Source organism: Pygocentrus nattereri, chromosome 15, assembly GCF_015220715.1.
Source record: "Pygocentrus nattereri isolate fPygNat1 chromosome 15, fPygNat1.pri, whole genome shotgun sequence".
Lineage (NCBI taxonomy): Eukaryota > Metazoa > Chordata > Actinopteri > Characiformes > Serrasalmidae > Pygocentrus > Pygocentrus nattereri.
Genome location: NC_051225.1, coordinates 17,949,565 through 18,021,653, shown reverse-complemented (window position 1 = coordinate 18,021,653; position 72,089 = coordinate 17,949,565). Strand labels below are relative to the sequence as shown.

General features: G+C 39.3%; 2 protein-coding genes across 2 annotated transcripts in view; one reads left to right on the top strand and one right to left on the bottom strand.

Moving 5' to 3' along the window:
• The window catches only part of LOC108444484 (zinc finger protein 710-like), a 20,863-nt gene extending 13,967 nt beyond the window's left edge, over window positions 1–6,896 (bottom strand). The window contains 2 exon segments of the mRNA XM_017725684.2: window positions 2,832–4,364; window positions 6,689–6,896. Of these exon segments, the coding sequence (XP_017581173.2) occupies window positions 2,832–4,364; window positions 6,689–6,733 (1,578 nt within the window). The 5' untranslated portion in view covers window positions 6,734–6,896.
• Window positions 6,897–27,312: 20,416 nt separating this feature from the next.
• tmem208 (transmembrane protein 208) lies at window positions 27,313–66,158 on the top strand. The gene is made up of 6 exons (XM_017725690.1): window positions 27,313–27,499; window positions 63,383–63,478; window positions 63,564–63,617; window positions 65,086–65,222; window positions 65,376–65,460; window positions 65,545–66,158. The coding sequence occupies exons 1-6, from the start codon at window positions 27,494–27,496 to the stop codon at window positions 65,680–65,682; spliced, it is 516 nt and encodes a 171-aa protein (XP_017581179.1). The 5' UTR covers window positions 27,313–27,493; the 3' UTR covers window positions 65,683–66,158.
• Window positions 66,159–72,089: the final 5,931 nt, after the last annotated feature.

Sequence of the window (72,089 nt, the reverse complement as noted above, 5' to 3'; positions counted from 1 at the left end):
AAATACCTATGGGGATGCATTAGATTAGTGTTTGTTATACTGAACTAATCATCAGGCATCACTACCAGACCTCAATAATGGCTGAATGCAATCAAATTTATTACAGCAATGTTACAACATGTAGTTTTAAGTCCTTCTAGAAATTAAGTACCATAATTAGGGTCCAAGCACACATGTGCGTAGGACCCTATTGTATTTGCTCAGATTCTTATTATTCTTTCTCTCCTGAAAAACATGTTGTGGAGAAGAGACTGTAAGGCATCCAGACCCCAAACTTGGTGGGTAGGTGTAGTTTGTATGCATCTCGCCAGGCAGCAAAAAGGCCAAAGGGGGCGCTATAGAGCACCAAAACACGTTTTGTTTCATAACTCCTGAACTGAGATGTGCACAGACAAAATTCGTTTTGTGCCTCATTCCTTGGGTCAAGCTAAACAACTTTGCCAATGGTACCATTTAGCTCCGCCCACTTAGATTTTTTGCTAATATGCATAATATGCAAAACCTACTTTTGTGAACTAGTCCTACAATTTTCACTCAATCCTCAATTTTCTGGTATCAGAAAACTCAGAAGAGTCTGATTATCAGTAATTATCAAAAATATCTTGATATTTGCAAACAATATGGGTGCCATATGCTAATTAGCACTTCTGACAAAACTCAAAAGTCATTTAAGACTCTAACTCGAGAATGCTTTATCGAAAACATTGCAACTTCAGAAGCTTATTCTAGACAGGATTGTGTGGATGCCTTTTAATTTTGGTGGGCATATGTCATTAGGGGCGGGGCAATTGCCAATTAACTGTTCCTCAGCATCCGTGCATCCGATCAAGCTGAAACTTGGCAGGCATCATCTACTTCACGTACTATAAGTAAATCTTGAAGGCCAATTTGATACATTGACATTTATGGCCGCCATCAGCCAATCAGCATTCAGCAGGCCTTTGACAGGTTTATCATTGACTAATCGTCATGAAACTTGAATGGTGTCTCTATATGGCCACTTTCTAACAACCAGTCAAATTTCAACAGATTTGGCCATGGGGGGGGCGTCATTAAAATCACTAAATTATTGTATGTTATTAAGACATAATTACAAATTCGTCCAAATGTCTATATGAGTCAAATGTAGAACAGTGTGGAAAACAAATTTGCATTTACAATTACATTTCAAAAATGCATAGTTTTTTAGTAATAATGAACTCTTTGAAAACCAAGCTTTGCAAACTAGTCTCTGGCTTTTGATGCAAACCTTTTGAAATTGGTCTAGAAATATTCCCTAGAATCTCTAGGTAAATAATTATCAATAAAATTTGGAATTTTTCCACCCAACCTGGTGTTGCTCTATCAATTTATCACTGCGACCATGGCACTGCTAGCTTGATTTGCTGTAAGTCAACAGTCTTTTGTCTGATCTTCTCTAAACTTCATGGCTTTATATAAATTCCAAAAGAGATGGGGTCTGCAAAGTTTGGTCCAGATACACCTTTAGGGGGACTCAAAAACACAAATATCTGCAAAAATCTGAATAACTTTGTAATTGCATGTTATGTCAGAAATTGCACTCATTTAGGATATTTTGGATTAAATTTGTTTTGCTTTTCACCAAGGTTGCCTATTTGGTGTAAATGTGACAAACCTATTCTTGCAAACTAGTCTCTGGATTTTTGCCAAATTTTCATCAAATTGGTATCAAATGATTCAGCAGAGACTGATCCTCAATCATTATCAAAAAAAACTTTGCTATGTATTAACAATATGGCTGCCATAAACCAACAAACCCTTCTGGATTAGAACATATTTGACTTAAGGAACTGGAAATGCCTTTTCTGATTATCACAAAACTTTATACATATTTGTAAGAGTATGTATAGGTCATCATACACCCTTCAACATAAAAATAAAAATTCTTCCAGTTGGCCATACGGGGGTGCATTTCCAAATGATATGAGTTTTCAACAAATTTGTTGCTTTAACTTAAGATCCAAGTGGCCTAGACCTGAAATTCTTTTTTGCACTTAATGTTTGGGACATTCTTAAAATGTCAGATCACAAAAACATTCCATTTCTTCTTCATATGTTTAGCTAATTTGCATAATGTGCAAAACCTTTTGCAAACTAGTCTCTGAATTCTTCACTGATCCTTGTAACACTAGTGTCACATTATTATTACATATATTATTATTACAGAAGAGAGGATTCTGCGATAATTATCAAACATTTGAATATCCTTAAACAATATGGCCACCACAAGCTAACAAATCCTTCTGGACTGCAGATGAGCAAAAACAGCTAAAACTCACCAATGATTAGCTTCATTCTCTCATTCTCATGGACAATCTTGACAAATTTTGGACTTTTCATAAATTCTGACTTGCCATGCTTGTTTCCTTTCTATGAACAACTTTTACACAGTTTCCAGTTAGGGCTACTTGGGCGTATGAGTGCTTGGACCCGCTCATCACCGCTTGCCTATTTGCACATATTTGTCATTATATTTATACACTACAATTTATACAGTACAATTACTTTCTTTGCATATCCCAGCTTAAAATAGCTGGGGTCAGAGCGTTGAATCACCCATGGTACAGATCACCTGGAGCAAAGAGGTTTAAATGCCTTGCTCAAGTGCTCAAAAGTGGCAACTTAGAAGATCTAAGCATTGTGTAAAATGTCTAATTATCTTGATGCAGTTCATTTTCCACTACAGACTGAAGGTGGGACCTGCTTATGAGCTCCCATGCTTAAAATGGAATATAGCTGGACGTTATTTGGTAATACACACAGATTCATAAAGACACACAAACACACATAATAACATAGCCTTTCTGTACCTTGGAGGCACGTGCCTGAGGCTTGAGCACTTTGTGCGTGAGCGAATGTTGGCGGAGTTGGTGTAGCTGCAGGAACTGCAGGCCGCACTGGCTGCAAGAAAAGGTGCGCTGGGTCTGGTGTTTCAGCATGTGATTTTGTAGCTGACTGCGGTAGGCAAAGGCCTTACTGCACTGGCCACACTGGAAAGTAGCTGGTCCTTGGTGGCTGACCTGGTGACGCTTGAGGTGGGCATAGGTTGGGAACTCCATGGCACAATGCGAACAGACATGGCAGCGGCCACGTTCATGCTTGACCTCATGGGCTCGCAGCTCACTGGGGTAGGCAAAGCCGCGGCGGCAGAAGCGGCAACTGTAGGGCTTCACGTCTGAGTGTTGTAGCATGTGCCGTTTTAGGTGGCTCGTCTGGGTAAAACCCTTCTTGCAGACAGTGCACTTGTGTGGTCGAGTGCCCTGGTGTGTCAGGAGGTGTGTCTGCAGGTGGCTAGGCTGCTTGAAGAGCTTGCCACAATGTGGACAGGCATGTGGCTTGATGCCATTGTGACCTAGTATGTGTGTAACTAGGTTGTACTTGGAGGTGTAAGACTTTTCACACATACGGCATTTCCAGCGCTTCAAGCCCTCACCCACATCCACGCAATATGACTCATTAATCTGGATGTTGATGTCCAAACGGTCGATACGGCGCCCCCTCGGTGCTTCCCCGTCCACATGCTCACCCCAAAACATGCCCTGGCTGCTCTCATCAAAGTCCCCTACCCCGTCCATATCACCACCCTCATAGCCAACCTCACTAGCCTGGAAGTAGCTGCTGATCTCTTCCCCTCCACCTCCGGCTTTCCCCATCCTTCCATCATCCCCTTCCTCTGGGACCTCGTCAACTCCTCCCTTCTCCTGTGTGTGGTTTCTGTCGCGGGGGGGAACCTCATGAGCTGCATGTGGGTGAGAGTGAGGGTGAGAATGAGTGTGGTGGTCAGATGGTGGGTGTGTGCTCTTGATCTCCCGGACGCAGGTGGCACAGCAATTGTTAGCATGAGGTTTGGGGGCAACCCGGTAGCCAGAGGGATCCATCATCTGCATGCTCTCTCTAGGTATCATGCTGTTCATCATGTGGTTGCAGGATGGGAGCCCTGGGGTTACAGACTCACCTTTGACATGTGAACCTGCATCTAGGTGCCCTGTGGGGGTCTTGCCATTCTCAGATGGCCCCTGCCACCTTCGTTCAGCACAACTTGGATGCATGTGGTTGTCCTCACCGAGATTCACGCCTAAGTAGTCACCGTTAGCACCAATGAGCTGCTCCGCATACTCATAGTCCATCCGCTCACTAGGTGGAGCAGGTGACTCTTTGGGATCTCCAGTGTAGAAACCATTAGGTGCAATGGTGGCACCAAAGACCTCATTCTGGGATATGAGACCCAGTACAGCAGCCTGTGCCAGAGACAATACCACTACAGGGTCTGTCTGTGTCCCCACATCCATTTGCTGGTGCATAGCCTCAGAGTAACATCTGACCAGCCGCTGGGTCTTCTCCTCCTGCAACATACACACACAAACATGTTCAAAACAAAATTCACATGAGAGCAAACATGCTGGATTTCAGTGTTTGCTGAATATTTAACTCACATTAACGGTGTGAAACCAGGTCCTACACTACCTTAAATTATTGCTCTTGATTACGTACCACTACTCCAAGGGCATATATTATTAAAAAGTGGTCTGTAACACATTTTGGAGCAAAACACTTCATATGTATACATATATATATTTATAGTAAGCATAGCCTTAGCTTAAACCTGTAAAAAGAATTGTGCTAATTCATTTTTATTACATAGTTTAATCATAAATGCAAATTACTACTTTCATGTCCATTTGGCACTAATCTCATGAAATGACTGAGATTAACAGTACTTTAACTTTATTATTTACCACCAAATAATACACTAGCATTTAACCGCATTAGGTTACATCAGGTTAGTCACCCTCTTTTCAACTATAACAGCTTCCACTTTTCTGGGAGGGCTTTCTACAAGATTTGGGAATGTGTCTCTGGGAATATCTTCCAGAAGAACATTTGTGAAGTCCAACACTGATGTTGGATGAGCGGGGCTGGTTCGCACTCTTTGTTCTAGTTCACCCCACAGGTTTTCGATGGTACTGAGGTTAGGGCTCTGTGCGGGCCAGTCAAGTTCTTCCACACCAACTTCACCCAACCATGATTTTATTGGCCTTGCTTTGTGCACTGGGGCTCAGTCATGCTGAAACAATAAAGGGCCTTCCCCAAACTGTTCCCACAAAGTTGGAAGTATAGAATTGTCCAAAATGTCTTGGTGTGCTGAAGCATTGAGAAGTCCCTTCACTGGGACTCAAGTGCCTAGACCAACAACCCCAAAGCATTATCTTTCATCCACCACACTTTACAGTTGGCACAATGCAGTCAGGCAAGTAACATTCTCCCGACTCATCCATCAGACTTCCAGAGAGAAACGTGATTTGTCACTTCACAGAATAAGTTTCCACTGCTCCACAATCCAGTGGCAGTGTTCTTAACACCACTCCATCTGATGCTTGGTATTGTGCTTGGTAATATAAAGTTGCATGCAGCTGCTCTGGCCACGGAAACCAATGTCACAAAGCTCCAGCTGCAGTTTTTGTGTTAATGTAATTGCCAGAGGGAGTTTGGAACTTTTTGAGTCAGCAGGGCACTGGCAATTTTTATGCACTATGCGCCTCAGCACTAGGTGACCCCGCTCTGCAACTTTACCTGGTCTGGTCCACTTTATGGTCAAGTTGCTGTGGTTCATGAAAGCTTCCAATTTTTAATAATACAGTTTACAGTTGATCATGGAATAACTACGAGAGACAATTTTGATCTGACTTGTTGCAATGGTGGCATCCTATTACAGTACCATAATCTAATTCAGCTCTTTAGAATGACCAGTTCTTTCACAAATGTCTGTAAAGCTAGACTGCATGGCTAGGTGCTTGATTTTATACAGCTGTGGCAATGGGATTGAATAAAACAGCTGAATTCAATGATTAAGAGTGTCCCAATACTTTTGTCCATATAGTGTATATGAATAACAGAATTGAAGATTAAGACCTAGTTCAACTGAACTCCACTGCACTTTGTTACAGAAAACGAGAATATAAAGAGATATATATCCTTTTTGCCAATATGTTAACCTTTTCATTGCCAAAATACCTGCTAACTCCTCCTGAGTCCTGTACGAAGTATTTGCATTCCTTGCTTTTTATATTCCGACTGTCTTCACATTTAAGAACTTAAGAATGATCTCAAACATTATTAACACCTTTTGCAAATTTTGTGAAAAGTTCAAGGTAGGTAATTAGGTAAAATTAAATAGGGAAAATGACAGTGAAAGAGAGCAAAAATTATGAAGATGGAAAAAGTGCAAGAAAGGAAGAGCAACAGAGTGCAGAAATGATAGAGAGAATGGGGGGGCAGAGTGAGCGAGTGAGAGAAACAGATAGGGAGAGGGAGGGGCAGCACTGAGTGAGGGAGAGTGGGTGAGAGAGAGAGAAAAGGAGAGACAGAGAGAGAGAAAGACAAATAGAAACACACAAAAAGGGAGGGAAAAAGACAAAATGAAATACAAAATGAAGCATTATAAGAGAAAGTAGATTAGATGGTGAAGAACACAAAAACACAGACTGTTGAACCAAACATATTAAAATACTTCTTTTTTTAAACAACATAGTGCCTGTAATTCTGTCATTGAAATAGGTCAATTCAGTGTCTTCCAAGAGAACAATTCTTCACATTACACAAAAAAGAGCACACATACACAGCCAGATTATGCTCTTTGAGGGGTTCCTACGTGCAAAAAGGAACTCACCACATTCTTCTTGGTTTGGGGTTTGAGATGTTTCAAAGATCTCATCCTGAAGCAGAGGTTCACAGTCACCTTCTGGCCGTCCTGCTCTTCACACTCTACTGCTGTCTGTAGCTACACTGGCTCTAACAACACACAAACACACATACTCCCTCTCTCTCTTTTCTGTGTGTTGTTGTTCTCCCTCTCTGTTCTTTCTGTGAGCTTTTTTTCCTCTCTCCCCTCCCCTTCTGTCAGACTCTCTCTCCTATGTGCTTGCTCTAATTTTGCTCTCTCTCTCTCTCTCTCTCTCTCTCTCTCTGTCTCTCTCTCTCTCTCCCCCCTTCTCTTCCCCTCCCCCATCTCTCTCTACCTCTTTCTGGCGCAAGAACGCAGACGCACACGCACACACACACACACACACACACACACACACACACACACACACACACACACACACACACACTCTCAGTGCCCCTCTAGCATAGAGGCATTCTTTCATTCTTTTTCATTCTCTCTCTCTCTGCCTCACACACACAGACACATTTGTAATACTAACATAAAAACACTGTTATATGACCAGTATGTCCAAAATATTATAAACACCCTAGTACTAGAGTGAGAGGAGCAGAGACAAAGAATGAAAGGGAAAGGAGAGAAAGACAAAATTCAGGGCGAGGGGGGTGTAGGGGGAAAAAGGGAGAGTGAATGAGTGAGTGAGGAAATAACATAAAGACATATCATTATGAGCAAAATATTAAAAGAAAAAGGATTAAGAAAGATGAAAAGGATAGGTAGATGTGGTGATGAAAAGATTGCAGGGAAGGACATTGTTCAATGTGTGTGCGCACATGCAGAATTTCCACACTTTCACTGTGCCACCTGTATTAAGTGTGCACTAAGCATGGACAGTTATCAGCTGATGTCTCACCTTTCACTTTTACACATACAAAGAAATACTATGTACAGCTACAGCTTAAATCCAGCAGGGACAATCAAAATACAAAGTAACTACCACTAACTAGACATGTACAAAGTGTTTCATTTTGACAACCTTATTATATTTATTAGTTACACTATTGCTGATTCTCTCTTAATGGATTGCATCTGTATTCACATGCAACTTGTAGAACTGAATGAAGGCTTTAGTCAAGCAAACAATGTGGCAATATTTAAACAAGATCAGCATTATCATTATTATTAATATTTAGTAGTAGGTGTAGAATATTTCTGGTTACACCTCTGGAGAAAATGGCTGAGAGAGAGGGGGATTCAGGAAGAAGAGAAAATGGACGGATGAGGGAGGAGAAGAAAAGGCTTCACCAGTGAGGAGAGAGAGAGGGAGGGAGGTAGAGCAAGAGAGCAAATAGAGAGAGACGGAAAGAAGGAGAGCAAATGGAGAGAGAGCAAGAAAGAGAGAGAGGGGAGGGGATACAGAGAACAAGAGGGGAGGGGAGAGAGAGACAGGAAAGAGAGGGAGAGGGAGAAAAAGAGAGGAGAGCAAAGGGTTAGAGGAGAAGAAAGAAGTGGGGGAGGGGAGGGACATAGAAACCAAAGGGGTGGGAGAGAAAGAGAGAGAGAGCAAGAGCAAGCAATGATTAAGAGAAATAGTGAAAGATGGAGGGAAGGAGAGAGAGAGAGAGAGAGAGAGAGAGAGAGAGAGAGAGAGAGAGAGAGAGAGAGAGAGAATAGCAAGAAAGAATCAGGGGGAAAATGCATTATCAAAGAGTAAAGATTAAAAATGGAAGAGAGGGAGGGATAAAGTGTAACAGAAACAAAACACAGAAAATACAGAAACAACAAAAAGACTAGTTTTGAGGTGTCTAAGTATTTAAACAACATATTTCAAACAGCACAGTTGATATGGTACTATCACCTCGCTAGAAATAATTTTGATATTTGCATCCATAACAGTTAACAAACATATATTCACCACCAGATGTTTGTTATCACTGACTATATTTCAGTAATACTGTTATGTTTTAGTACTGACATTTAAATCATATCATGACAATTTTATAACCCTAACTGTAGGCATACTTATCCAAAAAATTTGACCTCAAGTTGCAGACTGTAAGTATGCAAAAAAATTCATTAAATTATACATGACAAGATATTAAGTATTCTATCTTTTTCTCTTCTTATGATGTTTATTTTGCTCCCTGATTACCTAATCAAGAACAGCCTTGCACTTGAGGGCAACACTCCCTTTGATACAAAAGCTATCACAATGCTAACAATTGATGAATGCTAGTAAAAATGAGCATTATCCTACATTTTAGGACTGGGTTGGTAAAAGACAGAAAGCAGTAGAGTTAAAAGTAGGATATTTTACTGTGAAATGTTGCAGAGTGAAAATAAAAGTCTCAAATAGAAGCACTTAAGTAGTTGAAAAACTAAAGTCAAAATATGTGTTATACAGTATGAGTGTCCAAGCTTATCCGTGAATGGTAAGTATTCTACTTGTTAAATCAGTCTGTCTCAGTCTTCAGACATATGGGTTTCTGATTTATTGGAAGGAAAACTTGCCATCACACTGGCCCTTTGCAGATAAGATTGAAAGACTGATATACAGTGCTTTTCAAGTCATCAGATTTGCCTGGATTACAAATGAGTTTTTTTCTAGCCAGTATATTTATTGCAAACCAATATGCTCTTAAAGTAAATGCTCAAAGTTAATATTCATTCTTTGTCAGTAAATCTGCACAAGAAAGTAAAAACTTAAAAATGCGGTTTGCAAAAGTGTTTAATCAAGGGTGTCACTAGGCCTGTTATATAGTACCACCTATCCAGTGAAAGTAGCCTGGTAACTCTGGCCAAAGGTCTTCAAGAAGTGAAATCTCGGCAGGTAAAGCTTGAGCTTGAGCACAGTGGCCATCCTCTGCTGTTTACCATTGGGGAAAAATGTAATGGCAACTCAGCCAATTGTTATCAGACCTCGTAAGCTGTAAGCCAAAACAGACCCGAGAAAGGGTCTCTGGTGCTACTCATTTTGTGAAGTTACGTCAGATGACAATCGCTGAAGTTAGCAATTTTAGGAATTTGGCTGAAAGCATAGTAAATTAAAGATTAGGCCTCATTCAAAATATATAATATACAGTCTGAATCAGTAAGTAGCTACAGAGCCACAATATGGATTTGTCAAATTGTAGTCAATACAGCTTGCAAGTTTTTAGGTAGTTGCTTGTAGGCTAGCTAACTTTATGCTCCTGTGAGGTAAAGAAATAAAGTATTTCTAAACTATCACACCAGTATTAGTTATATATTGTATTTATAATATAGCTAATACAGGCATTATGTTGATCATAATGCAGTTTATATATCTAATGTATATCTAAATATATATCTAAATTCTTCAATCTGTAGAGGATCAGCAGCTTATCTCAGAGAGGATGTAGCACTGCTTGACTTTAACACCTTTGTTTGATCTGTGATCTATGTAGATGGACAAATGTTGTATTGAAACTGTAAAACATCTATGCTTAATACAATATGAGGAAGCTGTGAGGTATTGGAAAGCGCTATCTTTCCAGGCTAGCTGTTTTTAGCAGCTGGCTAACTTGAAGCAGCGCTCCGTCACTCGCACAACATGGCAAATTGATGATACTGTAGATCAAACCAGACATAAAAGCATCGCTTTCAGTTTAAACATACCTAAAAGGAGGACTCCATTTGTCTGGTGTTAGATATATTGCGGTTCACCCCTTAAACTACTATGACAGAATAGAGAAAAACAGTCGTCTGCTAGCTGGTGTTTGAATACTGTGATATGCTCTGACATGGATATGGTAGGAGTGACGGCAGTAAGGCGATAGATATGATCCCTCACTGAGGTACCAAGCCAGCTAACGTTGGCTGTTTGTTCTAATTTGATGTTATTGAGAAACACTGTGATATGCTCCAACATGGATGTAGTAGGAGCGCTGGCACTAAGGCAGTAATCCATCACTGACGTACCGAGCCAGCTAATGTTTGCTGTTCATACTAAGTTGACGTTGAGAAACTAAACAGTTTAGCAATGTTGTTGGCCACTTGTTTAGCATTTGCAATGGGATAGCCAAGCACCCATCATCAGACAGCTACAAATATTTTTTTTTTCTTAAATTATGACTATTACAAAAACTGTGCCCATGCTTTTCCAACTGATAAAAACAGCTAACTAGAAACGTTCTCCCACTGTCCCATGACAGATTTGTGAAATGTTCCAATGTCTGGTGAGTGTTTGTCATGTTCTGACCATAAAGGATAGTTCAAAACAGCAATTAACCACCCAGCAGTATACACTATATCCAAAAGTATACACTATATTTCACTCACCCATAGAAATCAGTCAATTCAGCTGTACCAATCTCCTCCATGACTGCAGGTGTATAAAACAAAGCCCCTAGGCATGCAGACTGCTTCTTCAAACATTTGTGAGAGAATGGGTTGCTCTCAGGAACTTCCACATGGTACCATAATAGGATGGCACCTGTGTAAAAAGTCCAGTTGTGAAATTTCCACAGTCAACTATGAGTGGTATTATAACAAAGTGGAAACGATTGGGAATGACAGCAACTCAGTCACAAAAGGGTAGGCCATGTAAAATGACAGAGCAGGGTCAGCAGATGCAAGCGCATAGTGCACAAAAGCCACAAACATTCTGGTGGAGTCAAGCTCTACAGACCTACAAGTGTAGTTTGGTGGAGGGGGGATTATGGTATGGGGTTGTTTTTCAAGAGCTGGGCCCGGACCCTTAGTTCTAGTGAAAGGAACTCAATGGTTCAGCAGACCAAAAGATTTTGGACAATTTCATGCTCCCAACTTTGTGGGAACGGGGACGGCCCTTTCCTTTTCCAACATGACTGCGCACCAATGCACAAAGCAAGGTCCATAAAGACATGGATGAGCGAATTTGGTGTGGAAGAACTTGACTGGCCTGCACAGAGTCCTGACCTCAACCTGACAAAACACCTTTGGAATAAATTAGAGCAGAGACTGCAAGGCCTTCTCATCCAACATCACTGTCTGACCTCACAAATGTGCTTCTGGAAGAATGGTCAAAAAATCCCATAAACACACTCCTAACCCTTGTGGAAAGCCTTCCCAGAGGAGTTGAAGCTATTTTATATTTATATATATATATATATATATATATACACACACACACACACACACAGTGCTGGAGCCTATCAGACAGACAGACATACACATTCACACACATAGAGGCAATTTTGCATGTCCAATCGGCCTGACTGCATGTCTTTGGACTGTGGGAGGAAACGGGAGTACCCAGTGGAAACTCACACAGACATGGGGAGAACATGCAAACTCCACACAGAAAGGACCCTAGTCGCCTGGCCAGGGAATCAAACCCAGGCCCTTCTTGCTGTGAGGTAACAGCGCTAGCCACCATGCGTCCCCTGTGCTATATAGAGGGCAAACATTTTATACATCACCCAGCCCTAACTGCAAGTTAGCAACATTTTGCCCCTAACTGAAGATAACACCGGCCATTAGAACTGATACATTATCAGTGATTTTAGTTAAGCAGTGCTTTTACTGACAGATGCACCAAAATCTGACAAAAACCCTTCTATGGTGTTTATGTCTGTGGGACCCATTTTAAATGTGTACTATCATAGAAGTAAGCTAGTAGCACATTAGCATCCACCTATCACAGCAATGGCCAAGCAAAACCTGGCCACCAAAAAACAAAAACAAGCTAGAATACAATAGCAACCTCATTTCAACAGCATAACAACTGCCTGGAATAAGCATATTCTACTTTTTTAACCAAATTAAGTTCAAGCATAAAAAATTGTGAGTAGTACACTAATGTCTTGGTAGCTAGGTAGCCAAATTTCCCTGCAACAAATACTTCTGCCAGAGAAAATGTGGAAATGTGAAAAGAGCCTGTTGGGCCTTTGTCTCAGTGGCTACAGCTTATTTTAACCAACCAGAGCTAGCCTGTTAGCTTGCAAACATTGCTAGCTGCAATTATCTAACAGTGCTTATGATCTGTAATTGTGATTCATGCAAATGCATTGCTTTTTTGAAAAACTAAATCATAAAACTCTGTCTATGAAAGGTTATATTCTAACGTTTAGTCAACTACAGCTTACTTTAGCCAACCAAATCTAGAGTTGGTAAGAGTGAATTAGCTAGCAGGCATTCATAATTAGCTACTACTTTTATTTTTTTTCTTATGATAAAGCTTCATGAAGAACAGGATAGGTTTTGCCCACAACAACAACTGGCAAGAATGTGTTGGGTGTTTCATCTGGTCAGAGGAAAGAAGACAAGGAAAGTTGGTGGTGGAATGAGGAAGTCCAGGAGAGTATTCTGAAGAAGAAGGCAGCTAAGAAAAAGTGGGATAACCAGAGAGATGAAGGAAGTAGGCAGGAGTACTGTGAGGCTAGTCGCATAGCGAAAATAATGGTGGCAAAGGCAAAGGCTCAGGCCTATGATGAGCTGTATGAGAGGCTGGACAGTAAAGAAGGAGTAAAGGACTTGTATCGTTTGGCTAAACAGAGCGATAGAGCTGGAAAGGATGTACAGCAGGTTAGGCTGATAAAGGATAGAGAGGGAAACGTACTAGTTAGTGAACAGAGAGTGTTGAGTAGATGGAAGGAGTACTTTGAAGAACTAATGAATGAGGAAAACGAAAGAGAGAGGAGGACAACGGGGGAGAGATAGTGGATCAGGAAGTGCAGAGAATTAGTAAGGTGGAAGTGAGGGCAGCTTTAAAAAGGATGAAGAATGGAAAGGCAGTTGGTCCAGATGACATACCTGTGGAGGTATGGAGATCTTTAGGAGAGAAGGCAGTGGACCTTTTAACCAGGTTGTTTAACAAATTAACAAGTTAACAAATAAAAAATCCTGGAGAGTGAGAGGATGCCTGATGAGTGGAGAAGCAGTGTATTGGTACCCATTTTTAAGAACAAGGGTGATGTGCAGAGCTGCAGTAACTACAGAGGTATAAAGTTGATTAGCCACACCATGAAGGTATGGGAAAGAGGCGAGAGGTCCAGATCAGTGAGCAGCAGTTTGGTTTCATGCCCAGAAAGAGTACCACAGATGCAATTTTTGCGTTGAGAGTGTTGGTAGAGAAGTACAGAGAAGGTCAGAAGGAGCTACATTGTGTCTTTGTGGATCTAGAGATATGATAGGGTGCCAAGAGAGGAACTGTGGTACTGTATGAGGAAGTCAGGTGTAGCTGAAAAGTATGTTAGGGTGGTGCAGGACATGTATGAGGATAGTGAGACAGTGGTGAGGTGTGCAGTTGGAGTGACAAATGGTTTTAAGGTGAAGGTAGGGTTACATCAGGGATCAGCTTTGAGCCCTTTCTTGTTTGCAATGGTGATGGACAGGTTGACAGATGAGGTCAGGCAGGAGGCTCCATGGACCATGTTGTTTGCAGATGATATTGTAATCTGTGGTGAGAGTAGAGAGCAGGTGGAAGAGAATCTGGAGAGGTGGAGGTTTGCACTGGAGAGGAGAGGAATGAAGGTCAGTAGAGATAAGACGGAATACATGTGTGTGAATGAGAAGGAGGCAGGTGGAAAGGTGAAGATGCAAGGAGTAGAGGTCGTAAAGGTGGATGACTTCAAATATCTTGGGTCAACCATCCAGAGCAATGGACAATGCAAAAAAGAGGTGAGAAAGAGGGTGCAGGCAGGATGGAGTGGGTGGAGACGGATGTCAGGGCTGATGTGTGACAGAAGGATAGCAGCAAGAGTGAAAGGCAAGACAGTAGTGCGTTCTGCTATGATGTATGATTTGGAGACTGTGGCTCTGTCTAAAAGACAGCAGGCTGAGCAGGAGGTGGTGGAGATGAAGATGCTGAGATTTTCGTTGGGAGTGACAAGGATGGACAAGATTAGAAATGAGCAGATCGGAGGGACAGTGAAGGTGGAGCAGTTTGGAGATAAAGCCAGAGAGGCCAGGTTGAGATGGTTTGGACATGTGTTGAGGAAGAATAGTGGATATATAGGGCAAAGAATGTTGGAGATGGAGCTGCCAGGTAGGAGAAGAGGTAGACCTCAGAGAAGGTTTATGGATGTAGTGAAGGTGGACATGGAGATGGTTGGTGTAAAAGTAGAGGAGGCAATGGATAGGGCAAGATGGAGGCAGATGATCCGCTGTGGCGACCCCTAAAGGGAGCAGCCGAAAGAAGAAGACACAATGTCTCAAGTTCTCCAGAAAAGGGGTTTGTAAATCATAAGTCCACATTTATAAACATTTTTCTGTTTCCCATTTTACTATAAATGATTAAGGCTTTCATACACATGCAATAGAGTGACAACATTAATCTGTTAACATGAGGCAATTATTTGTTTTTAATTATCATGTGTAACCAAAGTGTATTTTGTTCATATTTTTATTTTTTTAAAATCCCAAAACAAAATGACACATATCAGATAATGTCCTAACTTAGCCTCCCACTACACAAATTAGTACTGCTGCTCAGTCATCCAAAGGCAACACGATGAACAGAAAAAATTCCACTGATTTTTTAAAAAAATCTGCATAATTCAGTTGTTAAGGTATGCACAAAGTAATTCAGTGGTGTTTGACAAGAAAGTGTTCTTTGTAGAAAAACTTGCTGACTGAGATGTCTTGGTGGTGATAGCTACCACAGAGATCACAATATCTACAACACAAATATAGCCATTTTATTTACATTCCAAAACCACCAGCAAACCCACATGCATCTTGTGAATTTTTATATATAATGCTAATAATGATAAAATACTGGTAAATTGGAAAAAATGTCTCTGAGGACTACTTTGACTTACAACACCCTTCATGTACCCATCTATTGTGAATGTATCATGTTTTAGGCCAAAACCAATGTAAAATAATGTCTCCGGCATCAGACAATGAATTTAGAGCCATTAGGTGCATTACATTGCATTACATAAATTCGTTTTTAGACGTATTAATTGCTTCAGATATCTGTTTCCTAAATATACTAAAGTAAATATAGGGTACTGTTTTAGTGAACTAGTCAATCTTTGACTGTTAACTACAGGAGGATCACAGTGTGTTTGTACACTTAACTGCTTTATTTACAGAATAGGTACATATGTAAGAAAAGCTTTTAAACACTTCTAGTTAATCTTAAATTAAATTAAAACTACCTCTGCAAAAGAAAAAAATTAATTGTTTCCTTTTCTTTTTTTTGTCTAATGTTAACAAGTTAGCTATTAGCAACCACTGCTACCTCCTGTGCAATTCACCTGTGTACATTTTACAAGATTCTTTACTAATATTTAATTAGTTAAGTGATTGAGAACATTTCATATAATTCATATGGGCAACCTTAAAAACAAAGGTACCCCACATTAAACCAGGCATGCCCAATCGTAGCCTCAAAGGACCAGTGTGGCCGCAGGTTTGAATGGTTGAAATCACGATTTGAATTGACACGATTTTCGAGCCGCAAGAGCTACGATTTGAATTAGCCAATAGCCTGTAAGTTTTACAAGAGAAAAATCCACCCAATAAATACGAATACGCAAACTTTCTTCCAATGACCAATCAGAAGCTACCTTTCACCCTGCCCTTTTGCTGCTACCAAAGAAAAACAGCACATCATGTTTCTGGGGTATTTTGGTTTCAGAAAAAATGACATGCATCAAAAACAGTTACTGTGCAAGACACGCTGGAGCATCGGTGCTAACCTCATGAGGCAACACCACAAACCTCTATCAACATATGAAGAATCATCGCAGACATCTCTATGATAAGTGCTCATCTAGAAGGCATGGTGCTGATTTACAGTGTCTAAAGACAGCTTCCAAATCCTTCTCTGAGCACTTGACAAAAGATACCAGATTCCCTTTCGCACATACTTCAGTCAAGTCGCTATTCCAGAACTGTATGCTTCGTGTAGGAACAAAGTTGAAACAGAGCTGAGAAATGTTGTCAAGCCTACTGAACCTTACAGCCTCACTATTCACTTCATGAGTGAAGATTCTGAATTAAAAGAGTCGATGCCTGACGTCATACTTTCCTCTTGATTATATGGGAGAGAACATCGCTACTGGAATGAAAGATGCTTTAGTCAGATGGGGTCTGAATGAATGTTGAAAAAAACATATTCTGATTTTACTAACTTGATCATTTTTTGTAGTAACAAACTGTATTGAATCTGGATTGTCATATGCTTACAGAAATAAAGTCACTGTACTTTGAACAAGAATGTATAGTAGTTACTGTTAGTAGCTGTGACACTTTGATAGTTACATGTGCTTTAGAGAGCAAGACAATGGAGGCATACTATTATGTTCAGATAATTATTAAATGGAGGAAAAAAGTGTTAAAACAGCGATTGTTTAGTGTACACTTTATGTGGAAAAAACATTTGATGTTATTCTTAAGCTTATGTGATTTATCTTGTTATTCATTGTAGACTTTTAATATTTAAAATAAAACTAACATTTCATCTGTGTGTTATCGCAATTTATATCGCAATCACAATATTGTGCAGAAAAATCAGATCATTCGTTCAGCCCTATGACAGAGCATCAGCTACATGGGATGCCCTTGGATCTGCCCTGACAATACAAATATCAAATAATAAGATCAAATAATATCAGGTCAGTGATAGCCCTGTAATAGTCCCTTGAGAGTTTTGAAATAAAAAAAGCTCAACAAATGCTTATTTTGCCTACTCTATTCCGTCAGTTTTGCTATTCTTATCACAACTTGGAACATCAGTGCAGGTGGATGTTCACAAATTGCACACTAGATTAAATGCTTTTCAAATTGCACATTGGTTAATGTAGATGAGTATATAAGAAAATAGTTTTTGTATAAAGTTGAAAACATGAGTATGGTTTAAAATATTTTCCTTAAGGAGGGAACTTTCTAACCATACAGCAGCTGGAGTAAGGTTACTCTATCATTGCTACTGGGAAATATTACATTATTATTAAAAATGAATATGTCTGAATGTTTATTCGCCCTAGGACCCGCTGGAGGGATTATGTCTCCAAGTTGGCCTGGGAGCGGCTTGGGGTCCCCGGGAATGAGCTGGAGGAAGTTGCGGGGGACAGGGTCATCTGGGATTCTCTGCTCTCCCAACTGCTACCGTGACCCTGTTTGGACTAGCGGGCAACGATGATGATGATGATGATGTTTATTTGAATGAAAGTAGAATCCATGATGTGGTTGTAGAAGTGTGTGTGTGTGTGTGTGTGTGTGTGTGTGTGAAGGGAAAGTGGGTGAATAGAATTAAAATCATATAAAACTCATAATAGTAATGTTTGTTATACCTGTGTAAGTACATAACGGCAGAAACACTTTCCTCTTAAAGGGATCCATCCTTTGTCACATGCGATAAGTTCCAACAACAGTGTAAATGCTAGACACTGATCCTCTACATAGAACTTCATACACTATATACACTTCTGCATATGTTTATAAAAAAATACTGTTTACTTGCTGAATTCAACATATAGGAATATAATAAATATATATAAAATGAGACCTCTTCAAAGTTATGGCATATTTTACTTTTAATGTTTTATGGTTTGTTTTAAACTTTGGGGAAAAAAAGAAATACATACAAGTGTGTAAAGTATGTGTTTTTTCAAGTAGAAAAATTCATTAAATTATATTTGGGAAATAAGTTCCTCCAAAATACAACTATCAAACAGCCTATAATTAAACCAGATGCTTATATGATAGCATAGATAATGTACCTGTGCTTGTGCTATCTAAACAACCAATAAACAGGCCTTATCTGTTTATCGGATACTTTAACATAAGGTTTATGGTGAGAAAAAATTATAGTAAGTATGTGCAAAATAATAGGATAAAAGACATGCTGTTAATCCCAAAACATTTGGAAATTTGCAGGTAATACATAAAAAAATTAGCTAGTCCAAATGTATGAAATGTATGTAGAAAATGAATAAATAACTTTGTTAACCAGTAACAGTGCAAATTCTGCATCACAGCAGTTAAGGATGGTTATAATTTGGTTTGTTTTTTGCTCCCACAAAGGCCTGTTGTTTTGACTAAATAAGCCACACTGTCCATTTTTTTTTGTATTGGAAGGTTGCTTTTCTGTGACACCAGCACATAGCATGTACAAGTTTCCAGTGTGCAAAAAAAGCTGTAAATAAGGAAGGGAGGTTGTTCTTTGGACTGACAGACTGATGACCCTCTGCCTAAAGGCTGTTTCTGTCATCAGCATAACCATGAGTAAAAAACACAAAAGTCAGACAACATATCAAGACTAACATTACACATTAAAAGAAGACATATTAAAAGGAAACTTCTGGTATGATAAATATAATTATTCCTGTGCATCTCAAAGCAGCAGTGCTGTGTTTTTGGACATTTAAAAACCGTACCCTAGATTGAGTTATACAGCTGTGCTACCTGCTACGAAATCCACTTATATTGTACTAATGTCTACAGTAATGCTTAACAGCCACCCTTTATAGCAAAGTACAAAAATGTTTTTCCAATTCAAAATGATAACCTTTTTAGCTACAACTATGCTGACCATCAAAGCATACTAATGAATATATATTAGACAAAAGACACAGAGACTGTGAGCATCCACAGATTAGATGCATATCAAGTGTTTTGGAGAACCACTTAAAGACACTAGATCAGAAGGTCTGCAACAACAGGTAAGATATATATATATATATATATATATATATATATATATATATATATATATATATATATTAGATATTGGTAGCAGCACATTTTTTATTAAATGAGCATGGTATCTGGCCAATACCTGAAACCAGTATGGGTATCTATAAATCTATCTAAAACTAAAACATAATGGAATACATTGCCTTGAAAAACTCCTGGGTCACTCTCTTAAGTCACAGTTAAAATTCGTAATAAATGTAACGTAATAATGTTAATAAATGATACGAAAACCTGAAATATGAACTATTTAAGTGCATCCAAACAACTCAATCATTATTGATGTTTTTGAAGTAAAAGGCCACAAGACTCCACTGCCCCATGATGCAATTCCTTTTTTGTCTGTCTGTGACCCAGCACTTTATTTTTAATTTATTATTTCAGGTTTTACAGGGTGACTTGCAGCAGCATATGCACATCACATTTTAGTGTTTTTTTGTTTAGTTTTTTTAGTAAATTTAGTGTTTCCTGACCACTGCTACTTCCTTCAATTTTAACAAAAACATTACATTTACAGCATTTGGCTGACACTCTTATCCAGAGCGACTTACAATCTGATCAATTTACATAGGTGGGCGAAGGTGGTGTTAGGAGTCTTGCCCAAGGACTCTTATTGGTATAGTGTAGGGTGCTTGTCCAGGCAAGGATTAAACCCCAGTCTACAGAGTCGAAGGCAGATGTGTTACCCACTATACTATACCAACCACTATAGCAACATACAAGCTCCCCTCATCAAAGTGTGCATTGCAAACTTGCATGCTGATGGTCTTGGTACAGGGACATAACTGATCTTGCATTACCACTGGCTGGCCAGTTCTGAATTAGTGCAAAATACGTACAATCCCATATTGCTTTTATGTACACATTCGACCCACTGCTCTTAGCCTGAAAATTCAAAAATACTAAACAATTTGAAAAACTAAACTTGAAAGACCAAATAGTAAATATAGCTAGCTAAGTTAGCTAACTTTAGTTAGTAACATAGCTAAGACTAAAAGGCTAAAGACATTACAATACCTACAAACTCTGAACTAAAACTAACAGTTATAACTATGTAAAACAATGAGTCTATATATAGAAAAAATATGCAAAACTGCCGAAATTCTCCCTCACTGTAATCTGATATTCTCATATTCAGGTGCATGACACCAATGGGGGTTGTTGTCAGGGGCAGTAACATTGGTCGATTGATTTGTGTACAAAAAATCAATATATAAATAAACCAATGGTGTGCACACATAAGTAACTTTTCTGCCTTGGCAAAAACAATGTTACATGTTGTTTCATGCCTACATTTCTCAAATCATTTGTATCATGTATATATCCCATACATCTCTGACTATCAGATAGTGAAGTTGCAGGCATTTTTTTGTCAGTATCCGCTGTATTCAGTAGATTTTTTGCCTTAATGGGAGCATCCGGCCACAAGACCACACCACTTTATGCTGCAGTTAACTAACAAAGGTGCAGCAAAGGCAGGCCTAGTGGTCAACACTAGCCCAGCTAGCAGGCTGCTTTACCAAGGTGCCCAAGAATATCGGCTCCTTACATTTTTCTCCCTAATGTTTGCTCCCTAAGTAACAACCTGGACTAATATTAACTCAAAGTGGAAGATGAGTAATTACTGAAATAAGCCTGACTCAGCTATTCAGGTAACTTCAATGGAAAGAGCTATCGTGAGCGTGTTTTGTATTGTATATACAGTGTGTTATCAGAACTTTTTTTTGGAATACTGGTGAAACTAATAACTTAAGAAAAATTCCAACTGCTGTATCACACACTGCTGTTGCCTCCCTTCAAAAAACTGCTGCTACAGATTTTGCTGCGAGCATTTTTACTCAACACACACAGCTTGTTGTTAATATCATTCACCATACATTGTAGTAATTATATCGGTGTTGTTTTTTTTCTTTAACCACAAAAATTTAATTACAATCTAGACATTTAACCAAGTTTAATTTTAAATATGGCAAATACTGCTGATTATTTGATAACTAAACCATTATATTTGTATCGAGCTCACTGATTGTTCTGGCAAACTGCTAGCTAATTATGTTCATATTATTAGTGCAATCATAAACCAAAACAAAGGACATACAGCAGTGAATATGTAGCGCTAGGCTTCATCTGCATGGGAATTGAAAAGGAGTAGCTACCATTCTGTGGTGTTTGCTCAAGGGTCATTTCAAACATAACTTTGAAATCCAACAATTTTCACCATCACTTGAAGACTGAACACATCAAAAAGATATCTAATTTGTCAAGCCAAAACTCTGTTTGCAACTTTCCTTTCATCAGCCTGACAAACAGCACTCAGTAACTGCCAAATATCAGTCATCACATAAGTTAAGAGTCTATGAAAATTATTTGATCATTTAAATCTTGTAGACCCCAAAAGCTTTTGTAGTCGTTTGTGGTGGCCGTGAGTTACAGTTTGGGAACCCAAAGGACTGTTTTATTCTGTTTATGTTGATATTCTATAATAATTCAGTTTCTGGTTATCTCAGTCAATGGCATGGCACAGATGGTCTAGAACAACAATTTCCAGTCCAAATGATATCAAGACAGAGATTAAAACAAAACTACTGGTTTATGTTCTTGAGACCAAGACGGGACTCGAGCACTACAACACTAATAGTTATATCTACATAAAATCTATGTCATTAACTGGAACGAAATGTCAAGCATAGTTTTTATTTACATATATGACCAAAAAATAAATGCATGCACATGTTTTCTAAGCTGCTTATCCTTCTGGATCGCAAGGGGAGGTGGAGCCTATCCCAGCAGTCATTGGGCAGAAGGCAGGATACACCTTGGACAGGTTGCCAGTCCATCACAGACATATACATTCACACACATACTCACACCTAGGAACAATTAGCATGTCTTTGGGCTGTAGGAGGAAACCCACACAGACACGGGGAGAACATGCAAACTCCACACAGAAAGGACGCTGTTTGCCCAGACAGGAATCGAACCTAGGCCCTTATTGCTTCGAGGTGACAGCGCTACCCACTGAGCCATAAAACTCTAAATGGCCTGGTCCCTCAGGACCTGAGTGAACTAAGCTATTATTATTATAACTAATCTATTATTATTAGTGCCATTATTAATAATGTTACATCAGAGCCTTCTTGTACTATGATATGACTATGATAAAAATGGTATTTTTACAGTTTAGAAAGGGTGTATTAGGGTGTAGTTACTCATGAAAAGAAAATGTGAAAATTCTTAATCACTGCAACCCCCCCTTTGGAATGAAGTTCCAGTCAGTGTTTGGGACTCAGACACAGCCTAAGTCTTTAAGACTAAATTTTGCCTTGGCAGCCGATTACACACCTAAAAGGGTAATTCATCACATATAATACCACATATTACAAAACTAGAATCTAATCCCCATCAGTATATATCAAACATAATGCAAATTTTGTACTTAGTTGATGAGTCACAATTGGCCTGACACTTTATGGGCAAGTTAATGGCAGTGGAGTGCATACAAGGCAAATGCTAAATGTAAAGCAAACAACAATAGAAAATTCTTGGGCTATCCGTCAGTATACTTTCAGTTCAGAAATTTTCTTAGAGAACATTCGGGAAACACAAGTGAACAATAACTACAGGCTATGTCACAGCAAGTCACAACCAAACGCTCAATAACATTACATTAGCCACCCAGCTACACTCGTGAACTTCGCAACATTCTCTTACATAGCTGACCACAACTGGCCTTCAAGCAAGACATCTGAGAGAGAATAAGTTTGAATCCAAGCAGAAATGTGATCCAAACACGCATATCTTGTCCCGGTCGATGTGTGTTAGGCTAGCACTTGTACCACTAAGAGGAGAAGAGGACTGTGGCCTGCTGTATTCGTTTATGCGGCTTCCCCAACCCCCCGCCCCTCCCCTCCCCTCCCCTCCCCTCCCCCACGACGCCATCTGTTTGTGGCATGAGAGAATGTGGAAGTAAAAAGAAAAGGCGACATTTTGGCTTTGAAAAATAATATGGATAAACAATGTTTGTTGCTACACAATTACACTTACCGTCATAAAGGTGTCGCATGAATAGCGGAAATGTATGTTTTAGCATCCAGTTCAGAGTGCAAATTATTTTACAAGCCAGTCATAAAGAATTCGTTGACTTTCGCAAGGATAGACATGGGACCGATCGACCGATCAGTGCCAGGCAATGACTTTAATATCCGTCAAAAAACAATGAAGTCATTAAACTTACCACACTCCAAAAATCGGTTGTATACGTAGAAAACACTTTGGAATATTTTAATACCGCTGTATAGTTTGAATTGTGGCTAGGTCTCGTGTCGGTGCTCGGCAGGAAGGAAGAAGGGAATGAGAGCAAGAGTGACGTGAACGAACAACAGCCGGGCACCTCCTCGCTGTCAGAAGGACAGGAAAGCCACAAGAGTACTCAATAACTTTAAAATATGGTTAATAAAAGTCCACGTAGCTAATACCGCACCCCCTCCCCCACCCGTCACAAGAGCCAACAGCTCATAGATTCTAGGCGATGTAACTATATTTAGATTTTTGAAACTTTACCTCTGACTGTCATCAAAAGTGTAACAGAATTATACGTAGACAGCCCCAGTTCAGTCGACAGTATGAGAATTGAAACACATTTCGCTAAAATAAACTGAAAAAAAAAATTGAAATTCCACATTAACATATAATCACAGAATAGACCGAATATATGTCTTTGTGGGGCAGGGCGTTTTTCTATCACGACAATGAACATCAGATGACGCAATTGTCAAACTATTCTTTGTTAGTTATTTTGGTAACACCAGAGGTCGCTACAGACAAATGGAAAAGGGCATTTGGCGTCTGGAGTGTAATTCAGTAACGTAGCCTACGTCCGTACCTTGCCCTAAAGAAACTAGATCTTAACAATGTTTTTACTCATTAAAAGCAATTACATGTGAATCATAACGGTAGCATGGCCAGCAGTTCTTCTAACGCTGTCACTATCAACAGGTGGCGCAGTTTACGTCTCAACACTGTTTGTCACAACCTTGCCAGTACCTCATTAATGATGCGTTCATAGCCCAGCTACTGAAAACACCAAAAAACTAACATTTGCTAACGAAGAGATCTGTCTCTAAGAAGCAGAACCTGGCTTTGTAAAGTAGAATGTATTTATAGAGTGATCTATGTCATTTTGATTCATCAAATCAATCAACTTAAAGATTCTGTTAAGAAATATGTTATTGTAAATTGTGATGAATTTGGTGGTCTAAACGTTAGTCATAAATCTAGAGCTATCTCAAATTTTGGGCTCTCCAAAGTGGATGGTCTTCAATATCTTTTGTTATGTAATTGCAGCATATCCAAACTACCAATTCAGTTACTACATCTACTTATTTTATTAGCTAAGATATTACTGTTTTCCTCTATATATATATATATATATATATATATATATATATATATATATATATATATAAATGCTCATTTTTTTTAGCAAAAAGCCATTTTCCCATTTTTAGTATTGACATGAAAACTATTTTGACACTCTATCTCAAACTATCAGAACCTTTCCAGTTTGCACCCACTGCCAAATCTTTGTACCTTGCTCAGAACTGTGTTATTTTGATCTCCTTTGCATGCAAAGGGTTAACATTAAGGCAGCTCACAGTTGCAATTACATTGTAATGTTCATGGTACCAAGCAACAAAACACACACACACACACACACACACACACACACACACACACACACACACACACACACACACTTATCCTTCTGGGTCGCGGTAACAACAAAATAAAAAACAAACAGGCGGGAACAAAGGGGCAATGACATCCTCTGAGGCAGGCGGGCCTGCAGTGACGTCCTCGGAGGCAGGCGGGCCTGCAGCGACAGGCGACGGGTCCGGGGGCACGGGCATGCTGAAGGTGTGGCCACTGACACAGGCGTGCCGTGGGGTGCGGCTACAGGAATATGCGTGCCGCGGGGTGCGGCCACAGGAACAGGTGTGCCACGGGGTGCGGGAATGGGATCAGGAATTCGGGCGGTGGACTGCTGCACCAACCTGGAGAAACAAACAGAAACAGAACCCTCTCGGGCCGCCCAAGCCTCACCTGAGCTATGGGAAGCTCGCAGTAGTACTTGAAAGCGATGTAATGGGTTTCCTGAATGTTCCTTCCGTCAATCCTCGTCTTGCGCTACAGGTTGCTCTTCCCTGCAGCATTGCTCAAGTCGGGTAGACCCAAGGCGCTTGATGGTCTGGAAACAAGGGGGCAGGACCGGGAAGGAAGCAAAACAAAAGCACATGGATGACTGGGAGGGGGAATTGTGACAAACTTGGATGCACATTTTATTTTATTTGTGGACACGATTTCTTATTTTGTTCTCATGATTAACTAGTTGTTCTCTCATTTTCTTTTAATTATTATAATTTAATTTCTTTAAAATGGGTAAATTTTTTTCAATTTGTTGCCATTTTCTTTTAATTAGTAACTACACCCTAATACACCCTTTCTAAACTGTAAAAATACAGTTTTTATTATAGTCAGTTCTGCCTCTGCAGTGCCCTTCTGGCTCAACTTTGCGATAAGAGCGGATGACGTCACTGCACACAAATCAATCGACCAATGTTACTGCCCCTGACAACAACCCCCATTGGTGTCATGCACCTGAATATGAGAATAGCAGATTACAGTGAGGGAGAATTTTGGCGCAGTTTTGCATATTTTTTCTATATATAGACTCATTGTTCTCGGTAGTTATAACTTTTAGTTTTAGTTCTGAGTTTGTAGATATTGTACTGTTAGTCTTTAGCCTTTTAGTCTTAGCTATGTTATGCTAGCTAACTAAAGTTAGCTAACTTAGCTAGCTATATTTACTATTTGGTCTTTCAAGTTTAGTTTTTCAAATTGTTTAGCATTTTTTAATTTAGCTTTTCAGGTTAAGAGCAATGGGTCGAATATGTGCATAAAAGCAATATGGGATTGCACATATTTTGCACTTATTCAGAACTGGCCAGCCAGTGGTAATGCAAGATCAGTTATGTCCCTGTACCAAGACCATCAGCATGCAAGTTTGCAATGCACACTTTGATGAGGGGAGCTTTGCCAGCTTTATTGAGGTGAAACTATGTTATCTGTCTGAGATTGCCTGAATGCTGAATGTTGTCCCTGAAGAGCACCATTTCTGGCTAAAGTTAAGTTTGCGTTATGCTTTACTGTAGAGCATTTTGCTTAATTTAAGCATTTTGTCAAATGTCTGTGTTTGTAAATAAAGGAAGCAATCTAACGAATCTTTACGCACACCTTCCAAGCTGCTTATCCCTCTGGGCCGGGGGAGCTGGAACATATCAAGGCGGTCATAGATTGGAATCTAATTAATCTAAAGAACCTAATCAAACTTAGTTTGAAATAAAAATGTTATGATAACCACATTTAGTGATAACGATTAGGTAACCTGCCTGACTGATTAAATGAGGATTCTTTCAAGTCTCCACATAACATCAGTGCCACGAACAGTTTGCAGAACGTAAGGATTTAGGGTAACTGCAACAAGCCCTGGATGACCACTGAGACAATCTTTCAAATGGTTAGATGTAATATGTAATATGCTTGTCTAAAACAAAACTAGACATATGTAAATGTTTAAAATATTTAAATTCTTTCTGTTCTTTTTAAAGCTGATATAATGCTATCCGGGCTGCTTAAATATTCCGCTTCTATTGTGGAATACCTCCAAGGACACGAAATAAGGATGAACAATTCAAAAACGTAAGACTCACCCTTTGAAAAGAACCAAGCGATTAACACTGGATAGCAGAATTAAAAAATAAATATGATATTTTCCATCTTTAACATATTACAATGGGTACTTACAACTAACAACAATGAGTAATGTTGTTCGATTCTGTAGTTATTATTATTATTATTATTAAGCTACTACGAGTAGCATGAGGTCTTTTACTTTAAAAATGTTCACTTCCTGGGACCATCGCGCAAAGTGTTGTTGCTGTCTTCACTTACCTGCTAATGTGCTACTTTTGCTGAAGACGCAGTAGGAAGAACATTTTAGGCTTTACCTCAAGTCGTATGTAGATTTAAAATATTTGTAAGTATAAATGCACGAAAGAAAGGATTTGCGTCACACTAAGAGAAAATAAAGAGGACGTTTATGAAATGGCGGTACGTAATCTATTACTACATTTTGTCATCAGAATGTTACTTAGCTATAACTGCTATAGCAAGTCAAGCTAAACCTTATAAGCTTTTGAGTTAATATATTCAGAAATGGGAATGCGGTGTGTCGCTTCTGTTCTTAGCCAAATCAGAACTGTGTCATTATACCATACAGCACAGTTATTTCAGTTCTTACAGGTGTGTCGAATTCCGACTCCCTTTAAGAACACGCGTATACTTGTATCACGCAAGCCCATGGACGCCACATGTTAAACTTGCGATTTCTCTAGTTTAAATGTATAGATAGCGGTTCATCTTAAATTAATTCAGAGTAAGCAACAGAAAATGACATTTAAGCCAAACAACGAATCTTACAGTGAGTTTAACTTAATACGACGAATTTAAGACGTTGGTTGTTGGGCCATCGCAGGGTCACCAGCCTTCGAGTCATCAAGTTTTAGGAGAATATGGCGAGTACAGGATACAGCCGTCAGATTTAGTTCCCAATCTGACACATTTACGTAAGCACACTGACGATGTAATATGACAGTATTATTCTTTCTCGTTATTATTATGCATTAAAACTTTAAATATCTCTATCAACGTTATTTTGGAAATTGCATATACAAACAGTATATCCTCATTTGTCTCTAATTAGCTAGGTGATATCTAGCAAGGACAAGTCTAGAGTGCTTACTGATTTAGGTCATAAACACATGTGCACTGTACTGTGCAAAGAAGATGTTGGGGTTGGAGTTGAATTGGACCCCAGAGAAAAAGTTTGTAATGTAATTTCAACTGGTTTCAAAACAGCATTACTAAATTCTGCTATTTCTAATACCATACTTTTAATTGTGCCAGACTTTGGAATTAAATCTGAAAGCTGTATTCTGTGTTCATGACGTTCTCATACTACTTTATAGTACAGTATAATGACATTCAGTCACCCAAGTGTTGCTCTAATGATTAACATCTTACTTTAGTTTAATGTAATAAGTTTATCACTTTGACATTCTTTGTTTGGCTTTAGGGCCCGTTTTATTATGTTTTATGTCAAGGGAAATTCAAGATTAACACAGAAACTGCAGCCCTGTGCCTGCATGGGATGTTTGAATTTTGCACAATTCCAGCAATGTGTAATTTAAATAATATTGTAAAATCTTAAAACATCCAGCAACATTATCGTAATTATAACAAATAACATGACCAACCTATTCGATCCTGTACCCTGTACCTGGTGCTGTAGTGTGGGATTGTTGATTGTTTTTTGAGCATTTTGTTCAAGTATCTTCGTATGTTTGCACAGCAAGCAATTTTACTTCAAATCTGCTTACTTTCATTTCTTTTTCTTCTTTTTTTTTTTACATCAGACTGTATTAACAAGTAAAAAACAACACTAGAGAATTATATTTGAGCATGCGAAGAATAAATTGCTACATGTTAAGCTTGACTTCATAGCAATTAAAAATTTTCCCATTCAAATCCAGTTAGGAAAAGCCATGAGTTTATGTTCATGATAACTGAATTCTTACATACTAAAATTGTAGAAGTTCAATTTTAGCATGTTCAATTGCAGGCACATACCAAGAGCTCCTATCATTAAAGCAGCCTCAGATTTCTTCTTAGAAGATTTACAGTACAGAGAAAATCAATAAATGGGAAAATGGGACGGGTAAATTTTAAGCCTGTTATTTAAGTTATTAACATTCGTTTGAAACGGTTATCAACATTAACAGACTGAACTGGACTTAATAACAGGAGTGCATATAATTTTAATAAATTATTCTGGTGAGTATCAGCTGCGCTAGGTATATAAATCGGGCCATCCAGCTAATGTGCTGATCCGACGCCACTTGTGCCAAAAATCCGGACAGATGTAACTTGATCAAGTAGCACATTTGCATCAGATGAGATCAGCTGACTTTGTACTCTGTGTGTTAACAAGAAAAACGCATATAAGAAAGCTGCAAAAGCAGGGTAGTGACAGAATTGATGCACATTATTGATATTTGAAGCATGTGTACTTGCACATGCATTAACTCATGGGTACTGTGGAATATATTTTTTACTCACCTAAAGTGGGAACGACGTTGCACTCAGTGGGAGCAGTGCTGCTGCGCTTTGGACCGAAGGATGGCTGGCAGGTCTGGAGTAAACTTAGTGGTTGAGATGCAAAGGACATTATGGAGATGGCTGTCGGTCATTTTGGTTCTCAATCTGCTTTTGTTCAGTGTTAACAGCGAAAATGTTTGCTCATATATGTATGTTGAGCCAAATAGAGTGATCTTTTTTTTCGCGTGGCGTCTCATCAGAGGAAACTTTTCCTTTTCCAAGCCCCGGTAGAACTTGGGGAGGGAAAGCTGCTGATGTTGATTCTTCAGAGGATCATCACACTGGTTTTTGATGAATTCTAATTGCAGATTCTCTTCCACTTCTTCGGGATCCACCAAGAAAGGGGTCGCGAATAGCTTGATTTCTTTTTCAATGACAGAAAAATCCTGGAAGCACTGTCTGAATTCCGTTTCGAGACATGTAATCACAGACACATATTTCCCTTTTTTAGCAGAAAGGTTGGCCTGTGGATAAGCAGTTCTGATCTCGGACAGTGTGGGGAAGTGCACAACGTTGAAGTTGTGCAGTTGTGTCTTAAAGAGATTGAGCTTCACACAAAATGCTTTCATGTGCGCATAATGTTGTGGTAGAAGCTGCTCTTTCCCTTGTAGGCTCTTGTTCAGGGTGATTAAATGATCAGTCAGATCAACTAAAAATGCTAGGTCTGCCAACCATAGAGGGTCATTCAGCTCATGAAGAGGTCGGTCCTTCTCCTTCAAAAACTGGTCAATTTCTGTCCTCAGGGAGTAAAAACGCTTCAGCACGGCGCCGCGGCTTAGCCAGTGCACATCCGAGTGATAGAGTAGATCCCCATATTCAGCATCGACATCAGAAAGGAAAGCCTGAAATTCTCAGTGGTACAGTCCCCTTGTTCAAATTATGATGACAGTTTTCACGACTTTGTTCATTACATCTCCAAGATTGACTGTCTTGGCACAAAGGGCTTCTTGGTGAACAACGCAGTGCATTTTAAAAGCCTCACCTCCAGTCTCTTTCACCTTAGAGCACATCATAGAGGCCATTCCTTTGTGTGCACCTGCCATAGTTCGAGCCCCGTCTGTTGTAACTCCACACAGCTTGTCCCATTTAAGTCCCATTTTGTCAATTGAGTCTGACACAGCTTCAAAAATATCCATACCCATTGTTGTGCCTTTTAGACTCTTAAGATCGAGCAGCTCCTCTGTAACTCCAAAGTTCTCATCCACTCCCCGCAAAAAAATGAGCAACTGTGCGGTGTCTGTGGCATCAGTGCTTTCATCGCATGCGGTGGAGTAAAAATCAAAAGCACAAGCTTTATCAGACAGTTGCAGTTTAACGTTGGCTGACAAGTCTTCAATGCCGTCGCACAACTGTATTTCTGGACATGCTGACGTTGTTGAAGTCCTGCACTTTTTCAGGGCACATTGTTTCGGCGACTTTAACGAGGCATTGTTTTATGAGGTCTCCATCTGAAAAAGGTTTGCCATGTCTTGCGATGAGTTGGGTGACCTCATAGCTGGCTATTGTAGCATTTTCCTGGACTTTTTGAGCACGAAAGAAATACTGTTGCTGACCCTGCAGGATAGCTACCATTTGCTTTACTTTCTGCTCTCCCTCAGCATCAGTGTAGGATGCATAGGCCTGATGTTTGGTTTCATAATGACATCATACATTATACTCTTTCATAAGTGCCACAGTTTCAGTGCAGATCAGACAGACACACTTCCCCTTGAATTCTTTAAAGAAATATTCACACTCCCACCGTTTATGAAATTTTCTGCACTCACTTTCTACCTTTCGCTTCTTTGGTTCTGCCATGTTTAGTAACTTGGGGGAAATTTTTTTGGTGGAGCAACTGCCTTGATCAACAGTTAAAACTAAGAAGTGCAATACACTCAAGCAAAAGTTGAAGTGCGGGCCATATTCTGTTCTATGCTATTTATAAAATGTCTTGTGGGCCAATTAAAAATGGACCCCTAATGTTTTTTTAGTAGTTGATACCTGTTTGAAAATGCTCTTTTTCAAACTAGTCTCTGGATTTTGATCCAAACTTTTCTGGGGCCTCTCTAGGTAAATAATTATCAAAACAATTTTGACTTTTCGACTCATGGTCATGTGGATCAGTGAACTAATTACTGCGGTCATGGCATTTCTAACTTGATTTACTGTAACTCAAAGACCATTGGCCAGATCACCTCCAAACTTTAAGCATCATTCCACACTGAGACGTTAAGGGTGTGTTCAACTTTTTGTCCAGATAGGCCTTTTGGAGGCACTTCAGCACTCAAAAAAACTTCAAAATCAAATAATTTCTATTACAATGTTATTACAAGGTTGATCAACAAACAATTATGCCATATGACTCAGTTCACTCACCTGAACAACTTTCTAATTGCATGTCATGTCAAAAATTGTACTGCTTGTCTGGTATTTTGCCTTATTTGTTCAAAGATTTCACTATACAAAGGCCTATTATACAAAGGTCAAAAGGTCATTCTGACCAAAACCTGGTGAACGTCTATGGTTTTAGTCCTTGATCAATACTGATATCATATTGAGGCCTTTTGACTAATTCTGACCCAGTTTCACTGAGCTGCTCTACACCTAAAGGGCTCCTTGTGACTGCATTAGGCCTCACTATGGCCTACATCAAGTCAATGGCTTAAATACTGAACCAGTCCACTGTGCAAAAGCTACAGTGTGAGAAATGCTGCCAATGATCATGTAGTTCTGAGATCTATGTTCTACAAACCAGTGTAGCTCAGTACATATGAACGGAAACTTATAATGTGGGTAAAGACCTCTGCTTGTTGTTTATGCAAACTGAAGGCCTTTTGATGAATTGACATCATTTCGGTTCTGTTCACTCGGCCTCTGAACAAGATTCAAACAGCTTGAGGCCTTTTTATGCCTGATGGGCTAAACTGCTGAAGGGCTGGTACTGCTTGTACGTTCTTGAACCCGCTCATTGCCGCTTGCGGCTATATTTATTATTCCTTTTCTCCTGAAAAAGTGATTGTGGAGAGGAGACCGTAAGCCATCCAGACACCAAACTTGGTGGCTAGGTGTAGTTTGTTTGCATTTCGCCCCACAGCAAAAATGACCCCGATTGGCCAAAGGGGGGGCGCTATAGAGCACCAGAACACGTTTTGCTTCATAACTCCTAAACAGATATGTGCACAGACAAAATTCCTTTTGTGCCTCATTCCTTGGGTCAAGCCAAACAACTTTGTCGCTGGTACCATTGAGCTCCACCCACATTAAATTTTAGCTAATTTGCATAATATTCCAAACCTACTTTTGTGAACTAGTCCTACAATTTTCACTCAATCCTCAATTTTCTGGTATCAGAAAACTCAGGAGAGTCTGATTATTAGGATTTATCAAAAAAAATTGATATTTGCAAACATTATGGCTGCCATATGCTAATTAGCCCTTCTGGCAAAACTCAAAATTAACTTAAGACTCTATAACTCAAGAATTCTTTAGCCAAAAACATTGAAACTAGATTAGATTAGATTAAACTTTATTGTCATTGTGCAGAGTACAAGTACAGGGCCAATGAAATGTAGTTAGCATCTAACCAGAAGTGCAATATATGACATTATTTACATAAAGTGCGGTGGTAACAGTGACCAGTGCATAAATATAACTGTTATATACATGTGTGTACAGGTGAAATGTGAAATATGTAATATATAATATAAAATATGAAACAATATAAAATATACAGTGTTATATATGCAGTGTTATATGTATCTATATATCTGTGTAGTAAGTTTATATACAGGAATGTACATATTGAATATATAGTGTATAATATACATATATACATAAAGTGAGATATGCAGTAATATGATTGTAGGTTATTATATACACATACGTATACAAATATAGACATGTAGATATAATAGATACTGTACAGAGCAGCAATACAAATGAGAGTTGTATGAATGAAGTATATTATCAGTGCAGAAGGTGTAGGAAGTGTTTGTGCAGCTTTTTAAAGTGACTGTGTAGCGTTCGTCAGGATAACCGCCTCAGGAAAAGCTTTTCCTAAGCCTGCTGGTGCGGGAGCGGAGGCTCCTATAACGCCTGCCAGATGGTAAGAGGCTGAAAAGTCTATGATTTGGGTGGGTAACATCTTTGATGATGTTTCTTGCCCTGCCCATGCAGCGTTTGTGGTATATGTCCTCGATGGTGGGTAAATCGGTGCCTGTGATGCGCTGCGCCGTTTTTACTACCCGCTGGAGTGCTTTGCGGTCAGCAGTGCAGCAACTGCCGTACCATACAGAGATGCAGTTGGTGAGTATGCTCTCAATGGTACACCGATAAAAGTTCACCAGGATCCTGGGAGACAGGTGAGCTTTCTTGAGGCTCCTCAGAAAATAAAGGCGCTGCTGCGCCTTTTTGATGAGGACGGAGGAGTTCAAGGACCAGGTGAGATCATTGGAGATGTGGAGACCAAGGAGCTTGAAGCTGGACACCTGGTCCACTGCAACTCCATTGATGGAGATGTGGGTGTGAGCTTAGTTCCTGGTCCGTCTGAAGTCCATGATGATCTCCTTTGTTTTGTGCGTGTTGAGTGCCAGGTTGTTGTCATGGCACCATGAGGAGAGATGCTGTACTTCGTCCCTGTAGGCCGTCTCATCGTTATCTGTGATCAGGCCTATCATGGTGTCATCTGCGAACTATGGTGTTTGAGCCATAAACAGGTACACATTCATGGGTGAAGAGGGAGTACAGTATCGGACTCAAAACACAGCCTTGTGGAACGCCAGTGTTCAGGGTGATGTGTGATGAATGGAGATTACCTAATTTAACAGACTGGGGTCTGTTAGTCAGGAAGTCCAAAATCCAGTTGCAAAGTGGTGTGCTGATGCCCAGATGGTTGAGCTTGGATATCAGCATGGACGGGATCACTGTGTTAAATGCTGAACTGAAATCAATGAAGAGCATTCTCATGTATGAGTTCTGACAGTCCAGGTGGGTCAGTGCAGTGTGTAGTGCTGTGGAGATGGCGTCCTCAGTGGATCTATTGCTCAGATATGCGAACTGGTGTGGGTCCAGCGTAGCAGGTAGGCAGAACTTCAGGTGGGAAAGAACTCGTCTTTCAAAGCACTTGGAGATGATTGGGGTGAGTGCAACAGGTCGGAAGTCATTCAGGGCTGAAGCAGTTGAGTGCTTTGGCACTGGCACAATGGTGGCAGACTTGAAGATGGATGGGACAGCTGCCTGGGCCAGCGAGACATTGAAGATGTGTGTGAAGACACCCGAGAGTTCCTCAGCACAGGCTCTTAGCACACGGCCAGGTACACCATCAGGGCCGGCTGCTTTCCGTGCATTCACCCTGCTCAGCATGCGACTGACATCCGAATTGGAAAGTTCAAGTGGATTATCGTCTGGTGGAGGATCGTTTTTTAAACATGTCACCTTATTACCCCGGTCAAAGTGAGCGTAGAAGTGGTTCAGCTCATCAGGGAGTGAAGCACTGTTGGTGGATGGCGCAGTGCTCGGTGGCTTGTAGTCTGTCAGGGTGTGTATGCCCTGCCACATACGCCGAGGGTCAGAGGAGGTAAAGTGCTCCTTGATCTGCTGTTTGTAGCAGTACTTGGCTATGGATATTCCTCTCCTCAGATTGGCTCTGGCCAAGCTGTAAGCCTCCCGGTCTCCTGACCTGAAGGCAGCATCTCTGGCTTTGAGCAGAGAGCGAACCTCTCTGTTCATCCAGGGCTTCTGATTTGGGAATATTATTATTGTCTTTTGTGTTGTCACTCCGTCCACACAGTTGTTGATGTGTTCCAGGACAGAGTTAGTGTAGGTGTCCAGGTGGATGTGTGAGGCCGTGGTGGCCCGGGCAGCATACTCTCTCCAGTCAGTGTGCTGGAACTGGTGCTGAAGGAAGGAGTCAGCCCCATCCATCCAGATCTTTACAGTTCTGGTTGTAGGCTTGATCCTCCGAATGACTGGAGTGTATTTGGGGAGTAGAAACAGAGAAAGATGATCTTAAAGTCCGAGGTGGGGGAGGGGTGTGGCTTTGTATGCATCAGCCACGTTTGTGTAAACTTTTTCCAAAGTTTTTTGTCCCCTTGTGGTGCAGGAGACATTCTGATAAAATTTTGGTAATCCAGATTTTAGATCAGTGTGATTGAAGTCCCCTGCTACAGTAAAGGCTCCGTCCGGGTATGTAGTTTGAAGTTTGTTGATGGTAGCACAGAGAGCCTCCATAGCCGAGTTAGCATTAGCATCAGGAGGCACATAGACTACAGTAGCGACGATGCAGCTAAACTCACGAGCCGTATAGAAGGGCCTGCATTTAATGGTCAGGAACTCCAGGTCCGTGAGCAGTGGGTTTCCACTACAACAGAGTCCGTGCACCACGCTTTGTTTACGTAGATACAGGTTCTTCCGCCGCGTCTTCCCCGTTGTCGCGGTTGACCGGTCAGCTCTGAACAGCGCACGTCCCTCCAGTTCCACCACGCTGTCCGCCACATCGCCCCTTAGCCACGTTTCCGTGAAAAACATCAAATTACAGTCCCTGAGCCATCTCTGTGTGAGGGTCCAGATCTTTAATTCGTCCAGCTTTCCCGGCAGCGAGCAAACATTGGCGAGAAAAACGCTAGGTAACGCCGGCCGGTGTGGGTTTAGCCTTAGCTTAGCACGCAAACCTCCGCGCTTACCCCGTCTCTTTTTACACTGGCGTCGCCGGCGTTGGGCACTTCCGGTCGGCAAGAGTGACTCGCTAGGGCCCGGTGTCCGGATCAACTCTGGAGGAAGCTGGTTAAAGTCAAACTGATGTGTAAATCCGATGTTTGTGCAGTGAATGTTGATATCCAAAAGTGTCTGTCTGCTGTAACTGTAGTTCGCACGAGCGATCTGAGCGAAAATACTGAGAAGTATTTAAGTAAATTAAGTAAAGTAAATAAGTGTTATATTACTGAAACTGGTAAGACGCCGAGCCTTGCGGTGTGGTCGCGACGCCATCTTGGTCTTCACCGAGATTATAGCCTTATTCATGACAAGATTCTGTGGATGCATGTTAATTTTGGAGGGCATATGTCATTAGGGGGCAGGGCAATTGCCAATTAACTGTTTCTCAGCATCTGTGCATCCGATCAAGCTGAAACTTGGCAAGCATCATCTGCTGCACATTTGAGGCCAATTTGATGCATTGAAATTTATGGCCACCATCAGGCAATCAGCATTCAGCAGGCCTTTGACAGGCTTAACATTGACCAATCGTCATGAAACTTGACTGGTGTCTACATGTATCCACTTCCTAACAAACAGTCTAGTTTCAAAGGATTTGACCACAGGGGGCGCTATACATAAAAATAAAATTATTACATGTCATTACTATATTATTACAATTATGATGAAATTTCCATATGAATCCATTGTAGTATGGCATGTCAAACAATTTTGCAAATATGTTCATTAAAAAATTTCAGTTTCTCTGGATCTTCACCCAGTCTCTGGATCTTCACCCAAACGTATCGAAATTGGCCTAGCATAACTCTCAGGCATCTCTAGGTAAATAATTATCAAAAAAATTTTGACTTCTTGACTCAGGGTAAGGTAGATCAGTCAACTAATTACTGCAGTCATGGCAATTCTAACTTGATTTACTGTAACTCAAAAAACATTGGCCAGATCACCTCCAAACTTTAACCATCATTGCACACTGAAACTATAAGGGTGTATGCAACTTTTTGTCGAGATAGGCCTTTAGGGGGCACTTCAGCACTCAAAAACACTTCAAAATCTATTAAATTGCTATTACAATGTTATTACAAGGTTGATCAACAAACTATTGTTGCCATATGACTCAGTTCACTCACCAGAACAACTTTCTGATTGCATGTCATGTCAAAAATTGTACTGCTTGTCTGGTATTTTGCCTTATTTCTTCAAAGATTTCACTAGACAAAGGCTTATTATACAAAGGTCAAAAGGTCATTCTGACCAAAACCTGCTGAACGTCTATGGTTTTAGTCCTTAGTCAATGCTGATATCATATTGAGGCCTTTTGACTGATTCTGACCCAGTTTCACTGAGCTGCTCTACACCTAATGGGCCCATCATGACTGCATAAGGCCTTACTATGGCCTACATCAAGTCAATGGGTTAAATACTGAACCAGTCCGCTGTGCAAGTGGTACTGTGTGAGAAATGCTGCCATTAGTCATGTAGTTCTGACATCTATGTTGAAAACCTCTTGGATGTTCTACAAACCAGTGAAGCTCAGTACATATGAATGGAAGCTTATAATGTGGGTAAAGCTTGCTGTTTATGGCAAATTAAGGCCTTTTCATGATCTGAGCTCCTTTCAGTTCTATTAACTCTGCCTGCGAACAAACAGCTTGAGGCCTTTTTAGGCCTGATGGGATAAACCTGCTGAAGGGCTGGTACTGCTTGTGTGTGCTTGAACCCGCTCATCGCCGCTTGCGGCTATATTTTGTTGTTTTTTTTTTCTTTATATTGATGGGAATTGATTTTGTAGAAGAAGTTGTTATCTAAGAATTACAGTATTGTGGTTCAATAGTTTTGGGTACCATCTTTGTTTTATATTTTCATTAGATTGCTTAAATAATTATGGCTGACAATTCAGATGTGAATTTGGCAAAGGGATCAGCAAGCCAATTCATTAGGTGGAATGTCATAGGTCTCAGTGGATCAGTCAAATGGACTAGAAAATTTGCTCATCTTAAAAGATTAAAAACATTTTTACAAGAAACATATTTACTCACAATTGACCATAACTTAAAAACCTATGGGTTGGACATATCAATAATTCAAATTTCAGAGCCAGAAGTACTGCAATACTGATTCATGAAAATATTTGGTTTTCTGCAAGTAAAGTAGTCCCCGAACCCCAGCGAAGGTTTATCGTTGTATCAGCTCCTGTTGCCCTTATGCGTGTTTATGGACCTAATTGGGATGACGTGAATTTTGCCAGTAAGAGTATTTCCTTATAACCCAATTTCAATATACATTGTATCATTTCTGGTGGGAATCTGAACTGTGTGATAGACCCAGTCTTAGATCATTCTAATAGTAGGGTGTCGTACTGCTCCAGGATGGCTCAGTCTGTAGCAGTTTTCATATTACTTACATATTAATATCATTATTACTACACATGTTCACTACTCTTATTCAAGAATATATTATTTTTTCATAGATAAAATCCTTCTCCCTTCAGTTAAGAATATTGAATATTTGACACCTCATGTTGGACATCTGTCTCTCTCTCTCTCTCTCTCTCTCTCTCTCTCTCTCTCTCTCTCTCTCTGTCTCTGTCCAACAAAGCGCCAGCCTTGGATGTTTGATACAGACCTTGCTTGCAGATGAAGGTTTCTGCACTTTAATATCCAATACAATTGATAACCTCTTGTCAACCAGAAAATCAGATTTGGTTTCACTGTCTACCTTGTGGGAGATGCTCAAGGTGGTAATTAGGGGAGAAATTATGTTGTATCTCGCTTAATAAAGCAATGAGTTTGAGCATAACTCCCTAAAATATTACTTAGATTTATACTCTTCTGTTTTCTTAGGAGCTCAACCATGATCACTTGTTTAAATAGCTTAATTATCCTTAGTATCAGTCCTGCAGTAAAGGAAACTCTGGACAAAACCTTGGAGCTAAAGGACATTTTGGAATCAATAATAGCAGTGCAAAGTGTTAAAGCACCCAAACCAGATGGTTATTCAAATGAATTCTATAAAAACAATTCAGGTAAATTGGCCCCACTTCTTCTTTTAGAAATATTTAAATATTCTCAAAATCAAGGGATCTAGCCACAAACCCTTCCTGAAGCATCCATCACTCTCTTATTGAAACCTGATAAGCATGTATTAGACTGCTGCTCCTAAAGATCAATATCACTATTAAATGCAGATGTCAGAATCTTAGCTAAAGCCTTTCCTCTAGGATAGATACCATTTATAGTAGTGTAATCTCACCAGACTAGACTGTTTTTTAAATAATCGCCATTCCTTTACTAATATGAGTAGACTGCTGGGAATCATTCACTCTTCTGCATCTTTGGAAACACCTGAAATAATTGTTTCTTGGATGCAGAGAAGGGATTTGATAAAGTGAAATGGGAATATTTATTTATTGTGCTGAAAATGTAAAACTTTCGCAAAATGTTGATCTCATGGATCCATTAAGTATACTCATCACCCAAGGCATAAGAAGGGATGTGAGACAAGGGTGCCCTCTTGGTCCCCATCTCTTCTCTTTAGACCCATTGTCTGCCATGCTTAAAACCTTAATCCATTTATCATTAATGGAAGAGAAATGGAGTATAAAGTCAGCCTATATCCTGCTAATATGTTACTGTACATTTCAGATCCTGTTTCCTGTATTCAATCAATCAATCAATCAACCTTTATTTAGTCTCTGAGAACATTGAGGGTGCCCCTCATTTACATTGTTGCTGAGTTAGTACAGAGTAAGGGACTGATGATGTGTAAGAACATATCAGATGATTAAAGGTGAATTTAATAAATGAACACTCAAATCAGGTAAGTATAAAAGGTGCAACATTAATAATAATAATTTAAAAATACATTAAAAAATAATAAAACAGAAATTAAAACATACATAAGATCTAAAGGTTAATAAAATCAAGTTAAAATGAGGAAAATAAGATAAAAATAATTAAAATACTAAAACAAATTTATTAAGATGACAAATATTAATAAAACAATAATTAAAATAAGAACATGAATAATAATGGATAAAATAACAAATAGATAATAAAATAATGAAAACAAGATAAAAATAATAAAAAAAAATATCAGGTGAAACAGTTGCAGGCAAAGTGGAGGTGGTTAGAGAGTTGAAGTTTAAAATGAACAAGTGACACCAGCGAGCTGAGCTGTAGTGTGTCCTGTGAGGGTTCAGTTCCCTGGTGCTGGAACTAAAAGCAGATTTCCCCAGTTCAGTAAAAACCCTTGGTACCTGGCATGTGATCCAGCCACTGGATCGAGTCTGATAAAAAACATTATTTACAGATATCATGGAAGTAATATTTTCTGGCAAATGGCCGGAGAGCGTTTTATAAATGAAAATAAACCAGTGTGTTTCCTGTCGTGTAGCTCATCCAGTCTGCAGTGATGGGTGTTAAAAGGATCTCTAGTGATGAACCTCAGTGCCAAATGATGGACTGAGTCGTGTGGTTTGAGGGAGCTGGCAGATGTGTGTTTGTAAATTACATCACCGTAGTCCATGACGGACAGTAAGGCTGTCTCAACAGTTCTTTTTCTAGCACACACGAGGAAACCAGATTTATTTCTGTATAGGTAACTGAGCTTCTGCCTACATTTGCTAACCACTTAATTAATATGGGGTTTAAAAGTGAGTTTATCATCCAGCCATATGCTGAGGTACTTATACTCTTGACTCTCTCGATGTTGGATCCTGTCAGGGTAGTGATATTTACAGAATTAAAATCAGTATTAGTTGATCTGGAAAATGGCATGAAGTTTTCTTAGCATTTAAAACCACTTTGTGTTTGTGCAAAGTAACCTGCAGGGCATTAAATGAGCAATGCATTTTTCTTATTGCATCATAAACAGAGTAAGCTGAACAGTATAAAACTGTGTCACCCGCATACAGGTGTACTTTGCAGTCTAAGGCAGATGCAGCACGTTCATTAACATATATATTGAATAGAACTGGGGCCCAAATAGAGACTTATGGTACTCCTTTGGATATACTTAAGAAATCTGATTTGTATTTCCTCAGTGCTATGCATTGTCTGTCTGAAAGGTAATTGTGGGTCCATTTTAGTGCATTTGTATCAAAGCCAATCTTTTGTAAGCTCCTTAGAAGAGTGTGATCAACCGTATAGAACGCTTTTGATAGATCAATAAAAAATGGCAGCACAATGCTTCTTCCTATCTATGGCCATATAGAGATCATTTAAAACCAGTGTGGTAGCAGAGATGGTGCTGTGTCTTTCTCTAAAGCCAGACTGATAGCTAAACAGGACAGAATTTTTCGTGTAGAAATTATTTAAGTTGACTATTTATTAGGAGTTCTAAAATTTTAGCTAAACAGGACAATTTTGAGATTGGCCTGTAGTTATTTATACCTGCTGCCTCACCTCCTTTATGCAGGGGAGTTACATGAGCTATTTTCCAGATCCTGGGAATTCTGCATGATAAAAGAGAGAGATTAAAAATATATGTTATGTATTCTAAAATAACTGGGGCTGCTAGACGCAGGAAGTAAGGGTCCAGCTCATCTTCACATAGTTTTTCTTGGATTAATAGTAGTAAGAAATTTAGCTGCTGAAAATTAACTTTTCATTTTAACAAATGCAAGCTATTGTGTACATTTACACAATACCCCATAAACAAGTCATTTCAACAAATATATAAAACACCTGCTGAGGTGCAATAAAACGTCTCGTTAAAACACATTTAAGGACAAACTGTAAACACTTTAAACAAAAATAAATAAATGTATGGCTTTGTATAGGCTTGTCACAATAATCACATTATTGACTAATGGTACAAAAAAATTAAAAATAAATAAATCTGCATGACCTCAATTTTTTGCAGGCTTCAGTGTTGCCTATTGGGTTTAATGTCACCTTTTTAGTTTTTTTGCTTTACTTGTGTATAATGAGATTTATTTATTAATTTATATTCCACTCACAATTTCTTAATATTAGTAATTATTAAAAGTACTTGCTCTTTAAAAAGAGTTTAATTGCATTGTCATGCTATTATATTTTCACTCGCATAAATTAGCCTTAAAATGACTACCAACTATTGCAGTAATCTTTGGGGCAGTGTACTGTCCAATAAAATATAGTAATCACGACAGGCCTAGCCCTGTATTAATAGGGATGCTCTACAAGAAATGGATGAGTACAAGAAAGGGTAAAAAGTATTTCCATGAAATAAAATAAAGAAAAAGTATTAAACAAAAATATTTTAAGCCTGTTTGTGTAAGCTTTTAGTAAACATACACTGGTGCAGTAACAGTTCTGTGTCCAATGGCCTGTACCATTGCAACAATAAAAAAAATAAATAAACACTTTAAACAGCGCTAACTGGCTCATTTTCTGAACATATTTGTGAATCTCCAACACAACAATTTCTGGGACTATGCATTTAAAGAAGTTGCACTATAATCCAGCAAAAAAAAAACCCAAACTTACCACAACAGCAGGTTTAACAAACAGGAGCACAGAAAGGTGATGAATCAACAGATATTTACAACATGCAGGACCTACAAAGGTCCCATCAAGAGGGATTGAATCATTTGCCAATTACACCCTCCCTAACAGATCATTTTTTAGATTTAGCAGCCTGGGTGCTAGTGGTTTAAAGTCATCCAAGCCCATGAGGACTTTCTGAATGAAGTTGAAGGTGTGGGTCAGTTCTTTTGGATAGCTGATGTTTAATGCATACATTAAACCAACTAACATGAGAAAACCATCAGCCAAATACGAAAGGACATTCAGGACAATGTCACATTCCGGTACAATAGCAAACCTTGCCGGGCTGAAATGAACACAGGAACTCTGATCTTCATTCACCATGCTGAGAAGACCAACTTCTAAGTGTGCAATGTCCAGTTCACTCTCTCTCAGCCTGGAAAATAAATTAAATAAACAAACAAATAGTAAACACACATACAGCAATAATTCAATTTTTTTCTTTCTTTCCTCCAACTGCTTTCTTTCCAAAGCAGAACTAAGCATACCAGATTCAGTGGTGTTGGTGGGATGTCTTCAAATGTGAAACATGAGGGTTATAGATTAAAAAAAAAAAAAGTTGGTTAAGTAGTGGTACAGAGTCCTGAGACTAAAACTGAGCAATTGTACTATTGTGAGGGTAAAAAAATACTCCTTGTACTTTAAGCCTTTGGGCACAAAGGACACGCTTTTATTTCAGGAACAAAATATGGTTGCTTCCTAGAGCCATTACTTGCTGGGGTATTCAGATATGTCATTCCATTGCATTTATAAAATAAAAGGGTATCCTGCAATATTTGTTAATATCATCCTGTACATATTTAATAACTTATGTTCCAAGTCTTGAAAAAAGCAGTCATTTTCACAAAGGAACACAGGGAGGGCTCGAAGTGCAACAGTACATCTGTAGTTAACATCACATTGCTCCTCTAAATAGATGTGAAACTCTTTAGATCAGATGAGGGAATGAGAAGAAGCAGATGAAGAAGAGTAAAACAACAGAAGCAGCAGGAGATGCAGGATAGGAAGAAACTGGGGAAGCAGAGGAAAAAACAGAGAAGCAGAGGAAAAACACAGCAAAGCGGTAAATTTTGTGCAATATCTTCATTAAAATTAATACCAAATGTGGTCTCTTACCAGAAGATCATAAGCACTAAATATACTCCTCAGAGCTTCAGCAGTCTTGCCAGTACGTGCAGCCTTCTGCCGGTAGACAGCCAATAGTCTTGGTGTATGCTTGTATAGAACTGTATAGAACTTACTTCGCAAGTTGATATGTGATCCTGTGAAATTATGCACAAACCTAAACATTCAGCAATAGGAATACAAATTTGATTAATGTTCAGTTGTGCAATTTGTTGTTTTTACAACGCATTACAATCTCCATTTAAAATTAGTTTATTAATTGAAATTCCTATGTCATGTCACAGACCTTGGATTACAGAAGATTGTGAAGATGAGTTTAAGTTTTCAATGAAGTAAATTTTCTAGAAATCTGATTCTACATATACCAATATGAGGATAGATGAATACACCAAATGAAACACAAGAAGGTTAAGAAAGAATTTACCTGTGACTCTAATCGAAGCGCAGACCAATTTTCCAGAAAGTCCTTGACCGATTGGGATGGGTTGTCAACAATGATTGTTTCCGGTGTAATGCATATGTAGTTTGCATTAGTCTCTCTATCATCTGTAGATTTCTGTCCACCTTTGATACTACTTCTACCACTTGCACTCTTAGTCGCTCCAGACTTGAGGCATCATCTCCTCTTGGGAAATTTGATAGATAGTTCACCTCAGCTCGATGAGCTCTTTTGATGTTGCAGTGGGGTGACTCACTCTCTGGGTTATTTTGGCTCCTCTTACCAGAGTCAACAGCCACCTCATTACATCCAGACCTGCTCAGTTTGGTGCGATAGTTACCCATCTTGAATTTTAGGCTCATCTTCCAGCCATACCACCCACAATGACTTTGGCTCTGTAAGGCAAGTATATTTGGTAACAAGAGCTTCAGCAGCTCATGCAGTTTCTTTATCACTAGGGTAAGCCTTGAAAGAGTGCATGGTTTTGGCCATGTTCTCCAAGATGTCATGCTTTTGAGCTTGTTAGTTTCAACATCTTTCTAGCATTCTGATATTCTGTATTTCCAGCTTCAAGGCAGTACTCGACATAAGAAAAAGGGGGTACTGGAAACGCATCAGGCCCACTCTGCATACATGCCAGGGCATGGGGGAGCAATTCTGTGTCTGAGTTCCAGTTGAGCTAGTGTCACTCTCTGATCTGAGAATTCTTAGTACAGCTTTCTGTGGAAGTTCTGTAATGTCCGACAGAACACAGAGCTGTCCATTTATTTGGGTTTTACGGATTCTGTATGGTCTAAACTTGTTTCAGAAAAGAGTACAGGTCAAATTCAACTGTTGTATTTCTCTATGCTCTATTGTTGGACAGAGTGTATTTGCTTACAAAATTAGCACTTAATTAATACTCATTAGACTTACCTATGCAGTTATCTTTTAGGGGCTGGACACACATTCGTCTTTAGTGCACCCTCCTGTTCATGCACAGAAAAATACAAATGTCTTTGACAATGCAACAAATGTATCAATGTGTTTACAGTAGTCAGTCCCAAAGCTCTCTCTCTCTTTCTTTCTCTCTCTCTCTCTCTCTCTCTCGCTCTCTCACTGTCTCCTGGGGCTGCTAACGAGGCGCGCGCTGGAGGTCAAAAACGCGTGTCTTATTGTCATGTGCACAGCAGAACAGGCAGAACTTGATGATGCTGGTGTTGTTCTGGGAGGACACGCAGTCATACGTGAAGAGTGTATACAGAAGGGGGCTCAGCATACAGCCATGTGGGACCCCTGTGCTGACTGTTCTTGTGCTGGGTGTGTGGCTGCCGACTCTGACTGACTGGGGTCTATCTGATAGAAAGCTCAGCACCCAGTTGCAGAGAGCAGGTGTCAGTCCGAGGGTGAGGAGCTTTTCTGAGAGTTTGTGTGGGATGACCGTGTTAAATGCTGAGCTGTAGTCAATGAAGAGCATCCTGACATAGGTGTCCTTGCCCTCCAGGTGTGTGAGGGCTGTGTGAAGGACTGTGTTCACTGCGTCGTCTGTGGACCTGTTCCGTCGGTATGCAAACTGAAGAGGGTCTATGGTGTTTGGAATGGTCTCTTGGATGTGAGTCATGACTATTCTCTCGAAGCACTTCATCACGACTGGGGTGAGTGCAACAGGGCGATAGTCATTTAGGCTGGTCACAATGCTTTTCTTTGGGAGGGGTACGATGGTGGATGACTTGAAGCAGGATGGCACAAAAGCTTGCGCAAAAGCTTATGGCCCCTTGTGTCAGAAAAAGGCAGTCATAGTGTTTAAAAAACTTTTTTTAATAGATATTGACCTTGAGACTTAACCAGTAGTTGAAAGACAAAGTTTGAGACAATGCAATAAAAATCAAGAGAGGAGTATAACATTTTTTTTCAAAAGTTGATGATCTACTGGAAAACGGTAAGGCATTTTAAATGACTTGTATTTGCAAAATTGTCTGGCTCAATGGAATACAAAACATTGAGAAATTTTCTGTGCTACAAGAAAAATATAATAAAGCTTATAAATGTTGGTAAATGTGAAGTTGACTATTTGCAGTTATTGCTGAAATTTCTTCTGCTGGCTGGAGAATACATAGCCATTCCTGATTCTGTGAGAATATGTTCAAAACAGATTGCCGTATTTCCTGTGCAATTATAGAGAATACATATGAATGCAGAGTTTTTGGTCTTAATCAGATGTGCAGTTTGAAATCATTATCTTTTCTATATTTCAATTACAGAAAAAATATGGCATTTTGATACATTTGCGCTAGATTAAGCATTGTACTAGTTAAAAAGCTATTTTTTAAAACTTTGAACAATTGCAGAAAAAAGTAATCTTTGGAAAAAAATGCCAGTATCGGTGTAAGTCATAACATGATGTAATTCAATAGCCACCTCATGGCTAATTGGGGTCATACTTGATGGGCTGATAGAGATTGCCTGTTTGGACTAGTCCTTCAATGTTCTGTTGGAAGATTATTGGCCTATGGTGACCCTATTTGTCCAACTATTGAGTTGGAAATGAGATGGTTTTTTTTTTTAATTGTATAGGACCTGCTGTTGAATAATTGGTGTCAATCTTATATAACTCTTATATATTTATATATATATATATATATATATATATATATATATATATATATATATATATATATATATATATATATATATAGTAATTCTTGACCTTAAAACTCCCATGAACAATTTGAGACCAGTATTTTGTACATATCTTGGAAAAACCTCAGACTAATAGCAATATATTAGTGTCACATATTTTATCAGTTATGATGCAAAATATGGGCATGGGGATAAATAGACCCAGAGGGTCTTTATAAGGAATTACCCACAAATTACGTAGAAGCAAGAGTTTTGTATGTAGGCTTCACTGGGTACATTTGCCTTACCTGAGTAATTTGGGGGGAAACTACACCTATCCTCCCATTTTTGTTTTTATTTATGGTGTCTTCTTCCCAGTTTTTGGGCTAAAATAAAAAGAGATATAGCTCCAAGCTGCCATCATAGGGGTTCAAGAAAGTCTCAAGCTTTATAGGCCACAAAGGCGACATAGCCAACACAATTCACATTTACAAATACAAGGGTTTTACTGTTAAATAATCTTTTTTGAGAAGCACCATATCTCTTGTAACTTTTCAGAACTAAGCTGAGATTCAAACCCCAAACCCTCAGATTTAAAGGCAGGCAGTGTGCCAGTGTATCACTGGGCTTACTTTGAAACAACATGAATGTTTGTGGCAAATGTTTGACACATTTGATATTCTGCAGTTATGGCTCCACTTCTGCAGTTCTCCACTTATGGCTATATTTAGGGTCCAAACACAGTAGATAGGACCCTATTGGAATTGAACAGGTTTTTCTTATTGTTCTAATTCTGCCCTAAAACAAATCACCCAGACCAAACTGAAAGCTGTAAAGACATGAAACTTTGTCAACAGGTAGTAGTTCCTCCTGCTACTCAAGCACACAACATGAGCCCAGTCAGCTCATGTTGTGTGCTTGTGTGTGCACACGCTATAGTACCGCCTGAACATATTTGGCCTTGTAACTCCTAAACCAAAACTTTTAGGGACTAAATTAATTTCCTGATTCATTGATTCACGACAAACTGATATTTTTGCAATTGTTCGTTATTTCAAAACTACTCTCTGGGTTTTTTATGTTTTTGTTACGATTGTTTTGCAGTCTTCAGATAAACAGTCAGTGTCATGTGATTCAGTTCTTTGTCCTGAATAACTTTGCCATTGTGTCATTCAGCTATGTCAGAGATTGGGTTTCTTGTCTGGTGTTATGATTTATTAATTCAAGGACTACAACTTATTATACCAAGGTCAAAAGGTCCGTCTGTGCAAAACTCAAACACCATGATCAATAATCATAACATATTCAGATATTTTGACATCTTCTGACTTCCTTTCACTCAAAAAGGCTCCTTATGGCTCCTTGCATTGGACTTTGTCATGTATGTCAAAGGGTTAAACTCTGAGAACAGTTTTACAGAACATTTTGTCAGAAATTATCCCATTTATCATGTATTTTTGACTTCTGAGATAAAAGCTCTTTTAAATGTTACACAAAGCTCAGTAAATCAGTTTAAAAACATTCAGCCTCTGCTGTTAGGGGAGAAGCTATGGCTGTTGCATGTGGATAAATCTGTTATCACATGGATGATGGACTATCTGTCTGGATGATCTCAGTATATGTGACTGCAGGGCTGTGTCTCAGACAGGAGGAAGAATACAGGCAGCTGGAGAAGGATTTGTTGACTGGTTTAAGCTGAACCAGCTGCAGCTAAACATCAGGAAGACTAAGAAGATGGTGCTGGACTTTAGGAAGTCCAAACCTACTTTGTCCCCCGTCACCATTGATGGAGTACACGTGGGCTGGGGACCTACAAGCATCTAGGTGTGCGCTTGCCCAACAAACTGGGCTGGAACTATAAAACGCTGTGTACAAGAAAGGCCAAAGCTGCTTGCATTTCCTGAGGAGGCTGAGGTCTTTTGGTGTGTGTGTGTGCTAAACTCTTGTGGACATTTTCCCAGTCTGTTGTAGCCAGTGATTTATTCTATGCTGTTGTGTGCTGAGGCAGCAGCATTAACAAAAGTGCCCTGAACAAATTAAACAAACTTAATAAGAAGGCTGGCTCTGTTTTAGAAGTCAAGCTGGACTCTTTGGAGGTTATGGCAGAACAAAGGACTCAACAAGCTCTTAGCTATCTTGGATAATGTCATACCCCTTCCATGCTACACTGGAAAAACAGAGAAGCACATTCTTTTACATTTACAACATTTAGCAGATGCTCTTATCCAGAGTGACTTACAGAAAGTGCTTTGTCTATCTAGAGAAAGTGTCTTTGCTAGTTACCAATAGGTTAGAGAGAAAGTAAGTTCTGAGTTCAGATACTGCTAGAAACAAAAAGTCCTTGTTGATACCCAGAGAAAAAGGAACACAATAAACAAGAAAAAGTTAAACAATACAATAAAACCCAATGCAGGAAATGCAGTACAATACATTACAATGAATACTTAATTCAGTGCTTATTTAAGTGCTGTATAAAGAGATGTCTTCAGTCTGCATTTGAAGACAGTGAGACACTGCTGTACAGCAGGAGTTTGTTCCACCATGTGAATGCCAGTACAGAGAACAGTCTTGATGCATGTCTTCCACATGTCTTGAAAGATTCGGGTCAAAAAGTGGGTCAAGCAGAGTTGTTCTTGAATTTCAAAGGGCTCGTGGAACGGTTTGGGTTTTGACCATTGCCATCAAGTAGGGAGGGGCTTGTCCATTTTTGGCTTTGTAGGCTAGTATCAGGTTTTTAAATCTGATGCGTGCGGCTACAGGAAGCCAATGAAGGGAGTGTTGCAGTGGGGTGACGTGGCTGAATTGGGGAGATTGAAGACGAGCAGTGCAGCTGCAGTCTGGTTGAGTTGCAGAGGCTTGATGACCTGCATGGGAAGACCAGCCAAGAGCGGGTTGCAGTAGTCAAGTTTTGAGATTACAAGAGACTGAATTAGCACCTGTGTGGCCTCTCGAGTGAGAAAGGGTTGGATCCTCCAGATGATGTACAGGAGAAACCTGCATGACCAAGTTAGGTTCGTGATATACAGACAGAACAATCAAGAGAGTTCCCGAATGAGATGGTGAGGTCATGAGGATCTGTAGTTGCAGGGATGAATAGCAGTTCAGTTTTGCTAGGATTGAACTTCAGGTGGTGAGCTGCTATCCATGAAAAAAATGTCAGTTAAACAGGCTGAGATCCGACTGGAAACCTGTGTATCAGAAAGCATTCTGAAAGCGTTAGTTGAGTGTCGTCAGCATAACCGTGGTAAGAGAAGCCATGAGAGGATATTACATCACTAAGAGAGCTAGTGAAAAGAGGACCCAGCACCAAGCCTTGTGGGACACCAGTGGAGAGGATGTGGACCCTCTCCATGTTAACTGATTAGAGTGACCACTTCCATGTAGGGCCAGTCATTCCAAGGTTGGTGAGGATGTCCAGAAGGATTGTGTGATTGACTGTGTCAAAAGCTGCTGAGAGGTCAAGAAGAATCAGGACAGATAACAGTTTGCCACTGAAGCTTTCAGTGGCAGGCTGCTACAACTGCACTGTGTTAAAGAGCGCTGTGTAAGATCTTTCTTACCCACTGCTATAAGGCTCTACTGCAAAGACGGTACTGATCTTCTGCTGCCTGAACTGTGATGAACCACATCACTCACCTCTCTTGTTAATACAGACTGTGCAATATATCATAACCTACTACTGCAATGACACTCACTATGCATGTTAGACTCTAAACACTACTGCTATTCCTAGTTATGTATCTATCTCTCTATCTAAATGTGGACTTTAACATACATTAAGTTTAAAGACCTCTACTCAGCCTTTATGACAATGAAAGCCTTTTGGTAATTTTTTCTCTGTGAGTTCCAAACTGCATTAGGCCTTTTTGAGCTTCACTGCCCCTAAAAGAAGGAGGTCTCTTTGTGCTCACTGGTTCTTGCAACCTTGAACTGCTTCTTGCAGCTGAATAATAGGGTTCCAACCACTGTAGTTTGTTGGAACACTATTGCTTTTGCAAGGATTTTTTTTTATTATTAGGGGTCCAAGCAATGTAGGTGCATGGAACTTTATTGCTTTCGTTTTCTTTTTTCTTCTTCTTTTTTGCCCTAAAACTGTTTGGAAAGCAGGCATTCTGAGATATCCAAACATCACAGCTGAAGAGTAGGTGTCTTATACCCAACATGACTTTGACGTACTAAGTTTGACATCAGTTTTTCAATTGGGACACTAATATCCAAAATTTTCTCAGCAACTGCTTATCTGATTGAGCTGAAACAAGTGAATGTTTGGGCTACTTTATAAGTGAGAGGTTAAGGGCCGCTCAGTTATTGGACAGGTATGGCCATCACTTGCTAAAAAGCTTTCAACAGGCATTTAGAGGACTTGGCATTGGCTAATCATCACAAAAATGGAAGTATACAAAAGACTTGGACCATATAGCCAGAATTTTGTGTATAATTGATCTCAGCCTTCTGCGAACTTACTGGGAGTGTCAGGAAGAATGCACTTTATATATTAAATGCTACTGTGGATATGTGAAAGATTGTACACGTGGTAAGAGAGATGTATATTATGCTGCCCCAACATTAAAAGTTGTTTGTAAGAGTATTCCCACTGGAAAACCTATATGCTAACTTTATATCTCTGTAGCTCCATTCAGTAAAGACTTCAATCACCTGGGTGCTTGTTACATTGTGGTGGAGCATAAGGGGACAAATTTTGGCTATAATATTTTCTTGTTAGCTCACGTCAGTGCATTTCATATGTATTTTCAAGTTGTGTTTTTTTTCTTGTTTACTAGTTTTGGCTGTTTTGTGAGGTTAGTAGTATATTGCACTTTAAGTAAGTTTGTTTAGCTCATTCTATTCTATTTAAACATTTCTAGCTTAGCTCCTGGAGTTTGTTTAGAGGTAAACAAATGCATCAGTACTATACACAACATACACTGCTCAAAAAAATAAAGGGAACACTCAAATAACACATCCTAGATCTGAATGAATTAAATATTCTCATTGAATACTTTGTTCTGTACAAAGTTGAATGTGCTGACAACAAAATCACACAAAAATCATCAATGGAAATCAAATTTATTAACCAATGGAGGCCTGGATTTGGAGTCACACACAAAGGTAAAGTGGAAAAACACACTACAGGCTGATCCAACTTTGATGTAATGTCCTTAAAACAAGTCAAAATGAGGCTCAGTATTGTGTGTGGCCTCCACGTGCCTGTATGACCTCCCTACAATGCCTGGGCATGCTCCTGATGAGGTGGCGGATGGTCTCCTGAGGGATCTCCTCCCAGACCTGGACTAAAGCATCCGCCAACTCCTGGACAGTCTGTGGTGCAACGTGGCGTTGGTGGATGGAGCGAGACATGATGTCCCAGATGTGCTCAATCGGATTCAGGTCTGGGGAACGGGCGGGCCAGTCCATAGCTTCAATGCCTTCATCTTGCAGGAACTGCTGACACACTCCAGCCACATGAGGTCTAGCATTGTCCTGCATTAGGAGGAACCCAGGGCTAACCACACCAGCATATGGTCTCACAAGGGGTCTGAGGATCTCATCTTGGTACCTAATGGCAGTCAGGCTACCTCTGGCGAGCACATGGAGGGCTGTGTTGCCCTCCAAAGAAATACCACCCCACACCATTACTGACCCAATGCCAAACCGGTCATGCTGAAGGATGTTGCAGGCAGCAGATCGCTCTCCACGGCATCTTCAGACTCTGTCACGTCTGTCACATGTGCTCAGTGTGAACCTGCTTTCATCTGTGAAGAGCACAGGGTGCCAGTGGCGAATTTGCCAATCCTGGTGTTCTCTGACAAATGCCAAGCGTCCTGCACGGTTTTGGGCTGTGAGCACAACCCCCATCTGTGGATGTCGGGCCCTCATACCATCCTCATGGAGTCGGTTTTTAACCGTTTGTGCAGACACATGCACATTTATGGCCTGCTGGAGGTAATTTTGCAGGGCTCTGCCAGTGCTCCTCCTGTTCCTCCTTGCACAAAGGCGGAGTTAGTGGTCCTGCTGCTGGGGTGTTGCCCTCCTACGGCCTCCTCCACGTCTGCTGGTGTACTGGCCTGTCTCCTGGTAGCACCTCCTGGCTCTGGACACTACACTGACAGACACAGCAAACCTTCTTGCCACAGCTCGCATTGATGTGCCATCCTGGATGAGCTGCACTACCTGAGCCACTTGTGTGGGTTGTAATTTCCATTTGCACAACAGCATGTGAAATTGATTTTCAATCAGTGTTGCTTCCTAAGTGGACAGTTTGATTTCACAGAAGTTTGATTTACTTGGAGTTATATTGTGTTAAGTGTTCCCTTTATTTTTTTGAGCAGTGTATATTTGTACCTTCATTCACCTGTACACCCAGGATACCTCTGGTCCTCCTTTTCACAAAATAGGGGTGGTTGAACAGCGAGAGAGGCTACCTTAACATGTAACACAGATGCAGCTACATGGGGATATCACTAAGATTTCTAGCCTGCATGAACAGTTATATTTGGATGATCCTAAACCATCATTAGCATAACATGAAGATGATTACTTGGAACTTGCTGACTCTTTGTCCTTTTTGGAGTGATCAGGTGCTCATGGGAACACTCAATGCATTATTACAGGTTCCAGCCCAAAGTTGGTGGCAGGCCTAAAAAGCTAAATCAAAAGCTGACCCATGTTTAAAATCACTTTTTTTGAAGCCTGTTTATATGACTATTACACTACAGAAATTGAGATTCAGCTCCATGCCATGGTGCAAGCCCCAAACCAGCAGCTAAAAGATTTTGAGAGACATTTCCTCAAAGGAGGAAATGGTGAGAAGGAGCCTTGATGGTTGTAATCTTTGGCTGGCTAGTGGACTGGGACACATCAGTTGATCACCTTGTCAAGACTGGATCAGTGATCCATGGAGCCAGTGGGGATGCTGTGTGTGGACACTGGCAACAGCTACACGCTTATTCAGGAGAGGCCTTTATTATGGGAGTTCTCAAGTTCTAGTGTTAAAGTTAAAGTTGTATATGTTCTGAAGGATGATGGGCATAGACTTTCTGAACATCATCAAAATCTCCCCTCAGCCTCACCTGGGCACACTGTGCCATATGGAAAGTCCCATCAGTTCTTCAGCTGCTGCCAGATTTCAGGTATTGATGGGACATGTTAGAAGAGCTGAAGGAGAAAGTATGCTTTGTTTAAATCAAAGACATTGTCTTCTTACAGACTCTGAATCAGCACCTCCAACATTTGGATGTGGTCTTCAACAAATATCATGCCCAGCTAATTCTCAGCATAAAAATAATTACCTTTTTCAGACACAAATCACCTTCCTGGGACATGTAGTTTTAGGTTGGGGGGAGTCAAAGTAGACCCTGAAAAGGTGGCAGCCATTTGCAGGTACCCAACTCCAACTGATATCAACGCCTTCAGAGATTCTTGTCAAAATTCCGTGTGTGCTTATTACAAGTGCAAAGTGAATTTTGATTAAATTTTTTTTAAATCTTAATTGCATCAATGACTTATTTATCTATGTAAAAGGGGCAATTCATGGGGAGATCTGCTTTGTTCAGTACTTTCCATACTCTCTGTCCCTTATTACTTTGAACTTATGGAAACTTGACAAATGGTAAACAGGATCTCAGAGTGCCAAAATTGACTCTCTTTGCCAGCGTACAGACTGAATTTTGTATAAAATTGTTCTCAGCTTTGCAGAGACTTGTTGGGAGTTTCAGGGGGGAACAAGGCACTTGTAAAAAGTATATATAAATGCTGCTGTTGATATGTGAAAAGTTGAATGTGTGGTTAGCTTGATAGAGATACATTATGCTGCGCAACATTAAAAGGTATCTGTAAAAGCATTCCCAGTGGAAACCCTATGTTGCCGCTGTCCAAACAAAACCATGTAACTCCATTTTGTCATTTTTTTATTTTTCTAAAACACTACCCTGCAGACCACCTGTCCTTTATGTTGTGTAAAGATTTTATGATGAATCGACCAATATAAATGCTCCAAAATCACGGTTTTTGCCGTCTCCTATAAAGTTACTGTTTTAGAGATTTTTCTTTGGACAGTGATGATATGCTAACTTCATATCTTTACAGCTCCTTTCTTTAAAGGATTAAATTTCCCAGGTACTTGTTACACCCCTTCCCTGTGGTATTGGTTTCCTCCAAAAGATAAAGGATGAAATGGGTTTGCAGCAGCAGGTACAGATGCACACAGCCCAGCCCTCTTTGCACTTAAATGTTAAATGGTTGATGTACAATGTGTTGCTGAAGTGTTTAGTAAAGCATCAGTCCTTTTTTCAAGCAAATGAAAAATAGAGCTGTTACCGGGGTTTCATGTGTGGCTTTAACTGCTGTATTTGTGGTTTTTGTTGTGTCTGTGTGTGTTGTGTTGAGGGTGTGATTTATGTAGTGTGTTTGTGATGTCTGTGTTTAATGTTGCATGTTCTGTTGAGTCTGTGGTAAGAGGTTTGTAAAATGTGTGTGTGGGGTATGTTAATTGTATGTGTTGTGTGTTATTTGTGTGGTGTATTGATGGGTAGTTAGATCTGAATGTCCCAAACATTCTGCCATTCATTGTAGAAAAAATATTGTTTATGAATGATGATTTTAGAAAAGCAGAATTTTAGATCACTTAGAAAAGCACAAGCACACTTCAGGTATGGGACTCTCAAGGTGGAACTCAGTTTAAGAGGTCATTGAACTTAAGGTGGAACTGCAGAAAGTTGTATTTTATTTTATTTAGTATAGAACATAAGAAGATTACAAAGAACTGTTAGTTGGCTTTTTCAAACCAACTTGGTAAGAATAGAAAATAAGAATAAGAAAAACATCAAGTAATAAGAAGAGGAAGACTTTTTCATGCCAATTTAACTAGGAAGGGAAAGTTCATGAACGAACTTTAAGTTGGCTTGAAAGTGTTGGTAAAATGCTAGGCCTTAAATTCAAAGCTAAATCCACCTGAAATTCAAAGCTAATGCTATAGTGCTATTTGAAATACAGTTCTACCTTAAATTCCATAACATTTTAATTTAGGGCTACCATAAATGGAGTTTCACCTTGTATTTAATTCCAACTTAAATGCTTTTCCATCTTAAATTAACTGCCACCTTAAATTCAGTGCTATTTTAAATACAGTCCCACTTCAAATTCAGTGCCACCTTAAAAGCATTTCCACCTTAAGTTCATTATTTCTGCGGCTATTGCTGTGCATTAGGCTGTAAGCGTGTGAGTCTGTGTATACTGTGCATGAATGTCTGTGTGAGAGATGTGCATTGTGTCATCACTTGTGGCAGTTTGAATGTTCTCAACACAGCCATTTTCACTGGGGAAAAATTACATCTTTAAATAATGTTTTTACGCAAACTATACTATATATACTATATCTCAAAAAAGCATGATGATGAAGCACAATACGTAGGCTTTTAGACACCAAATTAATAATAATGAAAAGTTAAAGATTACAAAGAACAGTAATTTGACTTTTTCAAGCCAACTTGATAAGAAGAAGATTACAGAGAACAGTGAGTTGGCTTTTTCTTTTTTTTTTGTAATTAAAGTTTTTTATTTAAACACAGTAAACAATAGCTCATATAGTACATCATATAGAAAACAGAAGAAAGAAGGCCAGTTATAAAAAAAAAAAAAGATACAAACATCTCTTAATTCTTGTCTCATAATCATCCTGTTAGTCAGAAGTAAGATATTCCATAAAATATTCCCAAATTCCCAGTTCCACCGGCCCTTTGCCCCTTATTCTGGCTAACATAACCTCATACGATGTGGTCTCGCTCATTAGGATTTTCCATTCTTGGAGTGTTGGACATGTGGGTGATTTCCAGTGTCTTAATATGACTCTGGCGGCTGTGGTTATCCCCACCATCAGAACTGGACATGCCCTTTTTGTTAGAGTTGGGGTTTCTGTTTTATCTCCCAAAAGACATAAACGGGGAGACACTGGCAGGGCTACTCCTGCCCATGTCTCCAAAAATTTCAGCACACTGTGCCAGAATGGTTCAACCAAGGGGCATTCCCATATAAGATGCAAAAAGGTTCCCATTTCTTTTTTACACTTCCAACATGAACTACTATTTATTAGTCCTATTTTGAAGAGCCTACAAGGTGTCCAGTAATACCGGTGCAGAATTTTATATTGGATAAATTTCCCTCTAACTTCTCTGACATATTTACCATTTTGTGCTATGATTTGACCCCAGGCATCCTCATTAATTTCACACTTAAGATCTCTCTGCCAAATTATTCTTAAATGATCACTTACGTTGCTAATTAAATAAATTGAGTTTTTATAAAATATTGATGCCTTATGATTAAAAGGGTTATCTAGAAAGTCAACAATTGGATTGGCTAGTCTCTCTGACTGAAACCTTTTAATTATGCAATGTCTAATTTGTAAATATTTCCAGAAATCTTTTTCTTGCAGCTCGTACTGTTGGGCAAGTTCAGTAAATGACATGAATGTCCCTTCTTTATAGAGATCATTTACCGTGTGTATACCCTTGTCCAACCATCTTTTCCAAAACACTTTCTGCTTCCCAATCTTCACCTCTGGGTTAAGCCAGAGTGAAGCATAAGATTGTTTGTAATGTGAAATCTTATGCAATTTATGAACCTTTGCCCAGACCTCTTGAGAATGCTTAGTGATTGGGTTTACGTCTTTCCCTTTACTTTTTGAATGTTGGGATAGCACATTAATTGGATGGAATGGTGCTGCCAGGTTTTTCTCTATACTAGCCCACACTAAACCAGACACCGTTCCCCTCCAGTGGTTGATTATCTTAGCCATCTCAAATGACAAACTATACAGCCTAACATCTGGAAGACCAAGTCCTCCCTTCTCTTTGGGTGCACACATTTTACTCCATTTAAATCTGGGCTTCCTCCCTGCCCATAGAAATTCTCTGATTATATTTTCATATTGTTTAAAAATGTGATCAGGTTTACTAAGTGGCAACATCATAGATATATAGTTAAATTGTGGTGCTATTACCATTTTAATAACATTTATCTTCCCCAAAGACTCAGGTTTAACTTTCCCCATTTACCCAAATTTGTTTTAATGTTTTGAAGGAGAGGCTCAAAGTTCAGTGTTGCCATTTCACCTAGCTCTGAGGTTAATTTAATGCCCAGATAAATCATGCCTTTAGGAATCCATCTAAAATTATACTGTTTTATTACTTGTGGGTGACAATGCCTAGATATAGGCATTGCCTCTGATTTGGTCCAATTAATTTGGTAGCCAGACAGCTTAGAATATGTATCAATAGTGTCCATTAGTGCAGGTAAAGAACTTTGGGCATCACTAGTCAGGAAAAGAATATCATCAGCATAAAGCATTAGTTTATGTTCACTCCCACCACCATCCACTCCTCTGATGGCAGGATTTGCTCTTATGGCCACCGCTAGGGGTTCCAGCGCCATTGTAAACAAGAGAGGCGACAAGGGGCATCCCTGTCGCGTAATTCTAGAAAGATCAAAAAGAGGTGAAGTAAGTCCATTTGTCAAAACCGACGCTTTAGGGTTTCTGTATATTATTCTTATCCATTTTGCAAAACCAGAACCAAAACCAAACCTCACCAGGGCAGAGTGTAAAAAAGCCCACTCGACCCTATCGAAAGCCTTCTCAGCATCAAGCGAGACAGCAGCTACTGGAGCTGCGCTAGAGGCATTTAACCACATTAAGTGCATGAGTCTTCTCAAATTATCAGTAGAAGACCTACCCTTTATAAAGCCTACTTGGTCTATATGTATAATGTGTGGTAAGATTGTTTCCAATCTTAGGGCGAGAATCTTAGCTAATATCTTACTATCTGTATTGATGAGGCTGATTGGTCTAAAATTAGCTAGATCTGTATGATCTCTTCCTTTCTTAGGTATCAGAGAGATAAGTGCTTCATTAAAAGATGGTGGAAGTGAACCTCTTTGAAAAGCCTCCTGAAACACATTTGTCAGTATTGGAATAATTATATCAATATATTCTTTATAGTACTCCACAGGAAACCCATCCGTTCCTGGTGATTTCCCGATATTCATGGCTAAGATGGCAGCTTTAACCTCTTCTTTGGTGCATCAAGAAGAGCCGACTGATCAAAAGATAAATTTGGAAGATTTATATTTGAGAGAAAATCTCGGACTGATAACTCATTTAAAGCACCAGATGATCTATACAGGTTCTCATAAAATTCTTTAAAGACATCATTAATGCCTTTAGAGGATGTTATAAGAGAACCTCCTGCCCTTATTGCTGGAATTATGTGGACAGAGCTCTGTTCTTTTAGCTGTCTGGCCAGAAGTCTGCCAGTCTTTTCTCCTGACTCGTAGAATCCTGTTTTAAGTCTAAACATAGCATATTCTGCTTTTTTATTAAAAATGTCATGAATTCGAAACTTACATTTACAAATGTTTTTAAATAAGCTGTCAGAGTAATGTCTGGCCAAATCTTTTTCCATGCTATTTATTTCTGCTTCCAATTTTTTAATACTGTCCTTGTGCTCTTTTTTCCTTTTTGAAGTCTGTGCAATCATTTTGCCCCTAATGTACGCTTTAGATGCCTCCCAAACCATTGCTACGCTGTCTGTGCTACCCAAATTAATTTCAAAAAATGAGGATAAATCCTCTGCAAGTTCTTTAGAAAATACCTTGTCCTGTAGCAGGGATGTGTTCATTCTCCATCTGCCTCGTCTAAGCCTGTCTGAATGTATATTTATACAGAGCTCAACAGGTGCATGGTCTGACAGGGAAATAGCACTGATAGTGCTATCAATGATGGCACTGGTTAGACTCTGTGAGATCAAAATAAAATCAATTCTTGAGTAGGATTTATGGCAATGGGAGTAGAATGTGTATTCCCGGTTTCTAGGGTTGACCAATCGGCAAACATCAATCAGGCCATTGTCCTCCATCAGCATGTGAATGGCAGCTCTATCCTTAGGTGTTGCAATACCTGGTTGTATTTACTGTTGTATTTACTTTTATCTAATATCCCATCTAAGACCTGATTAAAATCTCCTGCTAAAATTATTTGTCCTTGGGCATTTCCCAACATACTATTAAGTCCATGAAAGAAAGATGGATCCTCCTTGTTTGGAGCATAGACATTACATAACATTATTTCCTCCCCATTTATATTGGCTTCTATACAAATAACTCTGCCATTACTGTCCTTATACTCCTTCAACATAGAAAAGTTCAACCTCTTATGGACCAAAATAAGAACTCCATTCTGCTTGCTGGAAAAAGAACTATAGTAAACATGCCCAACCCAGTCTCTTTTAAGCTTTTAGCTTCATCATCCTGTAGATGTGTTCTTGAATGAATGATATATCAGCTTGTTTATGCTTAAGATATAAAAGTATCTTTTTTCTTTTCACAGGATTCCCACAACCATTAATATTCCAGGAAACTACCTTAACATAAACACTATTTGCCATTCACATGATAAGAAAATAAAATTGAAATAAAATGTTGGCATAGAAATTGCCCCATATCGTCTGACCTTCCTAATCCAAGAACATAGGTTATGACTTTTGTACCACTGAGCATTATTAGGATACCTGTAATTTTAAGATGAACCAACATGACCAAACAGGTCAACAAAAAAATTTCCTCCACAGCAGAGGAGAAGACACGAACAGAACATGAATCTCTCCTGAAACCAGCTGAAGAGTCTCTTCTCGTTAAATCCGTGTCCGTAAAACAGACAAAAAAAAAAAAAAAGTTTAACTAAGGTCAGTGGAATGTCCGAGACACCAGCTAAGTTATAGCCTAAACAGCTACACAAAGTTATCCAGCCCCATCATACCTCTCTCACTCTCCTTATGCTGATGGATGTTTTAGTTTATTCACCATCAGTAACTTGCTGCTCAATGAACTTTACAGCCTCTGTTGCGACGTCAAACTTTCTGTTCCTTCACTTCCATGCGAAATGGAGCGTTGCAGGAAAGGCTAATCGGAACCTCACGTTCTTGTCCCGCAGTAGCTGTTTCGCCGTTGTAAAAGTTTTCCTCCTCTCAGCCAGCTCCTTCGACATGTCTGGAAACAGGGAAATGTTGCATCCATTCCACACCGCACCTCCATTCCCTCTTGCAGCTTTTAAGACTTTGTCTCTCGCGGTTGAACGAAGAAATCTTATCATAATCAGTCGCGGAGGCTGGTTTTCATCCGGACGAAATCCGGGAGAGCGGTGCGCTCTTTCAATTTCGAATTCGTTGTCAATGTGCATGTGCAGGCCCTCTGACAGTATCTTTTCAATGCATACATTCAGGTTATCCCCTTCAATGCCCTCCTTCAAATCCAACAGTCGGACATTATTGCGGCGGCTCCTATTTTCCAGATCCTCCACGCGGCTCCACAGAGCATCTATGCGCTTGCTATGCAGCTCGCGGCCATTTACCAGTTGCTGAGTGGAGTCCTCCAGGTCGGAGATTTGTCCTTCCGCCTCTGTTAGCTGTGCTTGCATGGCGTTCACCGCATTTTTCAATTCCTCTGTAGCCTCTTTAATCGTTGACACATCACACGCCACTGTTTTGAGTGTCGAGCTCATTTTACTCACTTCAGCAAAGATGTTTTCCAAGTTAGCATTCTGTACAGAGTCCCGTTTCGGGCTAGCGTTGCCAGGTTCGGTAGCGGCTGCCCCCTTTCCTCGTGAAGGCTTAAAATATTTCGAAGATGTAGACATGTTCTTATGGATGAACAGTTTCGTACAGTAGAAAGGCTGATAGTGAAATACTTAACCGACAAATATTTGAAAAGAAGAGAAATGCACGGATTGGTTAGGATTTAAGATAATAGGGCTTAGGACAACTTCTACTAAGCAGCCATCTTGCTCGTCGCTCCCACGTGACTCCCGAGTTGGCTTTTTCTTAACTAGAAAGCGAAAGTTTGTGAATGAACTTTTTTGGCTTGAAAAAGCCAGCTAGTTATGTTAAAGGATCACAGCTTGCCAACGCTTTCTTAGCCAGCTAAGAGTCTTTCAGTTCTTGTTTTAGGGATTTTCACCCATTCTTCCTTTCAAAAGCCTTCTAGTTCTCTGAGACTCTTGGGTTGTCTTGCATGTGCTGCTCTTTTGAGGACTGTCCTCAGATTTTCAAAGTCTAGGTCTGGGGACTTTGAGGGCCATGGCAAAATCTTCACCTTGCACTTTTTGAGTTAGTCTGTTTTAGTCTGTTGATTTTGAGATGTTTAGGATCATTATCTTATTGTAGAAGTCATGCTCTTTTATCTTCAGGTTGCTTTTTATGGTGTAATATATGCTGTTAGAATTTGCTGGTATTTATTTGAATCTATTTTTCCATTTATCAGTGAAATGTTCCATGTGCCACTGTCTGCAACACAAGCCCAAAGTATGTTCAATCCACCTCCCATGCTTAACAGTTATATAGATATTCTTTTTAAGAAATTCTGCACCCTCGTTTCCAAATATACCTTTTCCAATTGCATTCAAAATGTTCTATTTAATGTTAGTCCACAGGACTTGTTTCCAAAAAGCATTAGGCTTGTTTAGATGTTCCTTGCAGACTTCTTATGCTGAATTTTGTGGAGTGCAGGAAAGGTTTTCTTTTGATGACTCTTCCAGAAATGTCATAATTATGTAGGTGTAGTGCACCACCACTCCAGTTTCTGGTAAATCTTCCTAAAGGTATTTTTGCAGTGAAATGGGTTTTGATTGGCCTTTCTAGCAGTCCTACTAGCAGTTCTCAAGTTTTCTTGGTCTTCCAGACCTTAATTTGACATTGCCGGCTGCATGGCTGATGCTTGTTGGGACAAGGTTTAACAAGTCTTCATAAAGAAGTATTCATAAAGCTTTGAACCTTGTATCGCATGGGCTTTCCAAATGATGATGATTGTAAACAAGATGTAGCCCTAACAAGCTAATTAAGGTAATTGGTAAAAGTTATGAGAGCTCAATTTTTGAGAGTGAGAGTGCCCAAACTTTTGCATAGGGTGCCTTTCCCTTTTTTTCATTCTGAAATTGTGCAAAATAAAATTATTGTGTTGCAAAGAATGTTACACTTTTAAATTGGTGCATTTTCAACTATTCACAGTAATGGAAATTTTGATTAAGGGGTGCCTGAACATTTGCATGCCACTATATCAGTGCAGTTTTGATATTTTATATTATATTTCTGTTAACATTTACAGAGATATTTACATTACATTCACAAGACATCACAAAGTCCAAGGTGTAACTGACGAGACCGCAACAATAACCTTACTGACACCCCTTATAAACCTGTCAGATGCATTATAGTTTGACCTTAACGTTTTTTCATTATTGTGAGTAAAGTAAACATTATGTAAAATGTCAAATAAAAGAAATGCATTCATACACTCTGATCTTATGTAATGCTCTTGCAACATTAATTTATTGGACAAATTGTCACTTCTCAGCCTAAAGGTAAGATTGGAACCAAAGGCAAGAAACAAATCCATGAGGAAAATGAGGCCACTCTGAAGTTCTACACCAGAGTCATATTAGGAGCCAATGTAAGACACTCTCTGATGTCCTTCTCACTCTGTTTCTTGATATTTTGTTCCTTACTTCGCTTTTGTTGCATGTCTCAAATTTCAGACTATATATGCAGCTGTGAATCTGCTTTTGTACGACACTTCATTTTGGACATGGGTAAGTACAGTATGTTTGAATTAAGGGCCTATGTTTGTGGTCAGGCCTGGATCATCCAAAGGATTTTATGGGCATGTGCCCAGATGCAAACAACTAGGGGGCCCCTGTGAGCAGCAATGAGAGAGTTTAATCAGCTGCTTTGACTCACAGTGGAAACTTTACGAGCAGCACAGCAGAAAAATTAACTTATTTGTCACTGTTACGGCTGATTAATCCTGACACTCTCCATGTCTTTCTTCAGTGTGTGTTAATTTTTTTCGATCGAATCACTGTTTCTCTATAAAAGATTGGGCTGGGGGATATGTAAAAGCAAGACTTCAACAGAGTAGAGGACAGCCATTTGCAAAACCAAATATAAAATATCAGCCATCCACATTAAAGAATAAAATTGCATTATCCTTGTCAGCACTGATCTGCAAATTGACATCAGAGTTGAGACATGGAAATGTTTTTCTTTTTATGCTTGCTGTGGCAGTATGCTTTAGCTAGGAGGCTTGATGCTTTGGGTTTTTAAATTTGCTGCTTCCCTTGGTTTTTATGTATGTTTCAGTTGTCTGATTTTAATTTGTCGTCTTGACTGGGCTAAGTTTCCTTGTTAAGAGTGGACTCATGCTTTATTGGGAAATATTCTATGGGTTTGTCTTGTTGCTGGGTTTATTTTCATCTGTGTTCTAATTAATATGTGTGAAATCTGTGCAAGGTGTGGTGCATAGGCCTTAAGTTACCTGCTGCATAAAAAGTCATTAACCACCCAAAAAGGGTAGCCAGGTAGGATTCCACCAAATATTTGTGTCCTGGGGCTAATAACTTAATCCGGACCTTCTTATATTTTCTGTTATTAGTAAGGTTATGATTATTAATAACACACTGCACCCTTTATTAGCGATTAGGGATGTAACATTTACATTAGTTGAGTGCTGCATTGATTCTAAAATCTACAATTTGATTCTGTCAATCCAGTATACCTTAATCTCTATCCTTATCAGTCGTAGCTGATGGCCTTAATTAACTGGTATTAGATGAGGACTTGAACCAAAATAGGTCTCATAGAGTTCAGCCTGGATTTGGTGAGGTTTATGGTAAACTCAAATAGAAATGAAAAATATCTTTGTTTATAGTCATGTATTATGTTTATATTAATCATATATATATATATATATATATATATATATATATATATATATATATATATATATATATATATATATATATATATATACACAAAAAAATTGCAGGATATTTTAACATTTGAAAGTTGAAATTTGCTGATTTGTATAGTGGAGAAGATTACATTCTTAGTTATTGTGTAAAGAGAAAAAAATCTTTCTATGATGATTATTTAAGTTCTTTTTCCTGCCTGTTGAACAAAGATAATAGTATTGTCAAAAAAGCATAATGTTAATCTGACAGCCTCTTGATGAATTGCTCTCTTTGTGAACTGCAGTTGGTGTTTTGTTTTTTCCCCCAGCTCCTCCTGTTGTTTGCATTGGTTGTCTACACTGGCAGCTACAGGTCCATGGCAGCCATGGCTAAACCAGCATTTGCTAGTGATGGTAGTTTAATAGATGGAGGAATAGATCTCAATATGGAGCAGGGCATGGCAGAGTAAGTGCCATCTTGCTTTCATGTTCTTTCATGTTATCTCAAGGACCAGACACCTTTTAGAATTACTCTGTTCAATGACTTAAACACTAATGTTTATTGTAAATATTTAGATATTTATCATGGTCTAAGCAATTTATTTGTATTCACATGCAGGCACCTTAAGGATGCAATTTTGCTAACAGCTATAGTTCAGGTTCTCAGCACTCTGTCTTCCTACTTTTGGTACCTCTGGCTGTTGGTAAGACCTACATTTAGCATTTTTAGTGTTTTCTCTCTGAAATACATTTACCTTTTTTAAAATAGTCACTTCTGTCTTTAACAGGCTCCTGCACGGGCTTTGCAGTTATTGTGGGTGAACTTCCTTGGTCCTTGGTTTTCCTCTGAGACATCTGCGCCTCCAGAGGAGGCAAATGAGAAGAAGCAGAGACGACAGGAGAGACGGCAGATGAAGCGATTCTAGCTGTTCTGCTTCCCTTTGTTTTTATATCTTGGGTGTTGAGATAAACAGAATGCAAAGTCTAAGGTATTGTTAAGAGTCGTTTTTTTTGTTGGAATAATACAGGCATTTTCTTCCACCATTTAGTTTATTACTCAGGGTTCAACCCATTATTGTCTATCATTAAAAATTTTAGGCACTTAAAGGACTTTTACAAGTCTTAAACACGCTCACATGTTGGTTAGCTACTACACCATACGCCTTCTGGCTGCTAGGCGGTATTATCTAGACAAGGAAATGTAGAAATAAATGTAATGCCTATAGTTATGAGGTATTTTAAAGTACTTTTATTACCAAAATTGATCTATATTCTGAGAATATAACAAGATGTGTGCTAATGATAGAAAGGCATAGTGTCCTTTTGGAAGTGAGGGGATGTGTATGAGGTAACAATACTTCATCTTCTGTGATAATAAAATACTATTAGTTTTGGCTAGTTATACTAGTGTTTATTTCTTTACATAGCATGAATATACGTGCAGTCTGTCCTGGGCTGTGTGTTAATTTGAGGATATAACGGTTGAAGAATGTGTTCATCTTGTATGTGCAAACTTGCTCATATTCTTAAGCTCTTTGCAGGCTTGAATAAGTGTGTTATTACTATTGCACCCCATTATAATCTGTTTGCCTGAGCATTCATTGGTCATTTCTTTGACCCAGATTATTATGACTTGTTTATTCATAATAATTTTAGTCATATTAGTCATATTGAGTAAAGCATTAGTCAACACCAGAAATACAGCCCCCTGAGCATAACCTGGTATTTATTTCTATCGATTTCTATATATCATGCAGACAAACATTTATAAATAAAACGTAGTATTTGCTAGTGAAAGTAATCTAAAGAAAACAGGAAACATGACATGGTACAGCAACTACAGATTGAGGGAAAAAAATTAAACCTTCAGTTAATTTTTAAGATTTGGATGTGCTTTGTGTTTGAAGAAATTATTAGAAGAGAAAAATGTAGGGATTCCATTTGTTTAAAAGGCACGTTTTATTTTCTCTGACTTTTGCCAGCAATTGGCAAAAGCTTCCTCTGTGCTACCCCCATGCTGCAGTATGAAGTAGCAAGTGTAATCCAGTAAAAGAAACAGTCCATCTTTGAGTGTGGTTGGTGTAGTGTAGTGGTTAACACCTCTGCCTTCTACACTGTAGACTGGGGTTCAATCCCCACCTGGGATGCACCCTACACTATACCAATAAGAGTCCTTGGGCAAGACTCCTAACACCGCCTTGGCCTACCTGTGTAAAATGATCAAATTGTAAGTCGCTCTGGATAAGAGCGTCAGCCAAATGCCATAAATGTAAATGTAAATGACACAGTCACAAAATAGTTGTTTCTTCTTTAACAAATGATGCATCTAAAGCTAATATTGCATAGATTGCAGGCTTATTGCAACACGTTGGATTAACATAGGTAACAAAGCAATCCCCTTGCACTTGGTTTTCAGATGACGTGTTTCACGTTTAAGAACCATGACTGTCATTGGAGTTTAAGGGCTTTGATAGAGAACTCAAATCTGATTTTTATTGCTTTCATGAGACAGTTTAGATGTTTTTCAGACATTTTTGTTTCTTTATTACATTACATTTAAATTACATTACGTGTTTACTAAGGTGTTGTTGGTTTCTATTGTGTGCCTTAAAATCCTAATTATTTATTACCTAGGGGTCCTGGCTTCAAAAATTTTATTTTTTTTAATGCCCACAAAGATAGGTAGGGTTCTCCAGTACTGGATATTCACCTGAGGTATGACTGACTAGGAAATGACTGGAAAATTTTGCTTCCAGTGTTAATAGAAGGTAATTTCGAGGTCAGAGACCTCGTTCATGTGTTTATTTCTAGTCAAAATGGCCAAGTTATTCTTTTTTTTATCATCAGGAGAAAACAGTTACATAGAAACCTCAACAACTGAATGTAATAAACTATTTAGTGTGTCTAATGCCCTTACATTATTACAGCTTCCAGCCTTTTTGGGAGATTGACTTTAGAAGAAAGAAATCTTTGAAAAAGTTTGTCTTCAATGTTCAGTTTTTTTTATTGTTATTTATTTTACCTTTATTTAACCAGGGTCATCATATTGAGATGAAAATCTCTTTTACAAGTAAGCCCTGGCCAAGAAGGCAGCACACAAAATCATCAAAGAAACAACACGATCACAACCAGCAGAATCAAATCAGGGTCAAAACCAAATTAAAAACAAGAACAGAAAGATGTATTTCTTTAACAATCTTCTTAAATGCACTCAAGGAAATAAACTGCTCCTATTTCAAATATTTTTGCAGATCGTTCCTTGCAGGTGGAGCACTGTAACTAAAAGCTGCCTTGCTGCATTCAGACTGTGCTATCAGAACATCCAGCTGAATATAACTATTAGAATGTAAATTGAGGGCACTTCCGGTGGCGACATGTTGAAGGCGGTAGGTTAAAATCTAAGGTAACTAACTAAAAATCTCCTAACAAAAATACTAAAAACGTGGCATAATAACACGATATACAATGGCATCATCCTGCAGAAGCAAAGGCAGTAGTAAACAGGAAAAAGTGAAAGAGATGAATGAAAACTCGAAGCAATAATCTCAACCTCCTGTGAGCGATGCGGCTAACACTAGCATACCTGAGCCAGAGAAACTGAGATCAGAGAATCGAGAGGGACACGAACAAACTAAGATATCACTGACAACGCTGGAATCATCAATGAAGGAACTGAAGGCTGAAATGACCAAACTCGAGAAAAGAACTACTGAGACGGAGGGCCACATTAGCAGCGGGCGGAGATACGAGAACGCAATTCGGTATCTGCTACGCCAAGAGGTTGATCTGACGGCCGATGTGAAGACCTGCAGAACAGGTCAAGACGCAATAACCTGAGAATATACAGAGTGCCCGAAGGGATTGAAGGAAGGGATGTGAAGGCGTTCGTGAAAGAGCTGATTCAGTCTGTTCTTCAACCAATGCCTGAACTGAATATACAAATAGAGAGAGCCCATCGATCTCTAACACCTAAACCAAAAAGCGCTGCTGCTACGAGGTCTCTTATAGTTAGGTTTGTGGACTACTCCGTGAAAGAAGTAATCCTGAAGCAAGCATGGAGTCAAAAGCAGGTCATGTATAAAACAGAGCAGATATATTTTGATCACGACTACTCCCCGGAGTTACAGAAGAGAGCACAGGTGCGGGAGGTAATCAAACAGCTAAACCAGAAAAGCATCAAGGCCAAGTGCATTTACCCGGCACAGCTAAAATGTTCACGGACTCTAGAGAGAAGACCTATCCGACCCTCATGGACGCCCTTTTGGAGCTTCGAGAACTCGGCATACAGGTTCGGGTGGAGGAGCGGGAGCAGATGGAGAAAGAGCTGTATAGAGTAAAGTATAGATGGAGCAACACGGCAGGGAGACGAGGAAAAGATCCAGCGGTGCTTACTGGCACGGACGTTGGGGCATTCTTCAGTGGAGCTAAGTGACCTTAGTGTATGCCTAGTTTTCATTCTAGGACGTTTGGAACAATGAGCGTTAGGAGCATTACCTTTAAGTTCTACTGTAACTGACCGAACTATTACGTCACGCGAGTAAATTACCCGCGCATTGAGCAGCGACCGGTCCGCGAGTCGGACGACGGCGGCTCAGACACGATGTGTGATTCCCCCAGAGGAGCAGTCACCCTCCTCGGCCCAGGTCACAACGGCAACTGGTTTGTGTTTAGGTGCTAAAAACCAGTTGGGTACGTGGAAGTTCACTTTGTTCTGTTCATATTATCTTAGTTGCTTTGATCTATGTTCTTGTTTGTTTGTTTTTTTCTTCTATCTTGAGATTACTGAGGGGCTATGGCTATCTTGTATTTTTACATTACTTGACTTTAAACAAGCTAGGAAAAACTAGGTAATATATGAACGGTTTAAACTATATTAGCTATAATGAGGGGATAAACAGTCCAATTAAGAGGAAAAAAATATTTTGCCAACTTAAAAAAAATTACATTGTTCGATAGCTATGATCCAGGAAACCCATTTATCTAAGATTGAACATTTAAAATTAAAAGCAGAATGGGTGGATAAGGTATATAGTGCTTCTTTTGAAAACGGGAGGAAAAGCCATTCTGATAAATAAATAAGATAAAGAGGGTAGATATATTATGGTAATAGGAACCATAGGAGGTACTAAAATATCAATGTTTAATTTGTACGCTCCAAATGAGGATTGTGCGCATTTCTTTAAGAAAGTAGCAACTTTATTAGCAGATAAAGCAGAGGGAACTATCTTGATAGGTGGGGACTCCAACTGTGTTTTGAGACAAAATATGGATAGACTTCCAGTTGAGGTAGGACCTGTGTCCAAAAAATCTCTCTCTCTCTCTTGTCAATGATGGGTGAATTGGGATTGGTGAATATCTGGCGTCACCTACACACTAGAGAAAAGGACTTTACCTTTATGTCACAGGTGCACGGCAGCTATTCTAGACTGGACATGATTTGATATCTGGAACAGATATATATATTGGGCTAGTGAGTGTAAAATAGAACCAATCGCCATATCAGACCATGCTCCAGTCATCCTGAAGATAAAGATTGGACCAGGGCAAACAGTTTAAATACTGGAGACTTAATGTATCATTATTAAATGATGAAACAATCCATCAAGAAATGCGTAAATCCCTAACAGACAATGAGACCGTCTCTCTGTCTACACTCTGGGAGGGGGCTAAAGCAGTGATGAGAGGCAATATTATTGCGCTGTCTTCAAGAATAAAAAAGCAAAGATTGGCTAAACAGGTTGAATTGGAGAGGGAAATTAAGAGACTAGACCTAAAGCATCAACAATCAAAAAACCAAAAAGTATTGGACATGTTGAAAGAAACTAGACAAAAATTGGATGATCTTTTAACTTACAAAATAGAGGGAGCACTGCGATTTATAAAAAGGAAGTATTATGAAATGGGCAACAAATCAAGTCAATTGTTGGCTTTTCAGCTGCGTAAAACACAACCTAATAGAATAGTGCACAAGATAAGATGTCCGGATACCGATCAGCTGCTTACCCAACCAAAAGATATTGCAGAAGCTTTTGCTACATACTACAAAATGCTATATAAGGAGGAAGATGCACCCAATAAAAAAGAAAAGATTAAATCATTCTTTGACTCAGTTAAACTGTCTAGATAGAGGAGGCCAATATGGTTACACTACCGATTACAGAAGAAATTAAAGAAGCTATATTTAAACTTAATAATAATAAGACCCCAGGGGTAGATGGCTTCCCAGGAGAGTTTTAAAAAAATTTTTGCAAATGAGGTAACCCCTGTTTTATGTAGAGTATATAATTATGCCCTGATGGAAGGAGATCGCCAAGATCGTGGATGGAAGCAATAATAAGTGTTATTCCAAAAGATAATAAAGATCCGACTCAGTGTATGTCTTACCGGCCAGTTAGTTTAATCTGTGTGGATCTTAAAATTCTGACCTCCATTATAGCATATAGAATTCAAAAACATGTCAATAAACCAGATCAAACAGGCTTTATATGTAATCCACAAGGAATTGACAATATTTATTATTGTCAACTTATTATAAGAATTTTTCCCTCTGGAACGTGGCCACACGAAAGGGAGACGCACTGTCACCCTCCCTATTCGCACTTAGTATTGAACCATTGGCTGAACTAATAAGACTCAACCCACACATACAGGGAATAACTGATGAAGGAAATGATCAATACAAATTGGCTCTCTTTGCAGATGATATATTATTATTCTTAGAAAATCCTGCTGCTTCTATACCTGCCCTCCTACATAGTCTTAGTGAATACAGTGCAGTGTCAGGATATAAGGTTAATACAAATAAATCTGAAGCCATGATGATAACTGGAGATATGGCCTTCCCAACTAGATGAATTGGTATCTTTCAGAAGGTCCAAACGGGGATTTAGATATCTGGGTATTGTTCTAACAAACAAGACAACTTTTTTCCTCAAATTATGGTGAATTGATTAAAGAAATTTAAAAATATCTAAATAGATGGGATACACTACCTCTATCACTTTCCGGCAGGATAGAGACAATAAAAATGAATATTTTACCAAGAATACTCTTTCTATTTCAGTCCCTACCTGTTTTAATACCACAGTTTACATTCAAATTGCTAGGAAAAAGGATATCAAAATTTATTTGGCAAAACAGGAGACCAAGAATTTGATTGTGTTAATGTCCTCAAAAGAGAAAGGAGGTCTGAGTTTACCCAATCTAAAACTCTACTACTGGGCAGCCCAACTTCGAGCAATGGTGGCATGGATGACCAATGATATAGACAACAGATGGGTATCTATTGAACAAAATTCCATACCAGGAATACTGTTACCTACCCTTCCTTTCT

Excerpts from the sequence above, each read along its gene's own strand:
- tmem208 (XM_017725690.1), top strand. Across the intron at positions 65,223-65,375 it reads ATGGAGCAGGGCATGGCAGA|GCACCTTAAGGATGCAATTT; the intron begins GTAAGTGCCATC and ends ATTCACATGCAG. Across the intron at positions 65,461-65,544 it reads TTTGGTACCTCTGGCTGTTG|GCTCCTGCACGGGCTTTGCA; the intron begins GTAAGACCTACA and ends TGTCTTTAACAG.